Genomic DNA, 72,089 nt, shown 5'->3' with positions numbered 1-72,089 from the left:
CAGCTTTTACTGGCAATATAATAGGAACTGACTATACTTGAAAGAAATATTTGCTAAGATTTTTCTATAGCATCGAACACCATAATATCTAAACAGTGATTTTTGTCCATTCATCTTAACATACACACATTATTTGACATTTCCCCTACTATAAAATCTGTTTGATAAAGAATACTTTCTAATACCATGGTTAGAAACATAATTTTCACAGATGTTGCATAAACTCTGAGACAGAGAAGGACAATACTTATTTGAGAGAGAAGAGTTTGCAGAAGGTTCATTTTAGGTTTACATACCCCCTACAGTAAGAATATTTTGGAAGGTTTAATACCTATATATTTCTAGCCATCTTGTGAATTTGATTAAATATGTATGTTTCTGTTAATCAAAGTTGAACTCTCCTTGATATTTTAACACAACTCTTAATTCTTAAACAGGGCTCTAAGTGTCTTAAATACAGTAGCTCTTGGGTATGTGATTGCTAGATGACGGAATTTCACTAGTTCAGACCAACATTTTTGAGTCGGGGTAGCTTGTTTACATTAGTGAAAGCCAGAGTCATGAAATTAAAATTAAGATCCAAATTTAGTGTTCCCTTTCATTTGGTGGATGGTTGGATTCAGAGATCCAGTTTGGTCCACACAGGCCAAGTTGTGAAGTTCAGATCTGGATCTCTGTGCATAGGCACAGAGCATAGGCTTAGCACCCACCGGCAGCCCCCCTTATCAGTTCACCCTTCTCCCCCAGCACCTCCCGGCCCAGTGCAGTCAGCTGTTCTGCAGCATGCAGGAAGCACTTGATGGGAGGGGGAGGAGTGAGGGCAAGGCGCACTTGGGGGAGGGGCGGAACAGGACAGGAAGAGGCAAAGTGGGGTGGAAGAGGGGTCAAGGACCTCCTGGCACATTGGAAAGTTGGTGTGTGTGTGTGTGTGTGTGTTGTATCTGATGTACTATTTCAAGCCTAACCATCCAACCCTTTCCTGGTCTGTTTCAAATAGATCTGGGGCCCTTGTGAAGCCACTCAGTTAGACTACCATCTTCTAGGCCCAAGATTCAGTGTGTGACTTTCACTCCCACAGACTACCTCAAAGAGTTGCTCCATGCCAAACGTGGGAAAGCTTTTGTTTAATTCAGTGGGAGGTCAGTAGGCAACATGTCCAGAAGTGGTCAGCATGTTTTTGCCCGAGGTGCTGCACAAAGCAGCTTGTACCTCACACTACTAGCATGAATGCTGAACAAATCTCTACCATTTCAATCTGTCCCTAGAGGAGTAAGTGAGAGATAGACAGAAAATGTAAATATAAATGACATTTCAATGAAAAAATGGGAACGTAAGTTCATGAAATAATGTTGCATTTCCTTTCCTCCCCTCCCTCTACATTTCTGACATGCTCTTGTTGCACTAGCTTTAAGGAGGTCCACTGCACTTGCAAATTTGGTAGGATTGATTAAGCTATCTGTGCCAAATTGTGGCTATGTCTCCATTTTGTTTTTTGAATGCCATTTCTTTTTAAGGGCTCTATTATATGTGTATTATAATGGTGAACTGGCCCTTTAAAGGAGTTTGCCTTGGATACTCATCAGAATGGCTGAATGGTTATGGCTTTGCACTCAAGTTTCAATGGGTGAGAGCCTGGTTGGTTTGGATCCTACTTCCTGTAAGGCCATGTTGCCTGCTGCTTTGCTTTGACCAACTGCTACAAAAATTCAAGCTGCTGTTCTCTATAACATGGTCCCCTGTCATCCTCCCCCCCCCCAAATAAATAAATAAATAAAAGCAACAACCTTGCCTCTGAGGAATAACAGGCCTAGCCAGAGTGGCCTCAGCCTCATCTGTGAGAGCAGTAGCCTGCCTTCCAGATAGAAATAATGACAGTACAAGGATCATGGAACATGTGACTAAGAATAAGGCTGTCTTGGATGTAGGAAGGCAGACTGTGGGTATTCAGGAGAGAGGCTCCAGGGAAAGCAGGCCTAGGAATGAATGCTCCATTAATGATTGGGAGAACAGCCATTAATAGGCCAGTGTGGAGGTCTAGGGCTAGGCTGAATATATAAGAGGCGGTCCTGGAAAGGACAGACAGTGTAGGGTTACAGGTAAGGCAGACAGCCCAGTTGTTTAGGTTGTTCGGATTAGAATGCATGTTGGAAGGCGAGTGTGGGTTCATGCTATGCTGCTAACGTGGGAGATGAAACAGCCACCCCATCAACAGGGGACTAGAAGGGATTGATTAGGGCTTAGGAGGATGCTGGACTCATGAGAAAGGCTAAAGATAATCAAGAATACAGACCCCAAGAGGAAGGGTTATGCCCAGTAAGAGTCTGGTATGGAAGACTGGATTTTGGAAGAGAAGACACAAATGAAGATGCATGTAAAGTGCTAATTGCAGCTCAATTAGAAGACAAGCACTTTTCATGAGTTAAATATGTATATTGTATATATAAAACAAACTGTTGGAGCTCATCAAATCATGAACAAATAGGCAAGAAATATTTTTAACAAAAGTTCTGAGTTTGGTTTCATGCTATTAATTGTTTGTGAAAATTCAGACAGCCACCGTTTTGAATTCTAGCACAAATCATTATAATTATTCATCTGCATACTCACACCAGTACATTACTGGTTACTACTTAAGACTTCATGCTAATGACTAGTAAGTGTTTCAATCATCAAATCAGAGAGCAGACTGCAGCTTAGATCAACAACCACATAGCCCAAGTGATAGTTAGTGGATAGCTTATGTGAAGAACTGGCAATCAAACTGCAATCTCAATACCATTAATCCAAACTTTTTGGTGATTACTAATGATAGGAATAATTAATAAATGCAGAGAAAATTGGAATCAGCTTTCAAATGATTTGCAAATCAAAATGGGACCTAAATTTATAATGAAATATTATTTAGGATGGCTAGTCACTCAGCCTTAGGTGCTGCTCAAAAAATTCATACATTTATTCTGCATGACCAAAAAAAATTGTAATTTGAACTTTGGCCTTTAGGCCTAACTTGAGGCAAACTATGGTTAGAGAAATTATTATGCTACCTGCTCTCAAAGCTTTTATTATCTCATACAATGAAATGCTACTCTAGAAAGAAGACAACTAAATTCCTTGTCAGTGAGCCTAAAGCAGAATTTCTCCCTTTTGTGGAGATGTGCTTGTGCCAAGGCAATCTCAAAAGCCTTTTTATTGTTCCATTTTATTGGTCTGTGTTTGTATTGCTGAGACTTGATTGATCTCACTAGACTGAGATACCATGCAGTTCAAAGACCACTGATGTCAACGATGGCAATCACTCAGTAGAAGAGAGTCTGCTGCCCAATCAATATGCTTGGCACTGTCCACCATGCACCAACAAGCAGGATAAGTGTCAGTTTTTCCCTGTTAAATCTATTTGCAAAATGTCACATACTGCGTACTCAGGAGATGGAAATGTTATCACAGCACAGGTCAGCAAACTATTGATGGGACTAAGCTATGTCTACTGATGTTCAGAGTAATATGTGTGGCAGTTTGATCTAGCAGGGAGCTGTTAGGTATGCCAAGCACAGTTTTATTCCCTGTGTTGTCTTTAAGATTCTCTTTAGAATTCTTCAATGTCAAAGCTTCAGAAAACCTGGTATCATAACACAGTAGCAACTTAAAAAGCAAAAAAACCCACATTTTCCATGTGCTTGTAATGCACCTCAAAATGAACCTGCAATTTATTGCTTCTTAAAGTTTTAGAGCTTTAATACTCTTCTTACATTACTGCATATAAACACAATGACTTGCAGTGCCCAGCTAGCCAAGTTTACTAATGTTCTAATTATGTCACTATGAATTAGCACTTTAAATTTCTTTGATAATGCTTGTGGGGTGACTACTAGCAATGAGAGCAATATCAGGTCAGACATTTGGGTCACTGTGAGCCAACCTTTCCTAACAAGGTTGGACTTTCTTAGTCCCATTTTAGCTATAATTTAGGTTTATATCATAACTAATTTATATAGAAAAAGGACCACTGTGTGTGTATGCAGCATCATAGTATAATATACTGCATAATGTAGGAAGAGATTGTACTTTAACATTTCTATTTATGTAGGTCTGATTCTATTTGCAGGCAGGCTGCACATATGCAAAAATTCTTCTAAAAACCACTGTAAATTACAGAATATGTAAGGGCTAGACTGTGATCTACCCTTGTGTGTTTATAGGCAAGGAGATCCCTATATCCTCTCTTGCACTGCCCACATAGGAGCCAATCACAATATGGGATCAGAAACTGCTTAATTCTTGCTCCCTCTAAGATGTGAATCATTGAGAAAGGATAACATAAGATCATGGATATGCTTCCCACACCTTCTGTAGCAGCTAACAGAGAGCAGCCTGTGCACCATGGGGAGAGAGCTACACTATCTTTACAGCCACTGTAGAGTGTTCATACACTATGGATATGTCTATATTTCAAAAAGGTGTGTTCTTAACTGGGGTTAACTATAACTTACTTGGCTTTTAACTCGGGTTAGCAACTCAAATTTAAGCATATAATGGAGTATGGAATGGAACTCAAGCTGCTAACTCAGTTAAAAGATAAGTTGGCATGTCTTCACTGCTGTTTTAACCCACATTAAGAACAAACTTTTTTTTTATTATTATTTTCCAGTGTAAACATACCAAATGTGCAATAGGAAATATTGTACCTCTTGAAGCTCACTCTCTTAGTGCTCCCCATGGGGAAAGTGGCTGTGCCCTGCTCCCTACCTAGTGTTTTGTGCAAATGGTACAATCTAGGCCTCATCATACCCTTGACATAAACATATTTGGTTCTAAAAGCCAAGGGGGGAAATGCGTGTATGCTGTTTGTGTAAGTGTGGGTTACATAATTCCTTTGGTTAGGGAAACTCATCCCAAGACTCAGAGTTCCACTGCAGCTCAAATCCTCACCTGGGCATCCAATTGTAATATGACACCTGTTGTCAGAAGTGGGGATTTGAAACCAGAAATTCACTTATAAAACTGTATGTTGTCCAGGCACTAGAAAGGGACAGAGCCACACTATGGAAGTGTTGGATATACAAGATGTGATGGAGACTAAGCTTATTGGTGGTACCCGCTAGTGGTTAGGTCACCAAATCCCAGCTCTGCTTCATCACAAGTAATCCTCATACATCCACCAATCACTCCAACACTGTGGCAATCCACCTATCTGTAGGGCGTGACATGGCCCTTCACTCAGGTCACTAATTGAGTTCTCCCTCTTCCATGATAATAAGTCCAACAAAATGTATATAGTCCAATGTGCCCACAGAAGAAAATGTCTTCAGCCCAGCTGGGGGCCCCTATGGGTGGCATGCCTTTGACCCAGGCCTTACAATGTCTCTATCCAGGGCCGGTGCAACCATTTAGGCGATCACCTAGGGCACTAGGATTTGAGGGGCGGCATTTTCTTCGGCAGCGACCGCAGCGGCCGGATCTTCGGCCGCTCCGGTCGCCACCGGCATTTAGGCGGAGGGAGCTGGGGCAGTGGAGTGCGAGGAGGGCCGCCTGCAGCAAGTAAGGGGAAGGGGTGGCATGCAAGGGAACTCCCCGTCCCAGCTCACCCCTGCCCTGCCTCCTCCCCGAGCATGCCATGGCTGCTTCACTTCTCCCGCCTCCCAGGCTTGTGGCGCCTAAGTACCTAGGGAGCTGGGTTACAGATGATGACGAATGTAATGGGTTCGGTCACAGAGAAACCCTTGGGACTGTCACCTGATGTGTTGAAATTATCTCTGAACCCATTTTCACTGCCAGATTGGGATTTCCAGAACCCTGTCTTGTTGAGCCAAACATGCTAGCTTGCTTCAACACAGACCCAGAGTCTGGTCTACGCCCCCAAAGCTGCATACTTAACTGAAAACAGCTCAGCAGATTATGTGTCTCCAGCACCCAGACATCCAGTTCCCAGTGGGATCCAAATGCCAAATACATCTGTTTTACTCTGTATACAGCTTATGCTGGGTAAATTCATGAATTGTCCGCTCTCTATAACATTGATAGAGAGATATGCACAGCTGTTTGGTCCCCCCGGTATTAATCACTTACTCTTGGTTTACTAATACACAAAAGTGATTTTATTAAGTATAAAAAGTAGGATTTAAGTGGTTTCAAGTAATAAGAGACAGAAGAAAGCAAGTCACAGAGCAAAATAAAGCATGAAAGTCTAAGCCTAATAAATTAAGAAACTGATTACAGGTAACATCTCACCCTCAAAGATGTTCCAATATGCTTCTTTCACAGACTAGACTCCTTCGTAGCCTAGGCCAATCCTTTTCCCTGGTACAGTCTTTGTTAGATCCATCAGACATTTTAGGTGGTAAGCAGGGGTTTACTCATGACTGGCTGCCCCTTTTGTCCTGCTCCAACCCCTTTTATAGCTTTAGCACAAAGGAGGAATCTTTTGTCTATATTTGTCCCCACCCCCACCTCATCAATGGAAAAGTACAAGGATTAAGATGGATTCCAGTATCATGTGACATGGTCACATGTCACTGTAAGACCACTAGTCTCCATTCTTCCTGGGTTGGCCCACATGTACACAGAAAGGCGTGCCGGTAAATAAACCATTTACAACCAATTGTCCTAGGCAATGGGAGCCATCAAGATTCTAAACCCACAGTTTACAATAGGACCTCAGAGTTATACTTCATATTTCTAGCTTCAGATTCAAGAATGATACATGCATACAATTAGGAGGAATATATTCAGTAGGTTATAACCTTTGTTATGATACCTTACAAGAGACCTTTTTCATAAAGCATATTCCAGTTACATCATATTCACACTCATAAGTATATTTCCATAAAACATATGGAGTGCAATGTCACAATGAGCTTGAACATGAGATACAGTGCAGACTGGGGAGTGTGGAATAACACTCAGGTGTTGTGTATTACATGTGTATGCCACTGAGATTGAAAGCGCAACTGCATAGAACAATGCTGCCCCCCACAATCAGTGTATGGCACAGAAGCATGGGCAGTAAAGAGATGGCAGGTTCAATGCCTACAGGTGTTTGAGAAGAGAAGCCTTGAAACAATAAGAACAGTTACATGAGCTGTTTTTATTGTGTTTATTGTGATCTGGAGAAAGGGGTAAACGGTGAGGTGGCAAAGTTTGCAGATATACTAAACTGCTCAAGATAGTTAAGACCAAAGCAGACTGTGAAGAACTTCAAAAAGATCTCACAAAACTAAGTGATTGGGCAACAAAATGGCAAATGAAATTTAATGTGGATAAATGTAAAGTAATGCACATTGGAAAAAATAACCCCAACTATACATACAATATGATGGAGGCTAATTTAGCTACAGCTAATCAGGAAAGAGATCTTAGAGTCATCCTGGATAGTTCTCTGAAGATGTCCACGCAGTGTGCAGTGGCAGTCAAAAAAATCAAACAGGATTTTAGGAATCATTAAAAAAGGGATAGAGAATAAGATGGAGAATATCTTATTGCCCTTCTATAAATCCATGTTACACCCACATCTTGAATACTGCATACAGATGTGGTTTCCTCATCTCAAAAAAGGTATACTGGAATTAGAAAAAGGTTCAGAGAAGAGCAACTAAAATGATTAGGGGGTTTGGAACGGGTCCCATATGAGGAGAGATTAAAGAGGCTAGGACTTTTCAGCTTGGAAAAGCAGAGACTAAGGGGGGATATGATAGAGGTATATAAAATCATGAGTGGTGTGGAGAAAGTGAATAAGGAAAAGTTATTTACTTGTTCCCCTCTTATAAGAACTAGGGGCCACCAAATGAAATTAATGGGCAGCAGGTTTAAAACAAATAAAAGGAAGTTCTTCTTCACACAGTGTACAGTCATCCTGTGGAACTCCTTACCTGAGGAGGGTGTGAAGGCTAGGACTATAACAGGGTTTAAAAGAGAACTAGATAAATCCATGGAGGTTAAGTCCATTAATGGCTATTGATGAGGATGGGTAAGGAATGGTGTCCCTAGCCTCTGTTTGTCAGAGGGTGGAGATGGATGGCAGGAGAGAGATCACTTGATCACCACTTGTTAGGTTCACTCCCTCTGGGGCACCTGACTTTGGCCACTGTCAGTAGACAGGATACTGGGCTGGATGGACCTTTGGTCTGACCCAGTATGGCCATTCTTATGTTCTCACATTATGTTTTTATGAGGGGACAGATTTTGAAATGAAAGCATTAATATGGAAGTCAAAGTCTGATGTGGCTGACAAAAGCCAGGAAGCATGACTTTCCTGGTTCAGACACATACTGAGCATGAATGAAGAGGACCTAGTGAAGATAGCACAGCAGCAGAGGGTGGTAGAAAAGAAACCCTGAGGAAAACCAAAGAATCAATGGACAGATTGCGTCGAAGAAGATGGTAAGAACCTCAAACAGATGATGATGGTGGATGCTTGTACGATTACCCAACCCCGATGATGGGATAAGAGGAAGAAGCAGCAGCAAGTAATATAAAAGCATTATTCACGTAACAGTTGCAGGATCTGGCCATTATTTTGTACCTTAAATCTCCTCAATTGCGCTCTGCTTTACAGGGACATCTCAGACATCTGAACTTCCAACAGGGGCCATATTTTTATTTAAGCAAGTGGAAAACTAAGTTGATGAACATCAAGGAAGGTTTACATGAGGAGAAACTGATAAAACTGATTTAAACTTCAGCAGATGGTTAAGAAGGGATGTGATTAAGGCATTTAAACTCTCTAAAGCAGTGGTTCCCAAACTTGTTCCACTGCTTGTGCGGAGAAAGCCCCTGGCAGGCCAAGCTGTTTTGTTTACCTGCCGTGTCCGCAGGTTCAGCCGATCGCGGCTCCCAGTGGCTGTGGTTCACTGCTCCAGGCGAATGGGAGCTGCTGGAAGTGGTGCAGGATGAGGATGTACTGGCTGCCGCTGGGAGCCGCGATCGGCCGAACCTGTGGACGTGGCAGGTAAACAAACAGGCCCAGCCCGCCAGGGGCTTTCCCTGCACAAGAGGCGGAACAAGTTTGGGAACCACTGCTCTAAAGGTTATTATAAAATGTAACTTGATACAAAAGCATAGTTTAGAGGTAAAAGGATATTAAAATAATGTCAATATAAAACCTTCAAATCTGTAAGGTAAATTTTTTTAAATGGCTTCTCTCTAAAATAGGTTGCATAAATTAAATATATGATGGTGATTGGATGTTTAAAAGTTTAATTGGCTCAACCGACCTGTAATTTTGCCACTTGAAATGGACTCATGTAAATGAAGATTTTATACCACACTGATCTGTGCACTAAATTGTTGCATTAAACCAATCGTAGATACAAATTTGTACTTTCTCCACCTTGATACACCTGTGCGGGCACTAGCCACCATAACAGCTGTATTACTGAAGTCAGTTGCAATACCGCCATTTTTTTCAACGGGCTTTAAAGCTGGCTAACACTCAATATTGAGTCCTGTCAGAAAACTTCCAAACTTCCTTCCCCCCACCAGACAGTCCTGTTCACTCTCCCTCTTCAGTCATGAATTAATTATTGTGCTAGTTAAAAACAGGAAATATCCAGAAAATAAATTCCAAGGTATAAACAGATCTCTCTGAAATGTCAATCAACATAGATTAGACAAATACTGAATATGCTTTTTCAACCTGTTTTGCCTGAATACAAAAAAAACCATGCCAAATGAAATTCCTTCCTCTTTTCTAATCACTAATTAGCTGAAATGCTGAGTTAGGAAATTTCAAATAATTTTAATATGTCACAGTGTCAAACATTACATTTATTAGCATAATCAAAATAAATTCTGGTGAGACAGTTGACCTTTAACCTAATTTAATACAGTCTTGATACGCCTCTATTTACTATACTTCTGGAGTTTATTGTACTAGGACTGTTCTTGTGTCAATATGTAAGTGTCTTCTGTAATTAACAGACAACTTTTCTTTGATACCCTGCCAAGAAAATGATAACTCTGTTGCTGCAAAATGTAGAACTCTGGCAAAGGGAGGCATCTATGTGTTTCAAGGGTCCCATGGAGATTAGCTTGGCCCTAATTAACAGTGGCTTTCTAAAGTGAGAGATAATTGCTGACACACATAATCTAGAGAGTTCAATAGCTAAAATGAGCAATAATGAATATTCACTTTGAAGCTTGCCTGACAGAGTGCTTTAGACTACAAGTTAAAAAGTATCTTGAATACAGCTGATAAATGAGATTACTTCACTATCTCCCCTCCCCCACCCTCCATCACTGTTTAAGCACTATCACTTTCAATGTTTCAGGTTTGGATCCTTGCCTCTTGCAGTCAAAGACTAACGATGAGTGAGAAATGTCCATATTAAGAAGGTAAAGGGAGATCCAGACTACATCCATTTTTGACCATTATAATTAATAGCTGGATCTTCAGTTGTAACTAATTGAATGAAGGTCACTGTGTTGCCATGGTAATGTAGCCAAGTGATTTTACCCATTTTACAGTCTGCTGCCCCTTTGCATAACTGCAAGATTTTAATTGCAAGATTTGCAAATGATGCAACATCTGGGCTGCGGATTTACATATATACAGAGAGACAATTAATGGTATTATTAGCATATCTATGTGAACCCTAGAAATACTGAATTTAATTACTGAAAACCATCATTTCCACAGATCAGCTCTATATGTGGTAGGCTGGAAATCCATACAATTTTTAAAGGAAAATCATGTGTGTGTTTTCCTTCTACACCACTCTTAATTTAAAAATGGTATTCCACAGCTGAGTTAGAAGACCAAAAAAAAAATGCAGTGAGTGTTGGACAGGGGACATGCAAAAATAGGGAATGTGTTTGTTTGCACTGGCCTCACTATATTGCACTGTTCACTGTTCGTGTTATGCACTCTTATTTTATTACTGCTTTTGGTGTTGATTTATCACTGGTGTTTTAGTGTTGCGATGGCAACTGACCTGCCTGACAATGCTTAAATTAGTTTTTTGCAATGCAGCCATGGTCACGAACAAATGTTTTTATTTTTATTTTAAAAAGTTTATTACCACCAGTGCATCAGAACATAAAATGTGCCCTTTGAAGAATAAAGAAAAAGACATAAGGCACAACTGGGAAGTTGTACCCAACGCAGGCTTCTGAATACATCTATTCGGATCAATCCATAATTAAAATCCACAGTTAATGTCACACAAACTGTGACAAATATTCCCCATTTTGTGGGAGAACAACACCTTTCAAATATGGGGCTCAGACAAAGAAATTCCAGAGCATAATAGATCACAAAAATTCAAAATCTGTAAATTTACTGGGGCCCAGAGAGAGATACTTGGGACCAGCTGGGCCCCACAAATGATAAAATCTTGTAGAAACTTTGTGCAAAATCTGAGAAAAAGGATATTGCTCATAAAACCTGATCCAAAACCCAGTGAAGTCAATGGGAGTCTTTTCCCTGACTTCAGAGATTATGGAACCAATCCAATACCCACTAAAGTATTTTGGGAACCTTCAGGAGGAAAGATGGTATATCTGTTTAAGACCTTTTTTTGTATTTAATGAGAACAAGTTAAAAGTTAGTTGGAAAATAAATGTATTGCATATTCCTTGACAACATAGCACAATTATAATCTTCAAACTAACTTGGTAGTGTTTTTGTGCAGGTACAGAGATTCAAGAATAATCCCACTCAATTATATACAGTGATTAACTGAATTGGAAATACTGTAATAAATCATATACCCAAATATATACTTTTTACATTCAATTTTTTTTAAATTGCTAAAAACACCCTCAGAATTGACTTAGGTGCTCTACCAACCATGGAGATTATTTCCTTCTGCCTCCCTTGCCTTATTCCATTTCCTGCAGCATTCTGTTTTGTCAGTCAATTTAACTTCTTAGCTTTTGGGGGCAGGTACCATGTCTTTATTATGTAAAGAATCATTAACAGTTATAATGCTATATACACATGTTTAATAATAATTAACATTTAATAAATGAACAATAATAAATTACATACACCTATATACATATGTTGTGCTAGATTATGTCCTGGACTGCAAAGCCATTCAGAGACCTAAGGGATAATAAGACCTTTCTTTAAGCCCCCGCATGGCCTCCACAGATCTGCTACTCTCCCTGCTCCAGCAGATGTCAGGGATTCTGTGAGGGATGAAGCAGTAGTGGGTCTGTGGAGGACATGCAAGGGAATAAGTGAAAGTCTTTCTGCCCCATAGGTCTCTGGGTGGCTGCATAGTCCAGGACATACTGTAGCCCTATATGAGGATATGTATAGGTTATGTAATTATTATTTACCATATGTACAGAACACCATAAGTGTGCATGATTCTTCACATAGTAAGTAAAGACATGGTCCCTGGTCACAAGGCTACAGCTAAATTGGACTATGACAAGACAAAATGCCATACACTCTACATATCCTCCTCCATGCCTGAAGCAAGCACCAGCAGAGGTGAGCTGGTGAGGAATGGGAACATTCCAGCAACAAATAACCACCTCTCTGGAGCTAGAGCATCCAAGTGAAAGCATGAGGAGAGAATAATGCGTCTTGGAGACACACTTCCTTCCCTGCGCTGCTCTGGGCTTGGTTCACCAATGCACTGTCTCCTACACTGGACTAAAAGCAAAATCTAGCCCATAGTTCTATCTTGACAATGTATTAAATTTTGGTAGACTTTTAAATCAGAAATCTAATCTGAAGCCAAGACTCTAAATCCCATGCTGATACATCTGAAGTAAAAATAGAATCCTTGTCAGTAAGACATGATGGGCTGAAAATAACTGCTACCGTTTCTACCTGAATGAACAAGATTTTGTCAGGCACTCTTGTCCTATTAATCACCAGCCAAAGATTCATTACGGTGCCTAATAGAGTCCGTTTACATCAAGATTACTATAAAGGAAACCAGGGAAAAGGTATTGAAAACCTGGAAACACAAATTGCAGTGCAAACTCTATAGTTATATATTCTGCTATTCTAGGGCACATTGATATCACAAGATGGGACAGAAAAAAAAAAGTCAGAGAGAAGACAAGAGATCATCAAGAAAACCGAAACAGTTTTTGTTCATATTTAGGTTGTTGACTTATATGCAAACATGCCTGGGGCCCTTCTTTTCCCTACCCATAATCTGATCCTTTCATGCCCATGTATCCACTTCCCTCCCTCCTGCCTCAACCACCTACCTGCTGTCTCCCTCACTAAACTATGGTGGGCTGTTCTCCTTCGAAAATTAAGACTTCACTGCATCTGGTGATGCTTTCCTCCAGTGGGCTGTGATGCCAGGTGGTGGGACCAAAGGAGGATATTCCAAATGAAAGATCAGGGATGGCAGCTAGGGACTAGCTGCCTCAAACTGATATTATTGAAGTCAGATGTGATACTGAGCAAGGAATCTTGGATCGCATTATGTGTAGTGGGTTAGGTATTTGTGCTGCAAACACATAGGATTCACAGATTTAAGGCCACCACTGAGGGTAGTGACAAATCGTTAGTTATCTTAAGTAACTAAACAGCCATAATGTCTTCATGGGATTCATTGTTTCAATTAACTTCATAATGGACTGATTTCTACATCACATCACACAAATTGGCAGAGTCCAAAGGCATGGAAACTGAACTACCTTTCATTCCCAGAAGTTGTTTCCTTGACACAGAAGGAAGCACATTGATACCAGCACATGGGGAAGCTTTCATGCAGCTGCCCCTGCTGTACTGATGAATCAAAGATATCATTCTCTGTGGCCAGTCTTATTAAACGTGCTCACTAATTTTAGATACCTTGATTTTCGGCTCCCTACCACACAATTAGGCCTGTGTTTTAGAGGTTCTGTAGCCCAATGTGCAATGAAGCACGTGATGGATCAAGGTCTAAGGTAAAGTTTAGAGGTCCTGAGTACAGCTGGCTGGAAAACAATTCCCTTTAGCGAAAAAAAGAAAAGAAAAGAGGTTTTGATATTTATTGTCATTCTGCATTGGAACAAAACTAAGAACTTTTGATTTTGGGGTGTGTGTGTGACAGGGGTGTTAGGGTGAGAAGAGGAGAGAAAAGACAGAGAGAAACATTACCCACCTCAGAATAGCCAATAGTCCAGTTGTTAGGGCGCTCACATGGGATATGGGAGGCCCCTGATCTACCTGATTCAGAGAAGGGACTTGAAATTGGGTCTCCTCCATCCCATGTGACCACTGTAATCAATCACCAGGTTACTAGCTTTTTTTCATCTCTCTCTCACTGACCAAAAATTCCATCCTGGACCTGAGAAACCTTCCTGATAGAAGTTTCATTGAAACCAATACTTTTCTTCAAAAAGTTTTAGTTTCAGTGAATTTCGTTGGCATTTTCAAACCAAACAAAAGTTTCATCACAATGATTCTTGACCAGCTCTAGCCCTGAGTATCTTGTAGCTGCTATTGACTTCAGTTGCAGTTGTAGGATTCAGCAATTATTAAAATCAGGCCCTTGAGTGTCTCAAGTTTGACAACCAAAAACTCAGGCCTCCAAAATGAGTCAATGCTTTTGAAAATGTTAGCCTAAGGCTGTTTAACACATTTCACAAGCATCCTAGTGAAGTTAAAATAAAAATTCTCAAATGATAAAAATAATGTGCATTTTGCTTGTGATCTTTATTATAATTAGTTATAGGCTCCTTTACCAGTTCTTCATTCAGCTAAATAACTAACGCATAGCATACATTATACTGCTGTTTAAACTGTATTTCTGCAGGCAGATTTTTGGACTTGCTACATGAATCTACTTTGGAAACTGCTTTAAAAATAAAATAGCACAAACTAATCAGGATGTCCTGTTATGCACCTGAGACTCATCTGCACAAGTGTTATTTCACACCCAATGTTTTTTTTGCAAGTTTTCTTGTAGCATTTTATAATAAGAAAAATTTGAACACACAATGATTAATAAAATATCACTAGTCTTACATTGGCATCTCTGGGCTAATCAAAAGTGTCAGATTTTGCATAACAGGTTGATTCACACTTAGGAAGTGTGAGGCAACACTCTAAATTATCTATGTTCATATGCTATTCCATCATTCTTCAAATGATAAGACAAGGGGAAAATGTATAGTCAGGGAAATTTCCTAGATTAATTTGGGGAAAAATGTGCTAAGAGTTTTTCTATTTCACATATTACATGTCTTTCTAGTTACATTCTCACCTATAGAATAAAAGTTATGCCAGAATGTACACATTAGATATGCCCAGCTCAGTAAAGGACACATTGTTCACAAGGCTGTTAGGCTAGCACACTGTGCTTAGCAGTATATCCTGGCATTTTTCACTTCCAGTCAAGGGACTAATGCTGCTTTTGCTTCTGTGCAGTTGACAGTCTGACTGTGCAAGGGAGGCTACGGCTACACTATGAGCTAGGGGTGTGATTCCCCACTCATGTATATGTCTACATCTCATCGAACTAGTGTGCTAAAAACAGTAGTGTAGCCACAGCAGTGCAGGCAGCAGTGACACAGGCTAGCTACCCACAGCACATATCCATGGAGTTCAAGAGGGTTTGTGTTCAGCTTTGCTAGCCTGTGTCACTGCTCACCACTGCCAGTGTTCCCACAGGTACACTATTATTTTTGGACACTAGCTCGATGAGATCTAGCGTGAATACGTCTAGCAAACTGGGAATCAATCAACCCCAGCTCATAATGAAGACAGAGCTGTGGAGGTTACAAGGGGTATGCATCCCCTGTATGGCACAGAGCTCCACTCCAGGAAAGTTTATCGGGGGCAAAAGGCATGTGTGGGGACAGAATGGGAGCTGCCTACAAATGGGGAAGGTCCAGAATCAGAGGCTCCTTCCCTTTCTCCTCCCCACCCCACAACCTCAGCTAGGGCCTAGAGGTCTACTTCTGTCAAGCAGCCTCCACAGAATGGCTTTAGACCCTGTGAGGGAAGGAAAATGCGCCCCTCCCTTCACATCTGCCCAAGCTTAGATACTCGGGCTGGATGCTGCAAGTGATGATTTGGCCCTAAATGAACAATAAACTCAACTCTAGCAGCAAAGTAACTGATGGAACAGGATCATTAAGAAAAAATGGTTACCTACTTTTTGTAACTGTTGTTCTTTGAGATGCGTTGCTCATGTCCATTCCATTCTAGGTGTGTGCACGCTCATATGCAGTGTCATCGGAAAATTTTGCCTTAGCGGTTTCCGTAAGGTTGGTAGTGGTGCCCTCTGGAGTGCTGCAACTCATGTGTCAGTATATTAGGTGCCACTAGCCCTACACCCTCTCAGTTCCTTCTTGCCAGCAACTCTAACAGAGGGGAGGAGGGCGGGTAATGGAAATGACATGAGTAACACATCTCGAAGAACAGTTACAAAAGGTAGGTAACCATTTTTCTTCTTCAAGTGCTTGTTCATGTCGATTCTATTCTACATGACTAACAAGCAGTATCTATGGAGGTGGGCTCAGAGTTCACGGACGTGCGGCTTGCAACGCTGTTATTCGGAAGCCAGCATAATCTCAGGCCTGCTGGATAAGTGCATAATGAGACTTAAACATGTGGATAGATTGGCACTTGGATGCTTACCGAGCGCCCTACTCAAATGGGCAGTTACAATCGCTGGTGAAGGCACCTTTGCCAGATCATAAACAGCAATGGATGCAGGCAGTGACCCAAGATGAAAATCTCTGAGCAGACACTGGATGACCTTTCATCCTATCTGCCACCACAATGAACAACTGCATCAATTTACAGAGCATCTTGGCCCTTTTGATGTGGAAGGCTAGCGCTCTCTTGACATCCAGAGATTGCAATTTGTGCTCCTCCTCCAACTTATGAGCTTTTGGAAAGAAGACAAGTAAATATTGTGACAGATCCAAACCAGTAGGGTACAGGAGTCTGGTAGAGGGCAAATATACTGGTCACTGGATGAGTAGTTTTCTGTTCCCTGAGTGACCAGAGCAGAGGCTGCACTAGAGTAATCAGGAACCTGGTAGAACCAATTAAGACAGACAGGCTGATTAGAACACCTGCAGCCAATCAAGGCAGGCTAATCAGGGCACCTGGGTTTAAAAAGGAGCTCACTCCAGTCAGGCGAGGGGGAGCTAGAGGAGAGGAAGTGCGTGTGAGGAGCTGGGAGCAAAAGGCACAAGGAGCTGAGAGTGAGAGGGTGTGCTGCTGGAGGACTAAGGAGTACAAACATTATCAGACACCAGGAGGAAGGTCCTGTGGTGAAGATAAAGGTGTTTGGAGGAGGCCATGGGGAAGTAGCCCAGGGAGTTGTAGCTGTCATGCAGCTGTTACAGGAGGCATCATAGACAGCTGCAAACCACAGGGCCCTGGGCTGGAACCCGGAGTAGAGGGCAGGCCTGGGTTCACCCCAAACCTCCCCACTCCTGATCAGACACAGGAGAAGTTGACCAAGACTGTGAGGAAGATCACTGAGGTGAGCAAATCTGCCAATAAGCGCAGGACCCACCAAGGTAGAAGAGCAACTTTGTCACAATATATGTCCTGGCTCTCATGAAACTGTGCAACTACCTTGGGCAGGAAGGCTGGGTGCAGCTGCAGCTGGATCTTGTCCTTGTAGAACACCGTATAGGGTGGCTCTGAGGTAAGCGCCCTAATCTCAGAAACCCTGCAGGCAGATGTTATTGCAACCAAGAAAGAAACCTTCCAGGAAAGGAGAAGGGAGCAGTAAGCCAGAGGCTTGAAGGGGAGACCCATGAGCCACGACAGCATGAGATTCAGGTCCCAGGGAGCAACGGGTCCCAGATGTGGGGGTAGAGTCACTCCAAACCTTTCAAAAACTGGACCGTCATGTTGTGAGAAAAGATTGACCTAGCCTGGAATGGAGGGTGGTTGGCTGAATTAGTGGCCAAGTGGACCATAATCGATGACAGGGACAGGCCCTGGAGCTTGAGATGCAGAAGGTAGTCCAGGATCGACTGCAGTAAGGCCTGTTCGGGCCAGATACCCTGGTCCGAGGTCAAGCACATGAATCTTTTCCATTTAGCCTTGTAGGTTGCCTTGGTGGAGGGCTTTCTGCTTCCCAACATGACCTTCTGGACACATGCCGAGCACTCCTGTTCTTCCACATTCAACATGTCACAGAGAGGCAGTCAGGTGCAGTGCCGCCAAGTTGGGTGCAGAAGACTGCCGTGGTTCTAGGACAGAGAGGCAGCTGCAGCAGAATGGCCACTGAAAGGTCCACCGAAAGGTCTGACAGCAAACCAGTGCTGGCAAGGCCAAGACAGGGCTATAAGGTTACCTTTGCCTTGTTCTGTTTGATCTTTGTAAGAACCTTGTGGATTAGCGGCACCAGTGGGAAGGCATACATCAGAGCCCCCCACCATGCGAGCAAAAAGGCATCTGACAGGGAGCCCGTCTATCTGCCAAATCAAGAAGAACACGTGGCACTTCCTGTTCTGGCATGATGCGAACAAGCCCACCTGGAGAGTTCTCCACCTTTGGAAGATCACACTGACCACCTCCAGATGGAGCAACCTCTCATGGAGAGAAGAGAAGGTCCTGCTGAGGTGATATATTCCTGGCCACGGGAAGGTGCGCAGCCACCAGATGAACTGCATGTTGCACACAGAAGTCCCAGAGATGGAGTGCTTCTCAGCAAAGACTGACAACCTGGCTCCGCCCTGATTGTTGATGTAAAACATCGAGGCAGTATTGTCCATCATCGGACTATACCACCTTGCCCTCCAGGTGGGGGCAGTAAAGCCTGGCAGGCTAAGCAAACTGCTTTTTAGCTCTCTGAAGTTTATGCAGAAGGAATGATTGTCCTATTAGCAGTGACCTTGCATGCTGAGCTTGCCCACGTGGACTCCTCAGCCCAGGATCAAGGCATCAGAGACCAGGGTCAGCAAAGCGGACAGGGCCACAAAGGGAACGCCCGCCAACACCAATCCGGGCCCAACCACCATTCAAGGGATGGCTGTATGTGATCCGGGACCCTGACTACCCGGTCTAGATTATGTCTATTAGGGATGTAGACCAATGCCAACCACACTTGCAGTGGCCGGAGATGGAGCCAGGCATGACGGACCATATAAGTACATGTGCCATGCGGCCTACAACCTCGGGCAGGTGCCAGCGATGGTGAGTGGGTGGCCCCATGAGAAATCAGGTCCTACATGGCTTGGATACTGGCCTCTGGAAGGAAGGTTCTGGCTCACATGCAGTTGAGGGTCACCCCTATGAACGCTATCCGTTGCGCCAGTCAATTTCTTTTAGTTTATTAACAGGCTCAGGTCGTGGTAAGTGGAACATACCAGATCGAGGCTCCTTTGTACGGATCCCGAGATCTGCCTTTGATGACCCAATCATCGAGATACAGATAGACCCGGATACCTCAAAGGCTCAGGTAAGCAACCACTGGTGCCATGCATTTTGTGAACACCCATGCGGCCAATGACAGTCCAAAGGGCAGTGCCATGAATTGGAAATGACGCCAACCCACCATAAAAACAGAGGAACCATCTGTGCCCTGGGATGAGGTAGATATGAAAATAAACATCCTTCAAGTTGAGGGCAGCGTATCAGTCTCCAGGATCCAGGGAGGGAATGATGGAGGCCAGGTTGATCTCACAGGCCAGTTCACGGATGACTTTAAGGAGTCTCAAGTGTTACTTAGAAGGGTGGCTTCGAACTTGTGTGTAGAAGTGGAGGAAATGGCAGAGCAGTCTGATTCTCTGTTCAATGTGTTTACAGCAGCAGCCCCCTCATGGGTCGTGCTGCCGGTACACAAAGAGGTTCTAAAGATCACCAAGGGTCTCTGGCAAACCCCGCCCTCCATCCGGCCCACCCCCAAGTGGGCTGAAAAGAAGTACTTTTTCCCTGCCAAAGGGTTTGAATACCTCTATACCCCTGGGTCGCTGCTCATATCTGCGGCCAATGAAAGGGACAGGCAGGGGCAAACCAATTCTACGCTGAAAAATAAAGACCCCAAGAGGTCTTTTTGGGAGAAAAGTTTATTTGACAGCCAGTGTCCTTCTAAGTAAGGCTTGAGGCTCCTTAAAGTCATCGGTGAACTGGTCTGTGAGGGTCCTGCTACTGCCTCGTCTGGCAACGAGGACTATTAGACCACTGGGGGAGGTTCTGGGGCACTGTCCCCTGGGTGGGAGAATTCTTTCGGGGTGGGCACCTGCTCCTCTACCCCAATCTCCAATTCCACTCTGCGCACTGAGCCCAGTGCCATCAGTGCTGGGGGTTGTTTCTTGGGGGCAGTGAGGGAGGGATGGTGTGAGAAGGGCACCAAGAGAGTTGAGGCAGCTTTGAGTGCCCTTATGGGCTGCTGATATCGAGGCGAGGCGCTGAAGTCCAGCTCCAACCCAGATGAGTCCCGTTCCAGTGACCAGGGTGGGGCCGTGGATGCTTGAGTCTGGCGGCTGACCATAACCATAGGAGAGTGATGCATCCAAATAGGGGGACCGCTGCCTCTCTGAACATCGGTGCTGGAGGTGGGGAGATCAGCACCATGAATGGGATCTGTCCCGAACCGGCGAAAGGTGCACCAAGGGAGATCTGTGCTGAGGTGTTGGCTGGAGGGAAAATGATCAATGCTGGGCTTACGGAGACCGATACCTTGCTGCCAGCACCATGAGTGCAGTGCCGGTGACCTGGGCCATCTAGCGGGAGACGTGAGTCAAGCAGTTGGCGATCTCGGCTGCAGAGATGAGGATTGCTGCCTCAACTCCGAAGACTGATGGTCCTTGGATACCCCCGGGGGGGTGGGGAAGGGTGTCTGATGGCTGGCTTGCCCTTTGAGCGGGGAGCCTTAGCTGAGTCTGATGCCGTGCGTGGCACCAGGAGGGCTTTTTGGTCCCTGGCCACCAGGAGGGCCTCGGAGGTCGATTGTTCTGCCAAATGTGTGGGTGCCCCATTGCTCCCAGGAGTCAGAGGAGGATCCCTGGACAGGCTGAGGGGTCCAGGAGAGGCACCCATAGGTGCCAACTTTCTCTGGCGCCAGTGGGTGCCCATGCCCCCCTACCTCTGGCCCTGCCCTGACTCCATCTTTTCCCTGCCCCTGGCCCCGCCTCAATTGCAACCCCATCCCAAAACTCCCCACCCTAACTCCACCCCCTCCCTGCCCCTATTGGATCCCTTCCCCAAATCCTGCCCCACCTCTTCTCCCAAATCCCTGCCCCACCTCTTCTCCCAGCACGCCATGTTCCCCCTCCTCTCCCCTTCCTCCCTGCCCCACAAATCATCTGTTTCGTGGTGCAAGCACTGGGAGGAAGGGGGGAGAAGCAGGACGCAGCAGCAGAGGTAAGCTGGAGCAGGGGGGTAAGGCGGAGAGCTGCCGGTGGGTGCTGAGCACCCACCAATTTTTTTCCATGGCCCTGGAGCACCCACGGAGTCAGCGTCTATGGAGGGACTCCCTTGGGGCTCCAGAATGGGAGGGCGGCTCTAACTGGGTCCTTTGCCCAATGCTCCTTGTGCTTCCTTGCTCGGTGCTGGGGAGCCTTGTTTCTTCAGGCGCTTCTTCGGCACCAGCAAAGGGGAGCAGTGCCAGGCAGGCCCCCGTGCCAGTGGTGCATTTCTCACCAACGCTGAGGTACTGAGCGTAGAGTTGGAGTGGGAAGGCTCTGACCCCTGGCAAAGTGCAGCCTCTGTTAGGAGGGCCCTTAAACAAATATCGCATCCTTTTTGAGTTCTGGAACAAAAAAGTTTTTGCAGATGCGACACTTGTCTTTGATGTGCGACTCTCCCAAGCAGTTGAGGCAGCTGCTGTGGGGAATTGCTAACAGGCACAGACCTGTCACAGACAGAACAAGGCTTAACCCAGGGACCAGGCCATGCCACATCCCAGGGCTAAGGCCCTGTTGGGACACTAACTTGCTAACTATCAGTACTTAACACCTACTGACTAACTAACTTGTGTAAACAACTCTATACAAAAGAACAATGGTGACGAGTAGAGAGAAAACCTATATCCACTTGGGAGGCAAGAGGAAAGGCGCTTGGACCAACCATCCTGGGAGTAAGAAGGAATGGAGAGGGTGTAGTGCTGGCAGCACCTAATATACCGATGCATGAATGCAGCATTCCAGAGGGCGCCACTGCCAACCCTACGAATAACACTAAGGCAAAAATCTCTGACGACTGTGCATGTGGGCGTGGACACATCTAGAATGGAATCGTCATGAGCAAGCACTCAAAGAACAATAACTAACTCAGTACGGTAGCCTGAGAATTGCTTCGATTTTTACACAGGAAATTTTATAAATAACACAACCGAAAGCTGAAACAGTAAATTACAGGTAGAGGATGTGAGCTATAAATCAGTTAAATAATTAGGGAAACATATTTGTTCTTAAGAGCCCCTGCAAGAGATTACAGTGCTCTTTTATCTCATTACTCACCTTGTGTTCATAGAAGCAACACTTGTTCATTGCAGGTCACAATGCAACAGCTTGGTTGATTTCCATGAGGCTACAAGAAATGGTTTTCATAGGCTTGTGCACAAAGTCATGAGGAAATGTTTAGGATGATATTGCCATCACTGCAGTACCTAACCACTCTAAACAGGATTACACAGAGTATTAAGATCATTAAACTGGAAGAATTTAGGACCAAATCCTGAGAGTCACTAAACATCTGGCAACTCCCACTGAACTGAATAGCAATTGCAGGTTAGCTCTACTCACAATTCGTGTTCCAAGGCAACTCTTGGAAGTAAAACCAGCTGCAGAACATTCAGAGAGTCACATCATTTATTTAATCTTCCAGTCCTTAACACAAAGAACTTTAATTTTGTTTTACAGCAGAGTAAGTACAAATGTTAGTAAAGGGCAAATCTCAAAAGGTTAAGTGATTCAGGTTGATTAAACATCAAGAGTTCAGTTTCTTTCTGCAAATTTCCAATAAATTCCTGAGCTGCTCCCCAGTCCTTTCCTTTCGCCTCTCCAAAATAGGTTTCTGGTCCTGCCTAATCTCCAATGATCAGGCCCCTTGCTGGGTCACTGTCCCCAATAAATTCAAATCACCCCTTCATTAGGGATATACTTACCAGAGTACACTATGTGCTCCAAATCAGTGAGAGGAGGCAGGAACTAAGGTGTCCTTTCATAGGAAGGTTGTATGGAAAAATATATGGAATAGCTTCCATATGAGGAGAAAATAATAAGATTAGTCATCTCTTTTCCAAGCTGAAAAGTCACAAACAGGGATATGATAGAGGTCTATAAAATCCTGACTGGGGTGGAGAAAGTAAATAAGTAAGTGTTATTTACTCCTTCTCATAACACAAGAACTAGGGATCACCAAATGAAATTAATACACAGCAAGTTTAAAACAAACCAAAGGAAGTATTTCTTCACATAACACACAGTAAACCTGTGGAACTTTTTGTCAGAGGATGTTGTGAAGGCCAAGACTATAACAGGATTAAAAAAAAGAGAACTAGGTAAGTTAATGGAGGATATGTCCATCAATGGCAATTAGCCAGGATGGGCAGGGATGCAAAACCATGCTCTGAAGTGTCCCTAGCCTCAGTTTGTCAGATGCTGGGAATGGGAGACAAGGGATGTATCTCATTATGATTATCTGTTCTGTTCATTCCATCTGAAGCACCTGGCATTGGCCACTGGTCAGAAGGTGCATGGCATGCTGCCAGTGGAGATTCTCGAGTTCGGGGCAAAGTGGGTATCAGAGCCCTGGTACCAAGTAAAAAAGACTCCAGTACTTCAGGTACTGCAAGGTCATTCGAGTATCTAAAATCCTTTTGTGCCATGGAGGTTGGTACCAGTGGTTGCTGCTGGTACAGAGATGACAGTACTAGTAGGATCAATGTTGTAGGCCAGGGTAAATGCTCCAGCATTGTTTGGCATATTGTTGTTGGTACCAAGGTTGTTTCCTGTAGTGGGGAGGCCTTCCCCAAAGCATGATCTTTATCCTTCTCTCTCCCAGTCAGTACAATTGCTTTGGTGCCTGTTCCCATTGGGTCTTTAGGTATATCAACGTGCTCCATTGGGATGGTACCATGCGAGCTCTGGGTACCACATTTGGATGGTTTCAGTGCTGTCTTTACCAATGATATCCAATGTGCTGAGGATCTTTTCCAGCTGGTTCAGGGCTTGCTCTCTTGTTTTGAAGCCTTATGTGAGTGTCTCATGGCTTTAGGTTTATCACCTTTGGATATGGAGGGCTCTGGTGAAGATTCCTACCTTCTCGGTGAATCCTGATGCAGATCTGAAGGAGGCTGGAGAGTTGCCTCCATTAGAAGAAGTTTAAGTCTGAGCTCTGTGTCCTTTCGAGATCACGGCTTTAGCTGCTAACAAAAACACCACGACTTCTGGGGAATGTGGTTTTCCCCGAGGCAATGGACATAATCAGAATGTTTGTCCCTTACCAGGATGGCCTCTTTACATGAGAGGCACCTTGTGACATTACACCCCATAGTCTTCATAGAAATATGGTTATGATATGAATATGGCCTAATTAAGGTATATTTTATGCAAGATGGGTCTTGAAACATATAATTGGTAAGGTTATGATTTACTGAATGTGATTATCCAGTGTATCATTTCTGTATCTAAAGTTAGGAATATTGACTATGTAACAATTACAATTGTATGTGTATTTGGGAGATACCCACCAGACAACTGGCCATCACAGCCTTGATGGGCCATTAGGAAGAAACAATAAGACTGTGAAGATACTAATCTCTCTTATTCCTGAGAGGCATCCTGGGATATAGCTGTGACACTACCAGGTCACGTGGTCCTGTCACCTGATACAAAATACCATCTTGGATACTGCTGATACGTTTCCACTGTAGGGGGATGGGGATCAAACCAAGGTTTCTCGCCTTAGGTAAATCCTTTTTAATGCTCGGGAGGGATTAATCTGGACTCTCCTCCATTGCCTACCCAAGAAGAAGGACTGCTGAAAAAACCTGGCGAGAGACAGGAACTAACCTGAAAGGAAAGGCAGAGGTGAGTCCAGACTGACACTGGAGTCCAGTCTGTAAGAAGAAATAACTGGAATTCTAAGCTACTGAAACTCTGCAACTTACCAAAAACATTTAGGATGAGAAATTACTTCTTGAAACCAGTTTCTTTAAGATCTTAAGTTTAGTATGCGTGTTTTGTTTTATTTACTCAGTAATCTGTTTTGTTCTGTTTGCAGGGCCGGCTCCAGGCACCAGCCGAGCAAGCTGGTGCTTGGGGCAGCAGATTCCAAAGGGCGGCATTCCATCCAATCCTTTTTTTTTTTTTTGCGCTTCGCCACTTCTGCCGCCCCTACAGGTTTTCTTCTTTTTGGTTTGCTGCTCCTGCTGCCCTGTAGGGGGCGGTGGCGCGGAGGAGGGGAGCTGCTGGGAGCAGTGCCAGGTCTGCAGCAAGCCCGGCACGGCAGCCCGCGTCCTTCCCTGCCTGCCCCCCGGAGCGGCGCAGAGCCCTCTCAGCAGGCGGCGCGGCGGGAGGGGCCACATGGCGGGCGCCCCGCTTAAGGAAGCCCTGGCCGCCCCCTTCTCTTCCCCTCCCCCGCCCCGCTAGCTGGGGTGTGCACTCCACTGCCCGGGGTGTGCAGGGCGGGGAGTCCCCCTGCACCCGCGCTCCCGTCGCCCCGCAGGTATTTTTTCTTCCCTTCGCCGCTCCGGCCGGCCGGTTTGTTTCACCACCCCCCACCCTTCGTCGCTCCGATCAGCCAGCAGGTTTCCCGCCCCCACCCCACCCCTTTGCTGCTCTGGCTGGCCAGCCGGTTGGTTCCCCCCCTCCCTCCCCCTTTGCTGTTCTGGCTGGCAGGTTTGTTCCCCTTCGCTGCTTCGGCCAAGTGGCAGGTTTGTTTCCCCCTGCCCCTTTGCTGCTCCAGCCACCGCGCAGGGTTGTTTTTTTGTTTGGGGCGGCAAAAAAGCCAGAGCCGGCCCTGTCTGTTTGCTATCACTTCAAATCTGCCTTTTATGGTTAATAAATTTGTTTTTTTTATTATTATACCCAGTTTGTGCAATTTCTAACTGGGGGTGGGGGGCAAGAAATTGTGCATATCTCTGTTCACACTGAGGAAGAGGGTGAACTTTTAGGAGCTTGCACTGTGCAAATATTTTTAAACAGCGCAAGACAGTATTATTCTGGGTTTATTCCCCAAAAGAGGTGTGCACGTGAGTGCTGGGTGAATCCTCTCACACAGAGCTGACTTCAGTCTGTATCTGTAGCTGGGTGTGGCCCTACCTGCTTGTGCGTGTGTGGTAAGAGACCGGGGAACCTAATTCAGCAAAACAGGGAGAGGGAATCCAGACTGGTGGAGCAGGAGGGACTCAGTGAAACCCCAGTACATCAGGTAGCATCCCAGAAGGGGGGTTATACCCATCAAAAAAAAATCCCAGTGAACCGGACATTACCCCACACTAGGGTAGTCACCAGAGAAGGGAAGAAATAAAAAATTCCCCAAAAACTTTATCTAAGAAAAATCAAAGGAAACTCTAAACTAACAAATAAAGAAAGATTAGTAACTAGTTACGTTTGAACAATAGCGTTAATGATCCAACGAACCCATAGCTAATAGCTCTAGGTAGGGGCGGCTGAGGAAGCTTCACCTGCGCAAGGCTGGTTAGCCTCGTGGCACAGCATGAGGAGGCACAGCGTATGTGTGGGCCAATACTGCTACAAAGTTCTCCGATCAGCAGCACAGGGATGCAAGTGCTTCTACAGTGGAGCATCAATAGGGACACTACTAGAAGAAGAAGAATCCTTTACAGGATGAGAAACACTGATCTCAGTCTGATCATCCCCTTACTCTTCAGCAGCCTTGCTCACTTTGGCACCTGGAAACACTTGATGGAATAACTCGTTCAGTAGCAAAAAGTTTCCTTAGCCATTAAGATTAAATGCTGATTGGGCAGAGTCAAGATCATGCTGAAGAGCCAACTCACAGGCTAAAAGTACATAATCTTACAAGATGTAGGGGCTTGCTTTCTATAAAAAGATTTCCAACCTTGGCAAGCAGTCACTACAACTTTTATGATAAGGGTGGAGAACAGCTATTATTGACCTTAATGGAAAAGAACAGAGGAAATATGTAGTTAGCCAAAGAAAAGGTGAGCAGTGTCACATGTAGGTTTTAATATTTAATGAATCTATATGGATGCAATCCATTATGTGACAATTTAATTATATGACAAAAAATTTGATAAATAATATAGTGGTAGGACATGTAATTCATTATTTAACAAAGGAATCAATACTTTCATAAATCATACATCTGTACACATACACATTTTTGTAGTGTGTGAAAAACCTTGTTCAGGATCCATAGGCAATTTATTTTCTGGTCAAGACAAGTTTGAATTGAACTTTAATCAGGCCCTAGACAGGCATAAATTCTATTTGTTTTTTTTTTTAAAGGTAAACAGTTGAAAGATCAACAGTGGTTGTTGCTAGCTTCCTTTTCTCAGATTTGCTTACTGGAAAAACCTGCCTCATATTGGACTCATTTTTAAATGACAAAAATAGAGAGTCAACTTCTGATATTCTTAATTGTGTAAAACTACCATGCAAATCACTGGTATTACTGAAGTGAATAAATGTAGGCAGGGGAATACATGTTTTCAGGATCAAGGCCTAAATAATAACAGACAAGTTGACAAGTTGTCAGGAAGACAAGTTGAAGGAAGAATCAAGGTTATGATTAAGCATATAGGATGAGAATGCAAAGTCTATGGGGAAGGATAGAAGAGATAATGTGAGAGAAGAGGCTAAAGGGCCGGAGCCAGTTGGTGGGCAGAGGCAGCATGGTAAGGACTGGGAGATATTTTATGAAGGGGATGGAGCAGGGCTACAGATAAAGACTGGGAGCAATTACCATATTACCTCTTTCTGTGGATAGCTCCATCAAGAGGATAAATTCTACTGGAAGCTCCACAAATTTGACTAAAACTCCTCAAAAGTATTCTGTTGAAGAAGATTTGCCTCCAGCTACAGAACAAGCAAGGAATTTGGCTTCTGCGAAACCTGTAGGTCCCAAGATCTGAGCAGCTCTTCGAATAGTTGTGGAGAATGGGGATATCAGTGCCTAGAGTCAGTGCATCTCAGCAGCTTTCTGGGCCCCCTTCCCTCCACATCATGCTCTCACTACTGGCTGCTACTTTCAAACCCTATTTGCAGAGAAGTTTTCAACAAGTAGAGAAGCAATAAGTAAGATAAGCATTAGCAAATGCTGATTGGCTCCACATTATCTTATGAGACACAATCCCCTTTAGGGTAAGGGTGGGGAGGGGGAGAAGGGAAGATGCCTCAGGACCCTTCCCTTACCCAGCTCCTTGACACCTGTTAAAGCACCAACCGCCAGTGGGGTTCTGTTGGATGAGGGAAAGGGAGATAATGCCAGAGAGCCATTTCTTCCCCTCTTTTGTGCTTCCCATCCTTATCCCAGATGTTCCTGAACTGGCTCCTCTCTCCACACAATAGGGGAGATGATACTCAAGCCCTGTGTTACCTGAGGAAAAGACATAAAATGGGCCTTGAATTATGAACTTGCTACAATCAAATGGTAGCATTTTCAAATATGCTTCATTGTCAGCTAACTCTGCTCTCATTTAAGTTATTGGTAAGCTTCCTATTGATAGGAATGGCAGCAGAGCAACCTCCCACCCCAAAGTCTCATATACACTGAGCAGAAGATGTAAGCAGTTCATTGTTTGTTTGAAGGCTGCCAACCTATCAGCTTTAGCTATCTTTCTCTATTGATTTACCATTTTTTAAAAGCTGTGTATTGCCAACTAGCTGCTAGTTTTTTTCTCATTTGAAAAGGTGGGCATCACTTTAAATAGCCTATTGAGAGTGGAATTAAGTTTTCTTCATTTGTCTGTGGGGTTTTTTTGGTTTATTTGTTTCTAATCTTTCATTTGCATCCTATTGGTATGTTGTTCTGTAACGGACATGGTGTGACCTGCTTACTACAAAATGACATGACTGATTAGGCAGTAATACTTTCAGGCTATGGAAAATTTAGACATTTAATTTAAGTTGAATAAAAGGCTATAGTAATTTTTAGAATTGTTCCTAGACCTTAAAATTAGTACATTTCTCTATGTGCTGGCCAGCTGTGGATGCATGTATTTGAGTTTCATTCCTGATATTTTCAGCAAAATTACTGCTTTAGCACACTGTAAAATAATGAAAATGACCTTACAGATGCCCAAGCTACTAATTATGTCAAATAAATTCAGACCAGAGCTCAGCAGCCTAAAGCCTCTATTGATATACAACAACATAACATTAGTGGGTTTTCATTGTGTTTTCAGCAACTTTATCACATTAGTGCCCATCTGTCATGATGTATTTTATTATTAATGATTTCTGCAGATAAACTTGCTAACATGGCACATAAGTCTAGGGACTTTTCCCCTGTTGAACTTACGTGATTATGTTTTCATTCTTTCTTTAGATCTTCTGCAGGGCTCATTAGTGACATTTTTTCTTTTAATTTTTGGAAATCATTTGCTGAGAGATTTGGTTGATCTTTAAAAAAAAATCAGGCTTTTCAGATGAGCCTGTGAAATTACTTACGTTCAGTTTTATCTTTATATAGATATGCATATATCAAAAAAGGGTAGTCCAGCTCACAGTTTCATACAAGCAGCATATAATAGTATCCAATCAGTCTGACTATGTGAGTAACTTCATGGAGCACTAGAAATACTATTGCACTGATTTCCTGTTTTGTTACTTTTCTGAAATGTGCAGAGAGTACCACTTTTTTGGGGGGAGAATAAATTGTATTCTTTCTGGCTAGTCTAACGTTCTGATTAAGTCCTTTTTTATTCTGAATTATTTACAATCGTACTTGTTTAAGTAATTTAGGTCCTGATCTAGCAAAGCACTTAAACACATGCTTAACTTTAAGCCCTTGAGTAGTCCAGCTGAAGTGGGACCAGGGGCGGCTCCACGCCCCAGCACGCCAAGTGCGTGCTTGGGGTGGCGTGCCGTGGGGTACGCTCTGCCGGTCACCGGGAGGGTGGCAGGTGGCTCCGGTGGACCTCCCGCAGGCGTGCCTGCGGATGCTCCACTGGAGCCGCGGGACCAGCGACCAGCAGAGCACCCCCCGTGGCGTGCCGCCGTGCTTGGGGCGGCGAAATGGCTAGAGCCGCCCCTGAGTGGGACACACCTTAACACTGCCCAGATTCTGGGCTGCTGTAGAGACTATTGCTGCCCTGCACTCTTTATTACAGCCTTAACTAGGCTGTCTATTGGTTGATTTGCTGCCTCTAATTGGCTGTAGTACTAAGCAGTACAGCTCTGCATGGGGCAAAGGTGGCTCCGTGTGAAGCAGGGAGGAGGCAGGTGAGTGGAAGGACTGAGAATTGGCAGAAGGCAACCAGCTACAGCAGGGTGGGAAGGAGAGCGTCCCAGGTGTTCCTACCTGCTCTCGGGCCCATTCCAGCCCCTCTGGGTTGTTCTCTCACTCCACACGCGGTATCCTTGAGTTATGCAGGGGCAGAGCCCCCACAAAATTTCCATTGCAGGGACCCTAGCCCCTTTTGCCATCCCCGATTCTGCTGCCCTGAATGCCTACTTCCAGCTGCTGCCTCAACCCCCCACTACTGCCCCTTTCTACTCTGCCCTATCATTGGCACTCCTCTATGCTGGGTGATACGAGTTGGGCAGTGCTCAACTCATTTACATTGGTGTTATGCAGCTACTGAATGTGGGCAATTCTCCAGCCTGTTGTGGCCATTTTAAAGCTCAAATATGTGGTTGGAGTGGTGTAGGAGAGCCCGAAATCAGAACTCATACTTCCATTTTTCAGCCTATGGGTTGTTTGTGAACAAATTGCTTTGATTATGTCTTTGTTTATCAGCTACCCATATTTGATCACTCATGTTTCTGCCCCCTGATTGGATGACATTTTATAAAGGACAAGCACTTCCAGCACAATTAGTGAGCACTCATATTTGCACACAAATACTCTTATGGCACGCCCTGTGAATATTGCACAAAGAAGAGCCATTTCCCAGTAATCCAAACAAAAACACTCTGTGGATTTTTGTTTAAAAGTCAAAAACATACAAACAAACAAAAAAAGCCCGAATGGTATTCTGCAATATCCAGCCAGCTGTGGAAGAGATAATTTTGAGAAATGCTGAAAAATATATTATAAACCATATACACATACATATATTATACACATACATATACACACACAATTTATAATTTAGGACTTTCATTTGTTAATGATTATTTTTCCCTGTATCTTTTATATAACGTAGCTTGTTTGCTCGTAGGATCTGGGCCCCCTCATGCCTTCTTCATTTTAGTTTAGCTCTCAAATATCAATGGTTGTTGAAAAGGTAACAAGCAAGGTATCAGTACACCTTTTAATGCTAATTATCTGCAGTGTACTGTGACTTTAAAATAATTTTAAAAATAACCTTAATAAATACTGCTAACAATATCATGGCTTTAAGCCATTTCCCATGCTATGGCAGAGTGAGGAGATGCATCACGCCGTAGCAGCTGCCATTTTGTTACTGCTACAACCTTTAACAAGAAGCAGTGCGTGCTGCTCCCATGCCAACCCAAACTCTGATGGCCGGTGCAAGGAGGAACAGGATAATGACACTGCCATCTCCTCACTCCTTCCTGCTCTGTGGAGTGCCTGCCATTGCTGCTGGCACTGGACCTTCTACCTGATTGGGAGTGCAAGGGCTGAACTTATGTCTGGAGTCAAATGGGAATACAAGCATTAGAGAATGAGCAGGCTGACCCAGAGGCAGATTGAGTAAACGGGCTTCTTTATTGTGGTACTTGTTCCCCTCCATACGATCATCAAGAAAGCACTGAGTTAAACACATCACACTCTCTTAATCTAAGTTAATATGTAAATACCCACATTTACTACAAACCCCCAAAAAACTCTTTAGTAATATGAATGCCCATATACTGAATATAATTATCCCCACCCTATTTACTGTTTACAGCATTAAGCATATTCTACAGACATTTGTACCTTGAAGGTACATTTCTTTGCAGGGAGGAAGGGCTTGTTTATGCAGCTGGAAAAGGAAGGGAGGGGGAAGATAACACTTCTTTACACAAAGGGTATTCTTCAGACAACCACTGTTCTCCTGGAGCTGTAACGCTTATTTATCCTTAACAAGCAGAAGGGAAGGGAAAAAGGTGGCAACTTTATCAAGCGAAGAAATGTGCATGCCTGTGCCTTCCTCCCTAATACCATGCTAGCGTTACCCAGGTCTTTACTTAACCCTTACATATCCCAACTACAAGGTGGTTGGACTGGCTCCTTTTGCCCCGTTGGTCACTGTGTAGTCACACAACATATACTCATTCATTTTGATGCCTTAAGTAAGCCTGGACCTGATGGCTCAGTAAGAAGAGGAAAGAAACAGGACAAAGGCAAACAATTACACTTACAATTACACAGTCAAATCTCCCAGGAAATGAAAGGTAAAGCTAAATTCTGAAATCTTCATGGGAGAAGTTAATCCCCCCACATAAATCTCACCATTCAATCAATACTCTCAATGCAGAAAAGATTTACTAATTTGAGAACACTGAGTTACTATCTTGGTTCTTTTTATTTGCGTGATTCTAGGGATGAGTCGGGGCCTAATTCTGATCCCACTGACATACATGTGAAAGAAAGAGAGGGATGCGAGACACTAAGGTCTAAAATCCTCTTCCCATTAATGTCCATTGCAATGAGAATCAACCTACTTGCCTCCAATGCAGGATTTTTTCCCTCCTGCACAAAATCTTTTATAAAATATTTGTTTGCAGGGAACAACTTTTACACTTAAAATCAGGGCCCCGTATTTTGTTTTCCTCATGTTCTTGCTAAAAGTTTTCAATATGGATAACACCACATGTACTGGGCCAGGTCAGAGGGTTGCCTGATCAGCAAAGAGCACAAGTGAGGAGTATGTGTGTCTGTGTATACATCAGTGAATCTTAACTTTGCACTCTGCTGATCCTGCTGCCATTCATGGGGTTAGAACAGCCTGAGAATGATTTCAGTTTTGCTGGTTGCAAACAGACCCAAATGAGAAGAGCTTCTGCTGGGGATTGGCACAGCACAGGGGGTTGGCCACACTGGTTCTGGGGAAGGGGGTGTAGAAACCCCTTTGTTGGATCTGTGCCACTAGACCAGCTACAGCAGGTTTAGAAACAGACCATGCACTGTAGAAACTGGTCAAATGACTTAATGTTTCAAGTAACAGAGATTTCTTTGTCCCGCAAGATAACTATTGACTTTTGTTTAGTTTCAGTCAATATTTACCTCTCCGGTCACTAAATCTGGATAGCCACCTTAATAGAAATCCATATATGTTTATTTTAAAAGATAGTAAAAATCATGCATTACACTTTTATAGTTCTTTTTTATATAAGGATCTCAAAGTGCTTCATTAACAGGTGGATCTTGACCTTCTTCTACTTAAATTATGTCATAGCTACTACTATGTAGCATGGTCCACATTTTTGAATTGCAGCTACTATTTTTGTGCATCATATAATTCAATTAGAATACAACTATCTGATTTAAACAAGCTCTTGCAAAAAACAAACAAAAAATGAAACGGGGGGGAGGAGGAGAAAAAACACACAAAACACAGAGAAGCTGGATTGAGGAACCTTTGAAAATTTGTCCTTATGTATGTAAAAAGGCACTATTTACCATGAGCCTAGACAGTCTGCTCCTAAACAGAATGAAAGGGCAGGACCTGAACTCAGAATCCAGTAGCTGATCAGTCATAGGCTAATTATGCATTACAGGTTAGGGAAGTCATTTGGTGAAGAAAAAAAAATTGCACTATACTCAGCATGCTGGACATCCATTTGATTTCTGAATGGCTAATGTCAGTGACCCTCATTAGTTTCTGTCCTTGAATATTTGTGGGAATGGTTTTGTTCACATGAACACTTGCAAAATCCTTGTTCTTTCAAATACCCCTTTTTGAAAACAAAGCTCTGCCACAAGCTTTGTGAGTGACCTTGGGCAAGTCACTTAATCTCTGTCCGAGTTCCCCTTCTGTACAAAGGGGATAACAGTACTCTCTCATACAGGAGTGTTGTGAGAACAAATACATAAAAAATTGTGAAATGCTCAGATATTCTGGTGATGGGGATTGTAAGTCCCTAATATAGTGAACAGACAGGGATAAAATGTGCAATGAAAAGTATTCACAACAAATAATTCAGCCACCTGTACTATAGATCATATTTTGTACATTCTTTAAACTTGCTCCTCAGTGATTTCCTATAGCCGTGGTAGTAAGAATACTAGGAGTGATCTGTTTGTTTTGCCTTCCCTTTAAAAAATAATAAATAAATAAATAAATAAATAAATAATATGGGGTGTGGACTGACAACACATTAGGCTTCTCCTTCCTGAATCAGTCACTGATGTCATCATAGCGAGCAAGTAACTACACATGTGCATGCTAATGGCACAGGGAAATTACAAGTTAACAGCAAAATTCATCTCAGTATACTTTTCATTTGATGGTTTTACATGGGAACCTCATAATGGGTTAGCTAGTCAGTAGGTAACTTATGTAGATATGAATCACTATTCACTGAAAGAAAACTTTCACAGTCTGAGGCAGGTTAAAAAAAACAAAACAAAAAAAAGAATATCAATTTTTCCTGACAATCTTGCTTTTTTTTAAAAAAAAGATAAGAAGCATTAATAAGAGGAAGCTTGTAACTACTGTAGCTAGTATAACCTTAATGAACTGAAAATTAATCTTGTGTGTGTGGGAGGGGGGTTAAAGTAAAATTTCTGGTGATTTAATCACATAGTGCCACAGTAATAATGCTGCACGGCATTGATGAAGATGGTCTAGTAAGAGGAGGCCCTAAGATATAAACCTTGGTATCAGAGGCCTGAGGCCTAAAGTAATGGTCAAGACTTTGCTAACATAAAGCAAAGTTAAGCTGTGAGCCAGAGGCAGGCCCTGCTCACAGAAGCAAGGAAAGGGCTGATGCTGCAAGAAGATACGTACCTAAAAGGTACTGAACACCAGATATCAAAACATTCACATACTTGCACATTCCACACAGATAAAAAGAACAGGCTGGCCCATCCCAATGACAGGGGCAAAAGGGTAATATGATGGATAGAGTTGTTTTGTTCGAACCAACATGTACAAGGTGAGAGGCAGCACCTTGCTATGTAGAGGGGTTGTACCTTGCTACGTAGAAAGGTTGCACCTCAATACGTCAGGTGTGATGTGTAACTTGTTTGTATCTGTGTATAAGAATGCATTCCTGGGGCAGTGTCTTTGTCCGGCCGAGGGGGCAGTGGAAACTCCCGCCACTGACTGAGCTGGGTCCATTGCCAAGAGGCACTTTCTCGTAGTATGCCCGGTAGACTAAGTAATCTACGGGGAACTGCCATTGTGTCCGAGGTCGCAATAAACCTAGTCGACGTGACTTTGCATCTTACTGGACTCTGTGGTTATTGGGGGTTCTCGTTGGGTCTGCTGTGTCAGCTATCTGCGCAGAGCTGGGGCAGCACACAGAGGGAACACACGCATGCAGCTGAGTGATATCAACATTGGAGAGAGCAGAGCACCATACCGGTACAACTCTGACAACAGATGGAGTATGTTGGTATAACACTGGAGGAACTCAAACTGCGATAAAACTTTCAGAACATATCTGTACCATTCCATGCAAGTGTCTCAAGATCCTCTACTGTTAATTCAGGTAGTAAAGTATCTGTCAGCAAGTCCTTTGGAATCCCTTAGAAGAGACCAAAGCATCTTTCCCCAGCTGTGCCCTGAGGTGGAATAATTTTTCAAGCCAGGCAGTGGGGCAGGGATTCTGTGGATAGATTTCTCTCAGAATCTGAAGTAATCACAAGTACCTGAACCTAGTTCAACTGACACTCCTGTTGAGTCTCTGTCCAACTGTGTGAGCACTGGCCCTAGTACAGTCCCATGATTACTTTCCTCTTCTTGGCAAATAAGACTTGGTATCTGACTTGGAGTGAGTGATAACTGCTGTGTAACCTTCAATTGTACAATGTAAAATAAAATAGGACTCTTGCAGGGCCAGAGCAGAATGGTGGGAGAAAGAAACTCACTAGACAAGCAGGTGTGAATACAAATCCTCTCTACTGATAGTTTATTCTAAGAGTTCGTCTTATACCCAAATTGAAAGCAACTTGACAAAAGTCTCCAGCTACATTCCTACCATGCAGTTTTAATAGTAGTAAACTCAGAAAAAGGTAGCCCCTATATTTTCCCAGTTTCCAGGCCTGTGGTCTGCTCAGCACCCATCTCTTTTCTCTCTCCTCTGAGCATACCTAATTAACTCCCAGCTAAGTCAATCCCTCAGCTGCTTCTAACCTCTGTCAAACACTCTGCCAAGCAATAGCAAATGTTAGGGCCTTCCAGGTTGCTTCCTGTTAGAGGCAAAACATCAGTCATGTAGAAACTGACTATATTCTCAGTGCAACTTATTTTACTTACAAACATATGTTTACTCCTGGGGGAATTCTGTGCCAAACAATAAAAAATTCTGCACTCAATATTTTAAAATTCTGCAAATTTTATTTGTCAAAATAATCATGCCCGTTTCAATTATTTTGGTAATTTCATAATATCGGTCAGCAAGTATGCCTGTAACAATACAGATAAATTTTTTTTTGACAAATAGATGCCTTACTAGGCATATTAATACAGAACTTTTAGTAATTCATTTAAATTACAATATATAACTGTATTTCCTGCACCTGTCAGAAGCAGTGCAAAGGCTTGGGGGAGTCAGGTAATGGAGAAGTTGAGGGAGAGGGAAGAAGCCTGGAGTGAACCTGGAGGGTTGCTGGGTGTGAGTGGGAGAAGTATGGAACAGGTTTTTTGGGGAAAAGTGAGGGATGGGATTGTGAGGAAGCTGAGAAGCCTCCCTGATGCAGACCTGGGCTGACCCCAAGCCTCTCCCATTCAGTCAGGCACATGTGCCCCTGTCCCTGCATCCCGCCCCGCCATCCCCATGGATCCCTGCAGCTTTCCTCCCTCTCATGTGGCCTTGCCCCCACACTCCCATTCAGTCCCTGGCTCAACGCTGTCACCGCACAAGATCCTGAACCCATGCCCCAGTCTGTCCCCCCCACTAGCCATTCTAAACCCCAGTCTGTGACCTCCCCCAACAGCCCATTTACCCCACTATATCTGTCCTAAACTGGCTTTGTGGGCAGGGTGTTGTGATGAACTTTTACTCTTGGGAGAATTCTGCAGCACTGTGCATGCACAGAATTTCTCCCCCTCCCCTGAAAATATATTTTGCCCCAGAGGTGCTACAGTTCTGCTTTTTGCCAACAAGAGGCTTCTGTGGCACCAAAACAGCTGGCTGGGTTCATACTGCTGGCTGTTCAGCCTTTCACCCACCAGAAATTGCTGTGGCATCAGAACTGCAGCACTTCTTGGGCAGAATGTATTTTCTGAGGACAACAAAAATTTTACGGGATGCATGTGTGCAGTGGTGCAGAATTCCCCCAGGAATAATCAGTCTTGAAACAAAAGTGATCATGAACAGCATGTGAGCAATCCCCTAAACACTAATGTCCAGTTCCCAGGGGGCAACTTTGTCCCCAAAACTGATTCTAGGCTTAGAGCAAACTACTGAACTACTTTCCACAGCTCCCCCAAAATAAACTGAATCAGAAAAACCACAGGATTTCTTTCAAAACTAATAAATTGCTCACCCAGCCACCCACAAAAGAAATTGTGGGACTAAGTATACTAGTGTCATTTGGTGATCCCTGCCAAAGCAGCCCCTAACTGGCGCCATGAGGGGAGAGGAGGAGAGCAGGGTTTCAGTGTCCTGTCCAAGGAGCACCAAAAGGCCTGTTACATTAGTCACAAAGACATTGCATACCCTATTTGATATTTTATTCATATTTTCTATATTATTTTCAACTCAGCTTTTTCTAATGGGCCAGGCAGTGTCTCGTATGTATGCGGAATATCTGGCCCCCTGGTTCTATATCTCAAAGTAACAGGCAGTTATTTGAAAAGTCATGTTGTCAGTGGAGTCAGATGGAAGGTGAAGCAGAAACCTCCAAACTTAAAAGATGTATATTAAGCCTACTCAGCCCCTAACTTACTGGGTATGGAGCTAGAGAGTACTAGGAGCAAAGACTGAATCCATATACACACAGGCCGGGCCATTGGTTTGGGGCCTACAGGCGGGCGCCTGCCTAACATTTGGGGGGGGGCGGCGGGCCTTCTGCTGCTTGCCTGCAGCAGGGGCGCAGCCTTCTGCCGCCTACGCCTGCCGGCTGCAAAAAGCTGGGGACGCTCCTGCCCATATACTGTTCTTCATCCACATGCAGTGGTAAACTGTTTTTCATCCACATTCATTGACATCAGGAGTTTGCCATATGGACTTGGGGGTGGAAGGGAATAGCATATGGCTCTCAGTCCCTTACTTTGTTTCTGATTCTGCAAGGTAATTTTCTATGTCTGAATAGACACTTACCCTTCTGTGACCATAGTACATCCTGGCTCTGGCTTATTAGACAGATCCTCCCAGATGAGTATTTAATATTTAAAGTACAGAAAAGACGCAAGGCATATCAAGTCGCCTGCCCACTACAAAATAGACACTATATTTATTAGAAGGAAACTGCTCCTTTGGGAGCTGAGCTCTAGAGTAAATAGAACCATCTCACACTTAGCAGACCCCTGCCAGCACAGAAGAGCACAGTGTTCAGTCTCTCTTTGTAGGGTGACCAGACATGTTTTTAAAGAGACAGTCACATATTTAAGCTCTCCTGTCGGTGTCCCAACTTTTTTTTTTTTTAAACTGGCAAATTGTCCTGTATTTTCTGTATCCTCCCCCTCTCATTACTGGTGTGTCCTGCTTCTGGCTGGATCCCTGCTCGGCAGCCACCTACCCACCAGAGGTAGGTGGGGCGCCAGTGGCCTACAATGGGAGTGGGTGGCAAGGCAAAGATGCATTGTGTGGGGCCTTAGGTGGGGCGCCAGTGGCCTACAATGGGAGTGGGTGGCAAGGCAAAGATGCATTGTGTGGGGCCCACCGCTCCCCCTGCTGGTCTGTCAGTGCAGCCCCGCTGCATGCCTGTTCTCGGCCAGCAGGGCCCTGCCCCACATCCCGTTTCCAGGCAGCACTGGCTGTGCACTGCAAGCGGTGGTGGCTGGTGAGTGCAGGCAGGCACCAGGCAGCAGCCAGTTGCATGTCACCACTGCTGCCCACTCATTGGCCCTTTACATGCTCCCTCTCACTGTCCTCTCCCTGCTTTGCCCCATTCTGTCCTCCAACCCTGCTGCTCCTCCATACCCCCAATGTTGGCGACATCCAGCTCCCAGTACTGTGTGGAGAAGCAGCCTCTCGTGGGAGCACTTAGTTCACCAACAGCCTGGCAGGCAGGCAGGCAGGCTCCTTCCTTCCCCCACTGCCTCTGGCTAGGCCAACAACCCAGGAAAGCCCAAGACCCTCTGCCCAGTAGGAGCTGAGCCCTACATGTGCTAAAGCCCCACAGCGCGCTGGCATGGGGAAGCTTCTCCACCCCTCAGCTAAGCTCTGGAGTGGTCAGGAGGGAAGCGATATCCAGCCTGTTCCTGCCCCGAACCTGCAGGCTCCACAGCACCCTCTTCACACCTCCTCATCCCTGCCCTGGGTCCTGCCCCCAGGGAGTGTGGGGCTGCTCCATCCCCTAGGTACCTTTCCCTGCTGAGCCACCTCTCCGGCCAGGTTCACTGAAGCCCCTGCAGGCAGGTTCCCTGGGCCCTGGTGCACAATGAATCCTGAAGGCTTAACCCCTTCCTGTCTGAACTGTATTGGGGGGCAGGAGACAGCTGGGTTATGTGGGTGGTCAGCAGCACCCTGAAGGCGTTAGATGTCTTTCGACACTATATGAGCAGGAAGGGAAAAGCCTTCTCCAGCCATGAGTGGGGAGAGTTAGAAGAGATGAGCTCTACAAGGACATGGGCCAGGTCATCCCTTCCCCCATCCTCTACAGTGCCAAAAAGCTGCTGCTGGCCACATTCAGGTGTGAATCCTGGCAGAAGTCTGGCGAGAGGGGGCATATAACCCTGCCTGTCACTGTCACACACACACCTTGAGAAGAGACACCACCAGTTAGCGGGAGAGGAGGGTCTGTCCCAGGGGCCCAGTCAGGCATGAGGGCAGAAAGCGTCAGGAAGAGGATCAGGTTGGTTGGTCACTCTCCTGTGAGAGAGAGGTGGACAGGAGTGGGTGTGTCACCTCTCCCCCTGTGAGCCCTAAAGCCTTAAATATACGAAGGTGAATAGAAAGAATCCAGCTACACAGTATTTCTTTTTAACAGGGGCTCAGTTAACTTGATGTTAATTTGAATGTTTGTATTGCATAGTTCTGATTCAAGCAAGTTCAATGGCAATAAATATGAGTAATTTTACCAGGTGTCCCATATTCAATACAGGGAAATATGGTCAACCTATTTCTTTGTGGAATAGCCTGCACTGAACAGACACATTGGCTTCTCTCATCAGTTTCAGTAGTTCTTAGTCACACTGTCTTTCACAGCTTAAAAACTGTACTTAAGAATGTAGAGTTCAAATAACTCCTGATATTTCAGCTAGAGGGCATAATGGTATATATCCAAGAAGGCTAATACTCCTTTTAGTAGCGTGGGCTTGATTCACCATTGGCTTGATTCACCATTGGCATCACTCCACTATATCACTGGGGGTTTTAATGCAGTGACTCTTGCAGAAAACTGGAATGATGCAGTTGCAAACTTTATTTTTAAAGACAAAGGTAATAAAATAAAATTTAAAAAAATCCCTCTCCCAACCCAAACAAGAAGACTGTGTACAAGTTCATACTACACACTTTACCCAAAACAAAAATAGTATATTTTCATACCTCTGAGATACTACAGTAAAGATCTGTTTGTTGATAAAACACATTGGGGTTGGGAGTACAGGAATGGGGGAGAATCAATTCACAATAGTTTTATTTCCCCAAAATGAAAAAGCAAAAAACCATGCTATGTACACTATCTACACCTTGTGATAAGAGAAACCTTATTCAAGTTTTTCCCCCCACTGACGTAAAAGTGCAAGCATTTCTTACAACAGAAAATAGTCTATGATGAAGCTATAACTCTGACCACCACAATCATTATAGAAATTCCTGTATATGCTATCCAAGGAACATCTGTTACCTACTTCTGGGTATAAATCTGTTGTTTGCAACTCATCTCCCATTTACCCAAAGGTGGGATGTTTCCAAGCTCTTTTTAACCCCTGCGTGGCATGTTTCACTTGCATTAACAGTATGACCTAGAAATGCAACATTGAACGATTAAATATTTGATCATTTATTTTCAAAGGTGAGCATGTGCTGCTCCCATTGATCTCAGTGTGATTTATGGATGCTTAGTACTTCTGCTTATTAGGTCATTAGTGCCTTTATTGAGAATTTACATATAACAGTTTGTATATTCACTGAGACAAATCCAGCCCCTTCTACATCTAGGAATGGAATTAACAACTAAACTAGTGTGTTTGTGTAAGAGGAAAGTAGAAGGGAGAGGGACTGATTGCAGGTGTGGGACCCACCTCCCTGGCACAGTTGCTGTGGCTGGTTTGGGAACAGAGCTGTTGCATAGATCCTCCATTCTTCCTACCTGCATGGCTATCACAGACAGGGCTGTGGAGGATATTCTATGGGGCTGGAGTAGCCAATGCAGAGCTGCTTTGAAGTTGATCTTCCCAAAGAAAATCTAATCAAAACTGATATGTTCCCACAAAAAGTTTTGGGTCTGACAAATTGACTTTTTCAGATGAAAAATCATTTAGTCTGAAAATTCCAGTATGGGTCTATGGACCCTGTTATCAGATCTTAATGGGATGTAGATTTTTAAATATCAGTATTAAAAAGGTCACTTTCAAGTTCTTTTATCTAAAGATAATTGTTTTAATGGCTGTTTGATGGGGGTTTTTTTGGGGAGGGGAGGGAAGCTTGCGTTCAATGGATTTGGTCTTTTTTGCTTTGGAAAGGTAGGTGGCTGTCCAGGCATAGAACAATAGTATTGTAAAGTCCTTTACAAACGGATACCATTTTTTTGTTTGAATACTATAAAACTGGAATTTGAGTGCTTTGGGGGTTTATTTTGTAAATAGATTCTATTTTTTTTGTTTTTGTTTTGTGGCATTTTATTTTACAGGTTAAATTCTGCCCTTAATTGCACCCATTCCACCTTTAAGTTCAGTGAGATAGGTCAGTATAACTAATGTTGGAATTAAATTCCAAGTCCTGTGGCTCTCAGAGAGCTAACAATATCTTTCACAGTGCTCGTATTATCAATCAAAATGAGTGGCTCCATCCAGTAAGAATGAATAACCTACAGTGGGATGGAATACAGATAGTGCATATCTGCATATGACTTTACATAGACTAGCAAAAACTGTCACCTCCAGTTTGCATTATTTCTCAGAGCTACCATAGGAAAGGATGAGCTGGCATGAAAATACTGTAGCAGTTGCAGTGGCAACACATGTCAGAACCGTGCATATGTGGAGATTTTTTCATGGGACTTTAAAAAGAAATGCAATAAGGCTTTCAGCATACATGCTTAATACCTACCAATTATTCATTCCACCATTGTATGGGCACTGATCAGCCCTTACCAATAAAAGGGAGGTATAAAAAGGTTCTGGTCTATTTAGGTGTTTATATCCCATTCAAAGTGATAGGACTGATTTCATCTTTATAGCATTCTTTTTGTACTCCCTTACATCTGAAAAATAAATAGTTAATACTATTGCAAGAAGAGTTCTCTTTTGGGACACTGCCCTTTTGTAACTTGATGCATACTATTTCCTCTCTTTTAGATTTAGTCCTGCAATCATTTTTTCCATTCTCATTTTATCAATTAAACAAATAAACAAGCTTAAGAGAAAAAGGAATTAGATCAGATGCTAATTTTATTTGCTAGGCAGTGAGACTGCAAGCTTTGTATTAACAGTTCAGAGGTATAGGACAACTGAAAGGAGAAATTCCCCAGCAAACATTATTTGCATGCTAAAATAGGCTATCCTCCGGCAGCAGAAATATATACACCTCCTAGTGTAATGGCCAGCCAATAATCTTCACACTCAGTACCTTAGAAATGGACAATGTTCTTTCTAGACCAAAATTTTGCCCTCACTCATCATCCCTAAAGGCATTTTAATTGGCCATGGATACACAAGAACACTCAGGAAAATTAAGGTGAATCAACTAAAGGCGTGAAGTCCAGGTGTTAAGTCAATGAGCATAGTTCAAGCACATTAACCCCCCATATGGTTGCTCTCATTCAGGATTTAAATGGCCTTAGGCCATGTCTACAGTAGCGACCTTACAGTGGCACAGCTGTACCAATATAGCTGCGCCACTGTAAGATCTCCCATGTAGCTGCTCTATGCTGACAGGAGAGAGCTCTCCTGTCAAGATAATTAAACCACCCCCAATGAGCTCATCTCCCACTGACATAGTACTTCCATACTGGTGCTTGTGTCAGTATAACTTATGTCACTCAGGGTTTCCCCCCACACACACACACACTTGTGTGACAAATTATATTAACCAAAAGTACTAGTGTAGACATAGCCTTAGTTCTTCTGCTATCTCTATACTGCCCTGCAGTTTGGATTAAGGGTGTGAACAGCAGTGCACATGAAAGTGCTGGGCTGTAACTCCTCTGTGGGCATGAATTAAAGGTTCCTAGTTCTCTAATTAATAGTCTTCTTCAAACAGTGATTTGCCTTAACATTCCTGTGTCTTCCCCTGTAGATAAACCCATGGAGTCTGAAAGGAACAGAGCTGATGTGGTTCTGTAGCACAGGAGTGAAATCCTGAGGACATCATCTCTTGTAGTCTAGATGGAAATTTTGGAAGAGAGATGGATCATGGAGCCAGATTCTCACAGGATACCTACCCTCTTGGGTTTCAGTCATGTGTCAAAGCTGGTGATTGGGTTTAGAATTTGTGCTTAGATGCACCTTTGGTTGCCAAAAGATGTTTCTAAATAAGCAGCAACACTGTTTGTGCTTAGCCAGTCTATTTTTCTTGGCCCATTAATGTAATGGTTCAGATACATGATCATGACCTGTATTTAGAGTACAAAATTATCCAAAATATACAAATCACTATCTTTTAGATTTGTGTAATTTACACAGTAATATTTCAAAATAGTGTTAAAAACATTCATTGTGACAGTTGATTATAATGTATTCATTTAATCCAATCCTTTGCTCCTTTTTTTAGAAACAGACCCAAGAGCAAGAAATCAAAACTACAAATTAAACAATGCCCTCCCCCAAAAATACACCCGCCAACCAGTAAACCAACAACCACAAAAAATAGTAAACCAAAAAAGGATTTGCTCCCATATTTATGATTAAAATATTTGGAGACCAATACTAAGCATCAGCTTAACTTGCTGCTTCAGTGGAAACACCACACTGGTACAATAAAGCACACTCATTAGACCAGTGTTCACAGTTCCAGTGTCTCATTATGGATAAGCATGCAATTTCTATCCCTAATTGGGTAATCAGACTGATGTGTCAGGGAACAACACGGGGACTATGGCCCTGATTCTGCAAATGCTAGTCACATGTTTAATTTTATGCAGGAGTTTTTACACCACAGTCCTGAAATTGAACACATGCACATACCTCCACACACATCCTGCACACATGTGGAGACCAACTCAAGTCAATGGGCTCTAAGCAGAGTCATTTGCAGGACTCGGGGCTTAATACTTGCAAGATCAGGCTTTAAGATTTTAGCTGTGAGAGGTAACATCCCAGTAATCACCTTTATTTGTTGGGATTCCCTCTGAGATGTCTTTCTACTCGGCTTCCCAAGAACGCAGTTCAACTCTAGCTGTCACTCAGGTATCTTCATTTGGCATATAGCAATCCTACAATGAGTTGATCAGGCTCAAACTCAGGGGAGATAGATGCAGGGTATATCATAGCCCCAAAGTCACATAGAAACCTCTCTCTCTCTTTATATATATTACACACCAGACATAGAACCAATTGCTATGCAGCATCCACTGTCCATGCTCGACCTCCTCTTTACCACTTCTCTACACCTTATCTTGTTCACTGTTATCTTGTTGGTAGTAAATGGTTCCCTGGGTGTCCTCCCTCTTATCTTAGCTGATCCAGACATTGTGTCTTTTTAGTCTAATGATCCGTTTACCTCCCAAATTCTATCTTACAAGAAATGGGGCCTCCCTCCATGTTCACTCATGTCAGGCCAGATCACAGCTACATTATTAGAGTCATAGTTATTTAATAAAAGACTGGTCTCTTTTATAGCTGATCACGTTTGCTGATCTGAATTGACAGAAGCTATTAAATAAAGAGGGAAAACTGGGCTGTTTATCAGTGTGTGTATGTATCTATATTCTTGTCCATAATATGCTATTAGTGATTTAATAAAAAGTTAGAAGATTTATTTTCCTATGATTCTATGTTATAATACATCTGCTTAAAATTATAGTTTGAAGTATTTTTATTTATAGATGAGACAGTCTTTAAAAATGTGGGTATATGAAAAAAAAAAAGTCTGGTAGTTTGGCCATAAATTTTTGGAGAGTTGGTCTAAAGCAAGGCTTCCAACAACATTCCCTTTTGCTATGTGTTTCTTAGAAGGAAATAAAACCTTTGAAAATAAGAGGAGGCCAAAACAAATGTCAAAACTAAGACTGATAACGTTTTTATGAGCTTTCTGCGTCTTTTATTGGTACATAACATTTCTACTGGCTTTGAAAGGAATGTAACTCATTGACAAACTGAGCTCTGTCTATGAAAAATGAATTATTTTGATTTGATTTTTAAAATTGCACTTCAATATGGTGCCATTGCATATCACTCATGGAGCTTCAAAATGCATTGGAGCTGAGCACTTCCCATACAGAAAGCCAAGAACACATCTTATGAACTGTAGAAAAGTATTTCACAGCATATTCAACTACAGAGAACGACTATTTCCAATTTTGGGAAAGACAATGACTAATCTGCTGCATATCACTTTCTCTGGATGGATACCAACCCTGTGTGGAGGGTCCTCCAAACTCTGTGCCTCACCTCGGTCCCTTCAGTAACCTAATTTAGGACTATTATCCTGCAATCAGTTACACAGGTACTTAATGATACTATTGTAAGTAGCCTCACTGAAAATATATGAAACTAAGCTAAGGTAAGCGTGTGCACAAGTGTTTTGAGCATCAGGGGCCAAGTACACAGACCTTCTGCCCAGAGATAGATTGCCCTTCCTTTGAGGGATGGGTAAGTGTTCGTAAGATTGAGCAAGGTGAGTTTGACTAAGGAATACAAAAAAAGTTAATGAAGTCCCGACACAGTGAACCTAAGATTCATGGGAAATTAAATTTGAAGGGACTTCAAAGCCAATATGTTCATGGTTAATAAAGATTTAGAGCTTAATTGTAAGCTTAATTCAGTACTTCCAACCACAAGAATTCCAATATAAGTCAGGCCTAAAATAGTCATGATTCGCTTAAAAATCATTTTTTTTTAAATTAGTTTTCTGTTTGCGAACATTTGGGGTTCACATTTTCAAGTTTTCTCTGCAACTGTGAGAGCTAGAAACTCACTTTTCTAATAAATGTAAGTGGAGATTCTCCTGTGGTCACATGAATCCAGGAGCTGGGGCTTTGAGGAAACAGCAAATCTGTAAGACATATGATAACTGGCGACTTAATTGTTTAGACATCTGGCAGAAATTAAATAAATATCAGTTTAATTGGTGCTTAAAAGAACCATGCTGGTAGAAGACTACAATACTGTTGGGAGTCAACAGATGGCACGAATACAATTAAGCTTGCACATTGTTAAATTGAAGGCATAGGCAGTTAGATCTAGGAAGAAACATTGTGTTAGTTGTGGTTTAGAAATAATTGCAATAGAGAAGTAAATTTCTTTGGTGCAGTGCCCACAAATCCAGTCATTCATCTATGTTCTCAAAAAAGAGACAGGGGGAAAGCTCAAGGCAAGGGGCTTTCAAAAGATTCCATTCCCAAAGCTTATTTCCAAAACACTCTCCATTCCCACAACTTGTAGGGTAACAAGTAAAAGCAAACTCAGTTAATAAAATGCAATATTAGGATTACGTCTTTAGAATAAACCTTCATTGGCTTATTTCCTATAGGATGTGACACTAGTTATTTCAGAAAGTCAACTTTCCCAAAGAAAGGCTTACAAGAATATCACATGCGCTAATTACAGCAAAGTAAATGACAACTAGAATACCGAGCCATAATGAGTGTGCGTGCGCATGCGCAGACACACACACACAAGTATTAAGTCCATAGTTCATGTCTTTAGGGGGTGAGTGGGTTTCTTAAGGGACACACATGTAGCCTTTTTATCCAGTGCAGAAGAGGCTTTAGATTTGATCTATAAGTGTCCTGTAGCAGGAGAATGGTACTATACTTCAGACATCCACTTCCCCACAACAGCCTTCTTTGAATTCCTGCCCCCCACATTCAGGGATTCTGCAGTGTCGCTCCCTAAAAGCAGGGGGTGGTGGTGAATAGGTCGCTGCTTAAGAGCTCTGGGCTGTGCAAGCCCCAATAACATTTCCTTCCACTCTAAAGTATTTGTACGTGTCCTGAAGCCTGTACACCCTCAGTATCAACTCACGCTCACTTCTCCCCTCCAAATACATATAGGGTGTATCATGGTGGGGATTCTATAAGGTTTAGAACTTTTCATGGACACTTCACTAATAAGTCACACTTTAGACAGTGCAATGGAAGGAGTTATGTCCAGTATGTCCTTTATTTCAGTCATCCTGAGTTTGAAAAATTGAGAAATATTTCAACCTCAAAGAAAATTCACACTAGGTTTGCACATTGTGTTTCCTGTTAACAGGAACTTTTTGGATTTACCCTTATCAAGGAACTCTTTTTTTTTTTATGACTTTTCCATATATGCAACAATCGATGTTTGTATATAATGCAAGTTTGTTAAAGCAGATGCAGGAGTGCGCTAAACTATTTTAGCATCTCATTTGAATTCAAGAAGCAGAAAATGCCAGAATAGCCATAGGTCAATACTGTCACATTGCAAAATTCACTAACTAGCCTATGAATATTATATTCAGTTATTCAAGGCATGCTATGCATGTATGACATTTTTAAGCCATTGGAGAAACCAGGACAGATGTCAGTCAATATCTGGTTATCAAAATGTTAATAGTGAATAATTTAAAACTCTGTGCCTGGAATAATTATTGGTAGTTTCAGCCCAGCTTTCCTAACTGTTACTTCAGACATATTTACTGTAATTTAGTTTTACTTGCATGTTTAATTAGAATTCATTTGAATTGTCTTGAACTATGGAAAATGCACCCTCTACTGGCTGACAAGCATGTTACAGAATAGAAGCTTAGTTCCCTTCTCAAGTCTATTTTAGGAAAATATTTCTCATCTTCTAAAAAATTTGTTCAATGTCCACAGAAGGTGCAAAGAATACAGGTCTTGACTGATTAACATATATCTGATGTGGAAAATATTAAAGTATTTTTCTCCTTTTCTAAGAGCAAAATTTTTATAAGTTATACAAAGGTGCACTCCCACAGTGTATTAAAGAATAGTTCACTATCAGCCCACAGAATAGAAATAGTATTTTAATGTAGCAAACAAAGCACAATGATGCAACAGAATAAAATAATCAATATACTGGTAAATAATGTAGAATATCAAAACCATGCCTGGAATACTAAGTCAGTGACTAATATAAACATTTACAATATTATTTTCCCATGGACTTTCATACTGCAATTTTTTAAAACACTGGGTCTGATTTTCTCCTCATACCTGTTTTACATCTGTGTGACTCCATTGACTTCAGTGGAGTTTCTCTCATTACACTATGTAAGTGAAAAAGAGAATCCGATCTACTCTATCTATTCAAGTCAATGTATTAGTTCTGTGACTGCAGGAACATGTATCCACTGTGGACCTGTTCTGCTTCATAGCTATAGAGTAGATGACTAATTTGGAATCCATATACAAATAGCTGGTGTCTGTGTTCTGCCATCCCAGCACAGATAGTGTTACTCTAATATCAGTGTAAATAAAGAGTAATGCCAGAAAAATCAGTGGTGCTACACTAGAGTAAAAGCAAAGGTAAGTGAGATCAAAATTCGGACTTCGTGCAACTCCTCATGTAGAACAACTGGTGGACAAAGTGGTGCTGAGCGGACTCCCCAGGACATAAGCAGACTATCCCCAACTGATATGGTCATGGTGACTTACGTCACCCGAGAGAGCTGTAACGTTATGAATATACTCTCCTCAATGGGCTGTGCAGTTAAAGATAGTGTCTAATGATGTGTGTTATCACATAATGATAATGTTCTTCATGGAGTTTCTCTTTAATGATGTGTTACTTTATAATGATAATGTTCTTCTTAGAGCTAGACTATAACTTTATTACTACAATCCCATGGAGGAGACTCGGAACTTCACGGCTCTCCTCCATGACCTCAATTAGCAGCCATGTCAGTCAGTGGGATGCTCATCTTAAGTTAGAAAGAGCCTTCAGAAGAAAAAAATAAAATGAAGGCCAAAGGCCTCCAAAATAATTGGATTAAAGTCTTCTGTACAAGGAAGATATATTATGTATATTGTTTATTATGCTGACTCTTCTAGGCTTACTTTCTCTTCCTTTATAACACTGAGCATTTTTCCAGTCTGTTTCTGCAATGGCAACACATCAGGGTTTGCACCTGTGAGATCAGATCAAATTGATGCAAGCAGCCCAGCAAGCTTGACCTTTTGTTTGTAGAAAATCATACCATGACTCATCAGATCTCTTGTAGCCCTGCTAATTCCTACCCACCTCCAGCATGATTCATGTTTGCCATTTGTGAAAACAGGCTCCACAGCTTCCAGGACTTTGTATGGGCTCCTACACTGCAGATGACAAATTATTTAGTGATTATTAGAACCCTTAATCAGAACCATAATATGAGGGTGCTTTTAGTCCCACAGAACTCACCAGCTGACTCCCAGTATGTTTTAATTTAAATGATGAATGTGCTAAGCATCATCTTACAAAAATCCAGTTCAAACTCAGAAATTAACAGTTGATTACTGATGGTAGAACCAGTTAGAATAAAAGAACCACTCTCCTGGGTCTTTGCTTAAAAAAAAAAAATCACCCTTAAACTTTGAAGTTAAAAACACTCCACATCCCACTTCCCTCAATTTTCATTTTCATATGTCTGTATGTGTCATGGTCTGGACAGAAACGGAAGTGTTGTAATACAGGATATTTTTCCTCTGGTATTTCCATCCCAATTGTAAGCAGAAAGGCCTGGAAATGTTCTTGTAGTAAGACCATTGGACTGGGACTGAAGAAATGGATTCAATTCCTGTCTTTGCCACAATCTTCCCATATAAACTTGGGCAAGACAATTTCTCAGCTGCTGTCATTATTGTTGCAATGCCTAACTTTTAGCAAATTAAAAAAGCCTGAATTAGGTGCTCAGGCTCCCTGTGCAATGCATGGGCAGAGTTAAGATGACTAAGAGCTAGAATAACAACAGCCAGTACTTTAGAGAGAAACTGCCTAATCTAGCCAGTAGGAATTGCTGAGGACAAAGGTGCGTACAAAGCCTTACAGGCATAGGTACTTAGCTCCACTCCACGTTCATAGCAGAGAACCCTCTCCTGACATTAGGTGCCTAAACCAGGTCAAATGTTTTTCTTGAAAAACAGTGATCATAGGGTCATTGCTGCTGTCCTATTGTACCTTTTAGCACAGGTGAGTGCCCTGACCACTGGGATACGAAAGACCCAGGCTTAAATCCGGTCTTCCTCACAGAGCATTTGAAATGGGTCTCCCAGCTCTTCGGGTGGGGCCCTAACCAGAAGGTTCTGGGGTTAGCTAGGGTGGGTGTTTCCATCTCTTCTGTTGAAGCTGTTCCACTTTGTATATGAATATGTATGTATGTATGTATGAGAGAGAGAGAAAAATGTGGCTGTATGGCCCAGTGGTTGGGGAATGAATGAGGGAAATGTGGGTTCAAGCCTGGCAGAGTAGGGATTTGAACCAGGTCTCCTAGATCCTGCGTAAGTGCTCTAAAAATTGGACAAAGGTTAGAAAGGGGGGCATCACCTCCAGGGCCGGCTCCAGGCACCAGCTCAGCAAGCAGTTGCTTGGGATGGCCAATAGAGATGGGTGGCATGTCCAGCTCTTCTGCAGCAATTCGGCAGTTGGTCCCTCACTCCCTCTCAGAGCAAAGGACCTGCCGCTGAAGAATGAAATGGCAACAGTAAAGCTGCCACCAAAGTGCTGCAGATTGCGATCATGGCTTTTTTTTTTGCGCTGCTTGGGGTGGCAAAAACCCTAGAGCCAGCACTGACCACCTCCTCCTTGGGCTGCTGTCTTTTGTGTGGCTATAAAGATGGTCCATGCACACCTACCAGAGAAGTCCAAGGAAAATAGGTGAGGGAACAGCCAGATTATTAATCACACTCAGGGTTTGATGTGAGACAGGTCAGTGGCAAGTTGTGTCAGGCTGTAGCTGTCTATACGCATGCTCAGCCACTTGACTTTAGGGGCCTTAGATATGTTAATGGTGGAATAAGGCATCTACAGGGTTAGGCAGAAGCAAAGCAGGAGTTTTATGAAAGCCTAAATGTTGGATGTAGCACCTAAAGTAGAGTTAGGCCTTTAATCCCACTTTGTGTATCTCAGCATCAATTCCCTTCTGTAGAATGGAGGAGATAATATTTCTTTGTCTCACAGATCTGTTGTGAGGATCCATCAATTAGTGTTGGTGAGGCCCACATACTATACTTATAGCACACATTTGGGTAACCAGATAGGTCCTTGCTAGCCTAATTCCATGAAGAAGTTTCCAGACCAATTTCGTTGATTCATGAGACAAAGTCTGGACAGGTTTTCATTCTTTGAAATTCTTGGCTGCTTATGCAAAGTTAACAATTTGTTTTCTTAAAAATTAGATAATTTAATCCAGCCTCATTATATTCAACAAGTTACCAAGAAAGTGGGCAGTCATAAAAGAAAAAAATACCTTACATCTGCTTTCCTTAAAATAGATACTAAATTGTAGTGTTTTACTACCAGAAATATAGAAGACAGGTTCTGGAAGCTAAGATGTATGAGGGAAGCAGCAGTTACTGGAAATACCAGTGCCAACAAAGCAGGGTTCTTCTGCAAAGTCATTCAGTTGGGCCCCCAGCTGCATTCCCCAAGATACAATGTGGGACTCTTCATTGTCCGACACCAACACCACCTTGTATGTGGAGATGCTTAGTGACAAAGGCAACGATGGGCATGGAACAGATTGTGTCTCAAAAATTGGTGTGGATAGTCTTAGGGGAAGAATATATAGAGATTGCAGGTAAGCAGTAGCATGGCAACCTACAATCTCTCTCAGCCATGGCTGAAGTGGTGAGACAACAATACAGAGCTATCAATCGGCATGAAGCAGTTCATGCATGCTTCTCCATGTGGCACGGGAGCAAAAGCAGTAAAACACCACACTAGTATTGCTGGGGCCTCCAATGACAGAGACCTCCTGCAGCTGCATAGTTGGCAGCACTCTGAATCAACCAGTGACAGCATATATTTTTCCCCCTTCATAAGAGTTTCAATTAGTCATTGTCCCAGCAGAGGAAGAAAATGCTCCCATCCTTGGAAGCAGCACTCCTAATGAACATCTCTGTTCATTAGTGCCTGACCTTCGTCTTAAGTCAAAAGGAGTTTTGCCATCAACTTCAGTAAGTCCTACCAAACTCTGCTCAGCTAATAGTTAAGTTTTTTTTTAATCTAGATATTGGTTCTGATTCATTTAGAGGCAATTCCTTCAAAGGCAAGTTCCATATTTCTGCAATTAACTGTTTCACTCCCACCTAGAGCTGGGAGATTTTTATTTATTTATTTATTTTTGGTGTCAGAAGCACTTTTTTTGTGAAAGAAGCAGATTCAATGACAAACATTTCACAAATTTGTCAGTTTTGTCAACTTACTTCAGTAAAAACAAAAATCTGAATATTGTTTCAGTTCAAATTGACTCAAAATTTCTTTGTTTTATTAAAAATAAATCAAACATTTAAAAATGGTCAAAAACAAAATTTTGATTTGTCAAAACAAAAGGTTTCATTTGACCCAAAAATAGGGATTTTTTCAGCTGTTTGATGTTTTTTTAATTGTTAGTTTGACCCAAATAGAAATTCCAAAAAAATTAAACAAAAACGAACAATAGGATCTATTTATACAATTCTACCATCTCCTAGATGACTTTATTACAACAATCCACCATTAGAAATCAAGGGATTCTCTCACCCAAGTCCCAGTTTTAGCTCTTGGATTAAGATATTTAACCTCTTCATCACTGACACAAGCAGCTGAATATTTGCCCACACTTCAAAAGTTTGTGAGGACATTGTCTTATTGTGATTCATGGACTGATTTTTCAGAGGTGTTGAGCATCCACAGGTGCCAGGTATTCAGATACAGCAGTGATGATGGCCATACAAGCAGGGGCGGCTCTAGAGATCACGCTGCCCCAAGCAGCGCAGAGCGCTGCGCCGCCGCCCCCCCGTCCCGGTCGGTTCCCCTTCCCCGCCGGCTCGGGTTGAGTGCGCGCGCAGCCCTGCAACGGCGGCCCACCGGGACCGGACGCAGACAGCCCTGCCGCCGCCTGCGGGAGCGCGGCCGGGCCGCGGAAGACGGGACCCGCCCGCAGGCATGCAGGCGGCAGGTCTGCGCCGTCGGGCTCCGGCCCAGGCCCGGCCGCGCAGGCAGGAGGCACCCCACGCCCTCCACCCCAACCCGCCCCTCCCCAGGCCCCGCCCGCGCGCGGCCCGCCGGTCTGCTGGCATACAAGTACACATCTAGGCAAACAAAGACTTCAGTATCTTTGGAAATCGTACCATTAGTGCTTTGCAATTTTCTTCTTCAAAGTGCATTATAAAGATTAGCTGATTAATCTTCACTAAGGTCAGAGCCTGCAGCAGAATTCAAGGAAGCAGAGCCTCAACTTCAACAAGGCTCTATTCAGGTGCTGGGCTCCACCTGTATCAAGAGGAAGGTCTAAAACTGGTTGGCAAATTATGACAGTTGTGAAGTAGGAATTCTTAGCTCCACTTATTTCTCTACTGGCTCCCAGGCTCTTTCTACTGTATTTTTCCTACAAGTTTCCAGATCCTTTTTTCCATGCTGTCCATTTTTCTTCTATTGGACTTCCCTGTTCTTTAGATTTAAAATGACTTTTTTCATACTACACCACTATCAATCTAGATAGTCTCACTCCACCTCCAAATCCTGTTTTTCTTGTGGCTACATTTTAAACCTCTGAAGCAGGCAGGGAAGGTGCCATGCAATAAATGCCATGAACACCTGATTCTAACAAATTTAAGTGTGGTCAGAAAGTGACTAAGGTGGCATTTAAAAAAAAATAGTTACCCTATACAGAACCAATCTTTACTGACAAAAAAATAAATGTACTGCTTTTTAAACGCTGTTCACCCTGAAGAGCCAATAAAGTCATGGAATGAGAAATGTTCCTTCTTCAGTATCAGCTTAGGTTCCAAACAGAGCCTGGGGGATGATGGTCCAACCAGAAAGAACCTCACCTGACCTAAGATCCCAGGCTGAATTTGTTGATCTGGAGTTAGAAAATACAATAGCTGTAAACTAAGCAAATTTGATCTGGAGTTATTGATGCATAATAGCCATAAACTCTTGTGAATTTTACAGATGCACTTTTCAGAATTTTAGTTGCACTTGAAGTCATATCATGACATGGACTAAACGGTTTTGTCTTGCACATCCAAGCATCTATGAAAAAATTAGCCGAGTATTAATCTACAGTTCAGTTCTATAAGTGTTGCTGTAAGGAAGAAGCTTAGAGACCCACAGAAGCAAAGAAATTCTCTCTCAGCCTTATTTTAACATTACAGGGGGTCTGACTTTGGTCAGTCATTAGCAGACGAACCAAATGCCTAATCAAAGATTTTCTGTGATAGTCACTATAAACCATTCATACAAGACAGACTGAAGAGAATTTAATTATCTTCACAGTTGGTTTTCTAAAAATCTAACAAGACACCATAATCAGTGGATGAAATATCTGGCTTCTAAACTGCAAGCTAATTTTGAAAAACTACTGTTGCTGTGACTGAATGCTACCTAATTGACAAATTTCAGAGAAGACTTTCAATACATTCTAATCGGTTCAGAGTAAAATAAGGCACAGTTCTCACACTCTGAAAGGAGCCTTTTTTACCATAAGAGAAACCATTAGAATCGAGGAAGGCAGAGATTGAATTACCCAATCCATTCTGCTGCCCATTATAATTGATTTACGTACACAACACCAGGGGGAGCAGCTACAGTTCACAAAACACCTGTGTTACAGAGTGGCAAAGACGATTGTTCTGCTGTTCTGACTAGTGCTCGCTACTTCTTTTGCGGGCAAAGGTTCATCAGACTCAATGCATGCTCAGGACTCGCATAGTATGGTGCATTTTCATGAAGAAATAAGTTCTCTGAAGGCAAAGAAAATATCCATATGGAACTGCAAAAGTTAACATTTGTGGAAGCACCAATCTAGTATTATACCTTTGTTATTCATGTAAAGTTAAACTAGGTTTTAAATTTAACTTCAGAATAAATGCATTTATTTAATTAATTTATTTATTCTGAAGTACGAGTTTTGACTAGACCTTTTTCTTCCATTACATATCAAATTAGATGTGATATCTTGCTGCTTTTTTCTTGAAGGCCTCTACTGCACCTATGCATTAAGTGCCTGCCAAATTTCAGGAAACTTCATTTTGGCTTCATTATTTTCATTTATTATTTATATTACATTAGCACCCAAAGGCCTCAATCAGGATAAGAAATCCATTATACAAATGCAAACAGATAAAGTGCTGACATTCAAAGGAAATGACCCTTGGCTGAAAGCAAAGGGTTATTTTTATTCTTGCTTTTACCCAACTTCACTCATGACCTTTCTATTCCACACCATGGGCATGATTCTACACTGTCTTACACTGATGTAAAATGGATGTACCTTTGTTGAAATCAATGGAGTGGCACAAACATAAAACTGGTGTAAAGCTGTGCAGAATCATGCCCCAGATTCGAGTCCTGACTGTGCTTGATTTAAAGCAGTGGGCTGTTGGCTATTTGGAGATGGGCCCCCCCTCTCTCTGGTTTTGATCCATTCCATTCTGGACCTGAGAAACTTTCTTGACTAAATCTTCATCAAAACTAGTATGCTTCTGTCAAAAGTTCTGGTTTTGACAAATTGGCACTTTAAAATGGCAAAACATTTTATCAAATTATTTCCAACCAGTTCTAATTGAGTGACTGCCAAGGGATCAGAATCAGGACATTATAGCTTGAACTTTGGTGGTGGTGGTATATGTGTTCTTCTCCTCTTCCCCAGTACAATTCTGCTCTGTAGGAGTGGAGAGCTCCATTTTTATTGTCTCTCGGTTACCTCCATAGGAAAAAAAATCAATATTTTCGTACTGCCAGCCCTGCAAACTGAGCCTAGGAATTAAGTTCTGCAAGCCAAGTTTCTCTTAGCCACACCTGTGCAACTCCCAGTTGCATCACTGGGGTTATACCAAGTCAGCGAGGTACTGTAATTGGAACTTTGTAAAAAACTTATAAGACAAGAATGTACTGAGTCTAGTTCACTCTTCCATAGGTGTGCTAGCTCTGCAGGATGAATGAGAATCAAAACTTACTTCTGTCAGTAAAGTCAGAGGGTATGACTCTCAATATACAGAGCATTCAAGTCAGTGAAGTTATTTATCATTTCCCCACTTTTTAGGAGTAGCTTAAGTATCTTACTGTAATCTTTGTAGTGTCTTATAAACAAAAAACCTTCATAACCCTCAAACAAGCTAAGAAATATTCATAATATAGTACTACTGCATCACAAAGATCCTTGATTTCCATTTGCACTATCAAACATTAAGACTTATTTTGCACAGAAAGAAATTAAAGTTAGAAAAACCCAACTAAAACAATTTGAAGTATCATTAGCAGCCAAACACCACTTTGGTTCCATTATGAAAAATATCAACTGACAACTGTAATTAAATGCATTATTAAAAACATCAAGATGTAAATACACTGTACTACAGACATTCAGTATACAGAGCTAAACATTATGGGTAGTACAAGTTTTGCTGCCACAGCTATAAGCTGTAATATAAAACAAAAGAGCAAAAACCAAAACTATACATAAGGTCCAAAACAGTCTAACACATTATCAACCAAAACTAATATCTGTACTTTTGGTCTCCTCTCTCCCCACACACTAAAAAAAGGTGTGTATGTTTGAGAGTGGGTGGGAAGGACAGAGATGAGATAGTAGACATTTCAGTCAGTGACAGAGAATTATCCATCTTTTGTAACCCTGACCCATGTTATGCAAGTGAGGCTAGACAATCAAGGGCTGTCTCTTCCCAGCACTCCTATGTGCTGCAGACCAGTTAAATCACCCAATATGTCTGGGAGAATCCAAATTCCGGGGGACCCCTGCAGTGCTTATGCAGTTGCTGCATTTTCTTCACTGGGACAGGGGTTATTTGATTAGAAACCTAGAGAAGACAACATGCCGTCCCACCAGCCCCCACTCTTCCCCCCCACCCCCAGCCACTGTAAGAATATCACCACTGACTCCACCTAGATCACAGCAGGTTGGTGGCTATGGATATAAAGAGCAGCACTAAGCAGAGCGACATGGGGCTTTAGCCATGTCTCTATAACTGTTCCTATAATGGGGACCATGCACTAGGTATAGAAGAAGCGGATAACCAAAGGGGCGGGGAGTGAAAGGAGAGGGGAAGGGGGATCAGGAAGGACAGATCAGGGAGATCTAGGAGATAAATTTTCCCCATCCCGTTGGCTTGGTTAACGGGGTGGAGGGGGGAAGCTAGGGTATTACTTAAAGGGGGTGATTTAGGGAACCAGAAGTAGCAGGGAAGGTTATTGGGAAGAATAGGATAGGGATGAAAATTTGAGCGGGGGGTGGAATAGTAGGAAATTAGAGATAAGGGGAACACAAGAGGGAGCCAGATGTGGGGGAACCTCAAAGAAGAAAAACTAGCTTGGGCAGGGGGAATGTGTGTGTTCTTAACAGGGAGGAGAAGCAAGCAATTGAAAGACTTAGTGGTAGGGGATCTAACATGCATTTACTGAATATGCAAATAAGGACTGTGGCAGATATGGAACAGCTATGCATAAGCTAAGAATACTGATCTATAATAATTTTATGCAACCTGGTCACTGAGGTACAGAAACTGTGTGGTTATACTGGTTATTAGACTTCCCTGTATGAATGTATTGGTCTGGTTTAAAAGGGGGGTGTTGGTAAAGCAAGCAGGAAAGCAACACAATTAAATCTAGATAAGAAACTTCCCAATAAACACTTAGAGGGCAATTACAGGACATGTTGACAGGCTCCAGCCCAAAGTTGCACAGCTGTTTTGCCAGTGCTGTGAGCTAACAGATCAAAGAACTAAAAACAGTTAAAGAGTCAGTGTCATTGGCAAGGAGGTGATCTGAAAGACTAAGCAGCATTTAAAACGCACTGTCACTAAGCAGACTGGAGTCAACTGCCTTGTGAGTGCTGCAATCCTTTGAAAATAGTAGTAGTATTGCTGGAAAAATTGCCAGTACTTCCGCAACTATCACTCATATAGGATCATATTGGAGAGCCCTTCTAGCTGCCAAAAACAGTGCTGGGATGGTACTCTGCAGTGTTCTGGCATGGCTCGAGTACTGGAATTATGGAAAAAAGATTTCATCACCCAGACCCCAGCAGTCTTGGAGAATCTATAGGAGGCTTAGACCCAACAGGATCCCCATGTGGAAGATGGATCGGTACTTGGTGAGCTAGACACCTATATTGTCTGTACTGTTTTAAGGCCTTTCTGCTCTGAAATGCTTTTAAGTAGTCTCTCTGTTCACTGTATTAACCTAGAGCGAACAGAACTGCAGGTTCTGAACATAACTAAGGCCTGCTGAGGTAAGTCATGGTTAGCAACAAGGCACTGCACAGCCTAAAATCCAGTCTGAGAGTGGGAGAATCACTGATGGCTGGAGGCCTGACAACTGAAAGGGTTGTGCACTCCAAAGAGACCAGCTGGATCCCTAATTTTGAACCTATGTCCCCCACTCTTGACCCTGTTATTCCTTAGTTGTCCCCCGTACTTAGTTGAACCCTGGGTCCAGTAACTCTTCCCCTAAGGTTTGGGGAGGGGCCTTTAGGTGCAGGAGGGATTGCACCCATCTACCTCCCAAAATTCAATATGGCCAAAGAGACCAGGATGAGTTCAAAGGTGCAGTTATCCTGGGAACTGTGGCAAGGACATGATATCACTTGCATAAACTCAAAGTCACCGTTTTTACAGGTACACACACACAGATGTATAACACTCTGATTATATAAAGTGTCACTGGACCTGCTCCATCCCCTCCTCTTCAATAACCTTCACCAGAAAAGGAAGACAGGACATAAATATTCTCAGTCTCAAGATAGGACATAAAGGTTACCAGTGACCAAAGACATGTTCTAACTACTGCTTAAGTGGTGCTGGCAACTTGCCCACCCACAAAGAAGCATTAATAATCCTTGTCAATAATGGGCTCAAATACTTGGCAATTTCAAGTTATAATCCTTCAAAAAGGTTTCAAATTATATATGCATAGATAAACAAGCCATTAGTTAGTACAGTTAATAATCCATGACAAATTTGCTTAAAATGAATGGGATACCTAAATTTGATTTTATTTATTAGCCAATTTGAATTTCTCTTAGGCATTTATCCATCAAACATGGCACTGTTATTGCACATGCATTATGCAGCATGTCAAATTAAACCATTGTTGATAAAACAAATGTTATCGTTCTGTGCTAACATTTGGATCATTTCAGTAACTATCTGGTGTAACTAATAAATGTCCCTAACAAACCTTCTGTGCAGAGAAAGTGGGCAAACATATTGTGATATTTTTATTTTATATATAAACATATTATACATAAAATAAACCTCTCACCATAAAATAGCAAAAAGAGAACATAGCAGATCAGAGATTATGTTGTGTTCTAATGCAAGGCAGACACTATACAGTAAGAAGAATCATGAATGAAATCCAGAGGAGCTGTGATACAAGAGTCATTTTTTTCCCCTTGGAATTCTTGATTTTGTCTATTTTCAGTATTCATTCATTGGTATGACAATTTTTTCCTCTTAAGAACTATGGTTCATTCATGGAATGAAATCTTAGGTTCTGACCCTGCACCACTTAAGTCACTTAGATTATTGCCATTGATTTCAGTGAAAGCTACAGAAGGGATCCTAAATGCCTAATCACTAAGAGCTCAATTCTGCCAAGTGCAGAACATCCTCAGCTCCCATTGAAGTCAATGGGATGTGAAGACCATTAGCATCCCTACTGAGCTGCTCAAGACAGAGATAACACCAGATTTCCTACATAAGCATGCCCGCCACATCAATAAATCACTTAGGCACATGTTTAACTTCAGCACATGTGCTGAAATCCATCCCTATTTAGAAAAAGAAAAAAAAAGTGCTGTTGAATAAGTATGTTCTCCTGAATCAGAACCCTACGCTTTGACTACTCAAGAAGGTCAGTGATTTGTTTTGGGGGCTTTCTTCATAAAATTCTGAGCAAACTGGAGGCACTAAAATAAAATAGAACTAACAATAAAGACTATTGCAAATCTATAAGTAGTGTAGGTCAAAGAAAGTCACATGAGGGTCACCTAAATCCTGTTTTAGTGGTATTATTATACTTTGTCTAGTCTACATTAGAAAAAAAACCCAGACTAATAGGAAGATTTACAATGCCCAAACCAGAACAGACAGTTCTTTCTCACAGCTCTCTGTTCTCTGAAGGTATAAGAATTTTAAAAACTGTCATATAAACTGAAGTTATACTGAATAAATGCAGAGAGCAGATTTCTGAAGTAAAACTATGCCATTTTCCCCAGTTACTTTTAGAGTAGAACCATACTTTAAATATAGTTATGGTATAACTTAATTATTAGTCTTAACAAAAGGAGGAAATATTGCATTGGCAGATGAACTAGAAATGTGCTAATCTGAACAGAGTAATGGACTAATACTGGGGTACTGAGTCACTATCTACATATTCAAAGAACGTTTGAACAGCAAAAAGTGCATATTTGTAACTATGGCAGCTATAAAAATGCTGACTAGCAAAAATGGATTAACATTATCTGAAAAATATAGTGACTTACATTTTCAGAACAAATATTTGCACAAATTGCATGTTTAATCACAGTAGCTGCATGTAAAAATTCATGCACACAGTAATTTCACAAGCAATTCCAAAAGCGCATTTTTCTTTAAATTTATCTAATCCTCTACAATATATAAGGGCTGTAAAATTATGTATTAGAAATTCTTTGATACATGATAAATATGTAATGTTCACTATTTCAGATTCCAAGATATCTGGTCTATAGAAGATTTGGTAGACCAATTACCAGATATTGTATTGGTCTTTAGATGAAATAATTGGTTCTAGTTTGAAAACACAAGTGCCTTTGATTATTTGGCACTTAACCTACTCCACACTTCACTGTTGAGTAGTTAATAAAGATACACATTTCATACAGGTCCATATGATACACTGCCATACCAAAATCCCAGAGCACAATGAGACTCTATGGATGGGTATTAAAAACAGCCCATTGATTTAACCACACAGTTCTCATTAACATTAGCTGCAGGGAGACAGCTAAAAATCATTGCATAGGGAGTATAACAAAAATCACTGTAAATCACCTTACACAGAGCAAAGTCACTTGCCCAGTGCTTACCCCAAATATCACTAAATAAGTCCTTACAGATGATGAATGGTGTTTGAAAACTTTGGGTCAAATCCTTAATTGATTTAAATCAGCATAGCTGGCTTCAATTCAGCTATACCAGTTTACACCAGCTGAGGATCTGGCCCATATTGAAGCCACTAATGCCCATGGCAAATGGCATTTGATGAAGCTTAGCGGGGAAGGAATCTTCTCTTCCACAGACCACAAAGCAGCGGAGGAGCTACCCTGCAGTCACCACTAAGACTGAGACTATGGTGGAGGGGGGAGAAGGGGAACCCTAGCAAAATCTGGGTTATTGAGTCACTTCCCAGTGTTCATCTAATCCTGCTTTGCTGGGGATAATGACCAGTAGATCGAGGCAGGCCAATTCTCCTGCTCTACTCACCCCCTTCAGTTGTTCCCCACACAGCTCAATACTCCCTGCAATACAGGGAGCAAACATCTAAGCAGGCTTCTCAAATTCTGTGAAAATGCAGAGATTTTTCTGTATTCCTGACTATGAAGTGTAGACAGGATTTTCTTCTTAGCACAGCAAAGAAAGGAGTTAGTGCATCTCTTCAGGGCAGTAGGGGGGGGAGGAGAGAGAGTTACTTTACTTTTAAGAAGCTATTCCACAGGCAGCATCTCAAACTTCCCAAGGACAACACTTTTCTGCCTCATATTTTAAAAACAAATTAAATTTTGACTCCCTTTTGTATTTCAAAAGGGCTCATGAAGACAAACATATTTCATTGCCACAGTGCATTAAGAGGACAGGTAGTAATCCAAATAGTTTCATTCAATTATTTTGCCAATATTTTCCTTGGCTTCAAATTAATTTTAGAAATCTTTTGGTTTAGTTTGAAGATAGATTTTCCTTTACATGATACTGTAAAGTGGTCATTTGTTCCCAACTGGGGGGGGAGGAGAAGAAATAGTACACTAGAGAGCCCCACAGCTCTGAGGAAACAGAGCACAATAAGAGTCAGCAACTAACTGATCAATAGCAAGCTGACTTGTGTAAAAAGCAAAAAATGCCTCTCACTTTTTTCTAATGGCCAAACAACCTCTAACTTCATTAATTTCCCTAGAGATTGTCCTCCCTCCTCACCTCAGAGCCTCCCATAAGACATGTATTTTCCTTTTTCAAAAGAAATCTGTGTAATATTTTCCCCACCTGTCCATAACAGCTGCAATGAAATGCTGCTTCCTAAGGCACTGGCCCAACTTGACAGCTGGCCATTTAAAGAGGCAGAGCAGCACAGGTATGTTCAGGATGTTAACAAGCCACACATGTTTAATTTAAATATGAATTTTAAAGCTTCCCTGAGTGAGTGAAAACATGGGGGTAATTATTTACATATTGAAATTGTGTGGATGTGTCTTTAAGAGTCAGCATTCTAGGCAACTTCGAGGGGGAGGCAGAGGAGAGAATCCCAGCTCTGCTATACTCACCATCAGCTTAAGAGCTAGTGAGAGAAATTCAGTACAGGTAAGTGACTTTGGCAAGTTCTTCAGCTGGTATTTTTTTATACTGCAGGCCTGATCCTTCTCACTTATGCTGGTTTTACAGTGGTGTAAATCCACTGACTTGAATGGCATTATTCCTGATTTGCACCAGCAGGAGGAGAGGGGAATGAGACCAGAAAAGCCAGATCTTTTTCAGTGTTAAGATTTCTTTCTGCTGCTCTGGCACAAATCTGCCCTAAAGCTGGCCTAACCTGCGACTGTAGAATCCCTGTGTGTGTGTGTTGGGGGTGGGGGGAAAGAAAGGGGGATGACTCAAGTGATATCCAGCCACCCTAATAGCTCCTAGAGTGGCCAGGAGGAAGGAGACATGGGCAGTGTGTACCTGTTTCTTAGTGATCCCCAGATGCTGGAATAGCTGCTGGGACCTTTGACAGCTAGTGTAAATTAGAGAAGCCTTCATACCTCAGATCCACCCAGTAGCCCCAGGTGCGTGCAAAGGACATTTTTGCGCAAATTCACCCCTTTCTTCAGCTGCCCTCATCATGGCTAAGCCTTAGCTGAAGATATGACCCCATATAGAAGCCATATGATTGCTTTGCTCAAGTGAGCAGCTCACTGCATATCTCATAGCATGAGTAAAGTGAGCAGGATTTGTTTCTGTATGTGACAACTGGGAAAACCAGGACCCCCACATCTAATTGCTCAAATTTTGGTTTTGCATAATCAAACCCCCACAATAATCCTGAATTGGACCCAGATTCCATGAGGCTGGGGCAAATTCAAGGTTTTATCCCCTTGTTGGGAAACGAAAAGATTTGGTATCTAAAGTTAGAGATTCAGCATTTCATCCTTAACTGGATTACTAAAATAAAGCTTTCCACCCCAGGATACATTATAGAATGGTTGTAAAGCCTTGAGGACTTACCTGTTTCACTATACATGCATGTGTTTCACTGTTCACTATGGATACATTAAAAATATAGTGGTTCACATTTCAGGATCTCAGCATTTTATTACTCCTTTCATACTTCCTAAACTCTAGGTCTCTTACTGATACTCCCTTCCCCTTCATACCCCTGGAGTTACTAGTGGTAACAAGGAGCCAGATTTTCAGAGAGATGTAGGTGCCTAAAGGTACAGACAGGCACTAATTTCAATGGGAGTTAGGCACCTAATAGGTAAAACTCTATAAAAGTTTGGTGCCTAACTACATCTTTAGGCCTCCATATACCTTTCACAATCGGGCCTGAATTACTGGAAGCTCTAGCTTAGCTGAATATTTTAGTTACAGATTCTTTCTGAGTTTACTCAGTTTGGTCTTAAACAATATGGATCAGTTTCTGTACCACGCTGGTAGAAGATAATTAGACTCCATTGGAGCTCATGATAAAGTTGTAAGCACCGTTTTAAGGATATTTTGAATATGCACATTAAGATATACATGTTCTTTTCGATCTCACCTTCAACCTTTAGGGGGCTCCGTTTTCCCTTGGTTACTCAAGCAATATCATAGTGTGTCTTTGAACCCTATGTGACCCTCATCTGTTACTAGTAGACCAGAGTAAAAAAGTTGTAAAGATCAAAACAGCCCCATAACTAGAGGAAGTAAGAGGACCCAATGCAGCATACTCCCCCTTCCCCTTCAAGGCACAGATAACCTTCTGAGCTAGCACTGTGCCATTAGGTGGAGGGGTCTATTTGGAGTGGGTAGAAGAGTGTGTTGAAATGAGAGCAGCTACTCTACACTACATGCTAAAACAAGATTTCTAACAGAGTGCATAGGAAATTAATATTGCAGGAAGTGACTTGAGATCCTCCAAGGAAAAGGGGCTATAAAAGCACAGAGCTATAGCTCTTAGCTAGTTCAGCTTCATCTGTATCTAAACAGTGACCAGGGCAGCTTGGTTGCTAATGGGCCCAAAGCACAGCTGAGAGAGGCAGTACCCCCACTGGCTGGAGTTTCTTTCCCTCACAGATGACATTGCCCATGCACTACAATAATTACTTTCTCCATGGCCCACCAACGGCTACGACCCTGAGGAGAGCACTTCAGGGTAAGTTCAAGTTCACATAATGGAATTCCTGACTCCTCTCTGCCCATCTTCTGCATGCTATGGTGCTTCATAGCAATGTTTAACTATTGTTGACCCAAGGCAATTTTCAATAGTAGTCATATATGCTATTTTTCAGAAGCAAAAGAGACAGAAAATGCTATACTGGACCAAATAGCATTGGTACCTCCCTCCAATACCCCACAGCACAAAGAAGAATAAGAAGCCCTGACTATTTGAGCAATCATCTGCAAAACAGATCTATGCTCTCCTGGCTGGTGAAGAACTATGCATAATGATTACAGAAATAATCCATACCTCCTCCAGAGAAGCTAAAACTGCCAATACTAGAACTTTCCAGAAAAGTACAATAAGTGCACCTGATCTCCCCCAACAAAAAAAAAAGCCACACACACACACACACACCATTTGTTGCAAAAAAACTCACCTCTCCAACTATTCCCCTAACTGACCAATCCTAGGTAAAATGATTGAGAAAGTGGTGACAATCTGTCACAGGGTCCACTCACCACAAAGGTGCTTCCTCCTGGCTGTTCAGGGGATTGTCTCTTTCTAGGTCCAGTGCCCCAGTCCTGTTTGTTCGCATGCCCTGCTGCCTGCCCCACCCCACACCCAAGGTGCTCTCTCTCTCCAGCCAGCTCACTATAGTCCTCCCCTTCAAGGGTAGCAAAGTCCTATCAGACAATTGTCCTAGGCAGTTGTCTGCGCCACCTCCCAGCACAGTGTTGTAGGGGAACCTAGACCTACCCTCTATTCTAGATTTTGGTCCTAGAACACTATGTCTAGCAACTGTGGTCTGCTTTCACCTAGATCCTGTTGCCTTTTACCTTGACTCCTTTCTACAGTTGCTGGCTCTCACACTTTACCAGCCTAAACTCCCTCCTCCCAGAGAGTACCTGTACACTATTTAAGTCCATAACACCAAACACACGTCCCTTCATCCAACTGGCTTTATACCAGGCCCACCTGTTCCTTCTCAGCTGGGCTCTATCATCAATCAGCCTTGCATTCCCTGACTGTCCTCCAGGTGCAGATTATCAGGTTAATTAACCTAATTTAACCTGCTCTGCATTGTGTGGGGTGTAAAACCCATCACAAAGTATGTTCTAGTAACCCATGACATCTGGGTCATGATGCTATATACTCAGGCTTCAGATTAGCTCCTGTCATGGAAATAGCTCTTTTAAAATTAAAATTAAATTTTAATTTAAATTTTATCCTGGCTCTGTGGCCTATGTAACTTTAAGCAAGTTCAAAAACCTGGGGCGGTGGAAAGGGAAGATGTACATATGCCCCCTCCCCAGTTTTCCTAATTAGTGTCCCTGAATGTAAGGTTGAACATACCAATGGAAGTTTAGTTTAGAGTGCAGTAGGTGTTGTCAGAATGCAACACTTACAGAAGTTTTACCCTATTCTGGCTGGTGGACCTGGGTACACACACTGGGCGGGTGTATACTGGACACATTTAAGAGCTATAGCAATGAAGATGTGAGGCTGGAAAGAATTTTGTCTCAGAGGGGTGTCTCTTAGGGCAGTTGTTCTCAACCAAGGGTACACATTCCACTTGGGGTATTCAGAGGTCTTCCAGGGGGTACATCAACTTATCTAGATATTTGCCTAGCTTTACAATGCTCTATACACTGAAATTTAAGTACAATATTTATATTCCATTTGATTTATTTTACAATTATATGGTCAAAATGAGAGTCAGCAATTTTTCGATAATAGCATGCTGTTACATTTTAGTATTTTTATGTCTGATTTTGTAAGAAAGTACATTTTAAGAGAGGAGAAACTTGAGAGTACGCAAGACAAATCAGACTCCCGAAAGGGGTACAGCAATCTGGAAAGGCTGAGGGCTATTGTCTTATGGTATGTCTACACAGCAGCTGGGAGGTGTAATTTCCAGCAGAGGCAGACATACACACACTAGCTCTGGTCAAGCTAGCACCCAAAAATAACAGTATGGCCGTGGCGGCATGGGCAGTGGCTTGGGCTAGCCACCCAAATATATACCCAGGAGATAGGGAGTAATTCTACTTGGGTGGCTACCACACCCCTCGTTCTCCCTTCCCAGCATGGGGTGGAGGCCGTGGAGTGGCCAAGATTGTGTAGGGGCTAGGACGCTCCCAGCACCTTCAGCAGCCATCCTGCCCTGACCCAGCTCACAGCGCCCCGAGGCAGGCTGACTCGGACGCTCACCCTGTTCCAGCCCCACAAGCTGGGTGGCCACCAATCCACACCAGGACCCCAGCTGCCCACAGGGGAGCTGTATGTATTAACTTTTAACCCACTTTTAGGTGCCCCTAGAATGCCAGTGCCCCAAGCACATGCCTACTATGCCTAACTGGAAACCTGGCCCTGGTGGCTAGCCCATGCCACTGCAGCCACAATGCTATTTTTAGATGCTACCTACTCTCCTGGCTTTCCCTCTGGGGAAAGTGCACCTTTACACCATTTCTTACTCAGAGTTGTACATAAAAGCACTATCTATTGTGCTGCGGTATTTATATTTTTAATATATTTCTTTTATTTTTCAGGACTGGATGACCTACCTAAAGCAGTATTCAAATACAATGCTATTTTAGTTTTTTTGAAATTCAAATAAGTCTTGATCAATTCATTTTATCAGTGAGACTGGCACAATCTTAGAAACTAAAATCAGTTAATTTCTGGAAAACATTAGCAATTTCATGTACTGATCATTAGCTATTGCCACTTATAACTCATAGATTAGGTGTTTATACATTTCAAGGTTACTAACTGCATATTCAATTACCTATCCAGAGTACTTAGTATGTAAGCATTATCCTCTCCCCATTTAAGGTGCCATCAAGATCCTGGCACCTTAAATGCATTTATTCTATGATTGCTCTCACATGTGGATTGATGCCTTTGGTTCTTAGACATGTTTTGAATATGTCTGTGTCCTTCTTCAGGTCATTGGCCATTCTAGGTAATCTATCTATGACTAAAGCAAAAGCTTCAAAAGGAAAGCTATTTTGCTCCTATTACTTGTAGCCAAAATAACATTTTTAATGTCTTGAAAAGGTACTGCCATTGCTCAGTTTGATGGGTAGTGACTAGATGTGAGCAACTGTTCAGCTGTAGAAATGTACAGATAAGGTCAAAGTATATTTTTAATGAATGCCTGTTCATCTGAATCAATTTTATCATCATCATCATCATCATCATCGTCCTCCTTTTTCCAAGGTTGGGTAGGGTCGACGTTATGAGCAGATTCCATCTACATTTGTTTTAAGCTGCCATGTAAGCCTGTTAGGGGACCCTGGATAGTTTTATATTTTGTTTTATATATTGCTATACCACTCTCTCCTTGGACTTCGACAGCGTCTATCACCATGCACTTTTCCATAGAGAACAATTTAGGCAGTCACTCTCGGGTCGTTCTAGCAACATGGCCAAACCACTGTATATAGCTCTTTTTTGATTACTGTAGTCACACATTGCACTTTCAATCTTCTGTGGATGTCATCATTTCTTAGTCTATCCAGCCTTGTCATGCCTAAAATATGGTGCAGCCACCTCATTTCAGAGGTTTGCAGCTTCTGCTCCAGATGCTTTGTCAGTACCCATGTTTCAAAACTGTAAAAAAATGTGGGTACAATGAGTGTTGTATACAGTCTGGTTTTAGCTGTCATGGACACTGATTTAAGGTTCCAAAAGTTTTTAGTCGGGCATGCAAACTTTCTGCTGGCAGTAGCTATCTCCTTGTTGAAGTCATCTTCATAGAAGATATTATGATGGAAACAAGTCGTGGAAGATCTCTACTTATTCAACATCTACACCATTAATGACTAGTTTAGCCGGTTTCTTGATTTTTGATATTACCATTAGCCTGGTTATTTGTTCACTGATTCTTAATCCCCATTCTCTGGCTGTTGTGTACTAATTGGTCCCTGCTTCTTGGCTGTACTGCTCTGTAGGCATTATTACAATATCATGTGCAAAGTCCAAGTAATCATGCAGCTTCCAATCATGTTGTCAAGGGAGTTGGGTGAGATGTTTTCTAAGCATAGAGCAAAAGTACTGGACTGAGCATACAGCCCTGTTTGACATCAGTTTTCACTACAAACCACAGTCAGCTCACCATTGATTCTTACGGCATGCCAAGCTATGTTGTACAAACTCAGTAGTATTTGAATCAGTTTACAGCTAAAACCATACCACTTGAGTACTTTCCATAGAGCTTCTCTGTTAATGGAGTAGAATTAAGGCTGTTGATTAATCACAGTTAACTCATGTGTTTAACTCAAAATAATTAATCACAATGAAATAAATCAATCGTGATTAATCGCAGTTTTAATCACACTGATAAACAGTAGAATACCAATTGAAATATATTAAATATTTTGGATGTTTTCCTACATTTTCATATATATTGTGTTGTAATTTGAAATCAAAGTGTATGTTATTTTTGATTACAAATATCTGCATTGTAAAAATGATAAACAAAGAAACAATATTTTTCAATTTACCTCATACAAGTACTGTAGTGCAATCTCTTTGCCATGAAAGTGCAACTTACAAATGTAGATTGTCTTGTTTTTGAGTGCAGTTATGTAACAAAAAAAAATGTAAAACTTCAGAGCCTACAAGTCCACTCAGTCCTACTTCTTGTTCAACCAATCGCTCAGACAAACGAGTTTGTTTACATTCACAGGAGATAATGCTGCCTGCTTCTTGTTTATAAAGTCACCTGAAGATGAGAACAGACACTTGCATGGCACTTTTGTAGCCGGCATTGCAAGGTATTTAAATGCTAGATATGCTAAACATTCATAGGCCCCTTCATGTTTTGGCCACCATTCTAGAGGACATGCTTCCATGCTAATGATGCTCATTAAAAATAATGCATTAATTACATTTGTGACTGAACTCCTTGGGGGAGAATTATGTCCCCTGCTCTGCTGTACCCACATTCTGCCATATATTTCATGTTATAGCAGTCTCAGATGGTGACCCAGTCACAGTTGCCAACTTTCTAATTGCACAAAACTAAACACTCTAGCTTTGCCCATTCCCTGAGGCCCCACCCCTTCTCTGAGGCCTCGACCGAGCTCACTACATTCCCCCTCCCTCAGTGGCTTGCTCTCCCCAACCCTCACTCACTTACAGTGGGCTGCAGAAGGGGGTTGGGGTGCAGTAGAGCGTGAGGGTGAGGCTTCTAACTTGGGATGTGGGCTCTGGGGGGGCATAAAAGAGGGGTTCAGGGTGATGGAGGGGGCTGCAATTTGAGACAGGGGGTTGAGATATGGGAGGGGGTACGGGCTCAGGGCCGGGGGTTCAGGCTCTGGGGTGGGGCCAGAGATGAGGGGCTTAGGGTGCAGGAGGGGGCTCGCAGGCTTACCTCGGGCAGCTCCTGGCCAGTGGCGTAGCGGGGCTAAAGCAGGCTCCCTGCCTGTGCTGGCAGCACACTGTACCCCGGAAGCAGCCAGCAAGTCCGGCTCCTAGGCAGGGGGGGCAAGGAGGCTCCACACACTGCTCTTGCCCGTAGGTACCAGCACCCATTGGCCGTAGTTCCCAGCCAAGGGGAGTGTGGAGCTGGTGCTCGGAGTTGCCCCCCCCCCCGCGCTGTGCCTAGAAGCTGGACCTGCTGGCCACTTCCGGGGAGCAGCATGCTGCCAGGACAGGTAGGGACTAGCCTGACTTACCCCTGCAGCACTACCTACCGGACTTTTAATGGCCCAGTCTGCGGTGCTGACCAGGGTCCCTTTTTGACCAGGTGTTCCAGTCGAAAACCAGACACCTGGAAACCCTAGACTCAGCACATGTTGTCCACTTTAAGAACACTTTCACAGATTTGACAAAAGAAAAGAAGGTACTAATGTGAGATTTCTAAAGATAGCTACAGCACTCGACCCAAGGTTTAAGAATCTGAAGTGCTTTCCAAAATCTGAGAGGGACAAGGTGCAGAGCATGCTTTCAGAAGTCTTAAAAGAGCAACACTCTGATGCAGAAACTACAGAACCCGAACCACCAAAAAAGTAAATCAACCTTCTTCTGGTGGCATCTGACTCACATAATGGAAATGAACATGCATCGGACTGTACTGCTTTGGATTGTTATCGAGCAGAACCCGTCATCAGCATGGATGCATGTCCTCTGGAATGGTGGTTGAAGCATGAAGAGACATATGAATCTTTAGCACATCTGACATGTACATTTCTTGCGAGGCCAGCTACAACAGTGCCATGCGAATGCCTGTTCTCACTTTCAGGTGACATTGTAAACAAGAAGCAGGCAGCATTATCTCCTGCAAATGTAAACAAACTTGTTTGTCTGAGGGATTACCTGAACAAGAAGTAGGACTGAGGGGCATTGCAGGCTCTAAAATTTTACTTTGTTTTATTTATGAATACAGTATTTTTGTGCATAAGTCTACATTTGTAAGTTCAACTTTCATGATAAAGAGATTGTACTACAATACTTGTATTAGATGAATTGAAAAAATACTATTTCTTTTGTTTTTTACAGTGCAAATACTTGTAATCATAAATAAATATAAAGTGAGCACTGTACACTTTGTATTCTGTGTTGTAACTGAAATCAAGATATTTGAGAATGTAGAAAACATCCAAAACTATTTAAATAAATGGCATTCTATTATTGCTTAACAGTATGATTAATCACACAATTAATCGTGATTAATTTTTTTAATCACTTGATAGGCCTAAGTAGAATGCTTTCTTG

General features: G+C 42.5%; 2 long non-coding RNA genes across 2 annotated transcripts; one reads left to right on the top strand and one right to left on the bottom strand.

The window, feature by feature from the left end:
* Positions 1 to 40,906: 40,906 nt before the first annotated feature.
* Positions 40,907 to 66,283, bottom strand: LOC120400681. Its single transcript, XR_005595972.1, has 4 exons — positions 65,885 to 66,283; positions 46,556 to 46,632; positions 44,746 to 44,851; positions 40,907 to 41,222 (listed from the first exon to the last, which is right to left on the bottom strand). It is a non-coding gene; the product is annotated as an uncharacterized LOC120400681 (long non-coding RNA).
* On the top strand, positions 63,261 to 65,990 carry LOC120400684. The gene is made up of 3 exons (XR_005595973.1): positions 63,261 to 63,325; positions 65,279 to 65,357; positions 65,494 to 65,990. It is a non-coding gene; the product is annotated as an uncharacterized LOC120400684 (long non-coding RNA).
* Positions 66,284 to 72,089: the final 5,806 nt, after the last annotated feature.

The sequence above is a fragment of the Mauremys reevesii genome, linkage group 1 (assembly GCF_016161935.1).
Source record: "Mauremys reevesii isolate NIE-2019 linkage group 1, ASM1616193v1, whole genome shotgun sequence".
Classification (NCBI taxonomy): Eukaryota; Metazoa; Chordata; order Testudines; family Geoemydidae; genus Mauremys; species Mauremys reevesii.
This window is presented reverse-complemented; position numbering and strand designations above follow the sequence as displayed.